This window comes from Chlorocebus sabaeus, chromosome 20, assembly GCF_047675955.1.
Source record: "Chlorocebus sabaeus isolate Y175 chromosome 20, mChlSab1.0.hap1, whole genome shotgun sequence".
Lineage (NCBI taxonomy): Eukaryota > Metazoa > Chordata > Mammalia > Primates > Cercopithecidae > Chlorocebus > Chlorocebus sabaeus.
This window is the reverse complement of record NC_132923.1, coordinates 124,000,142-124,070,807: the sequence shown is the minus strand read 5'-3', so window position 1 is coordinate 124,070,807 and position 70,666 is coordinate 124,000,142. Positions and strand designations below refer to the sequence as shown.

General features: G+C 45.1%; 4 protein-coding genes and 1 non-coding gene across 5 annotated transcripts; 4 read left to right on the top strand and 1 right to left on the bottom strand.

The window, feature by feature from the left end:
• The first annotated feature begins 7,953 nt into the window (after positions 1-7,953).
• Positions 7,954-8,057, top strand: LOC119619525 (small nucleolar RNA U13). The gene has a single exon (XR_005235991.1). It is a non-coding gene; the product is annotated as a small nucleolar RNA U13 (small nucleolar RNA).
• Positions 8,058-13,409: 5,352 nt separating this feature from the next.
• Positions 13,410-28,702, top strand: CFAP107 (cilia and flagella associated protein 107). Its single transcript, XM_007980494.3, has 4 exons — positions 13,410-13,789; positions 23,160-23,273; positions 26,846-27,023; positions 28,300-28,702. Exons 1-4 carry the CDS (start codon positions 13,679-13,681, stop codon positions 28,479-28,481), a joined length of 585 nt encoding a protein of 194 aa, XP_007978685.1. The 5' UTR covers positions 13,410-13,678; the 3' UTR covers positions 28,482-28,702.
• Positions 28,703-47,302: 18,600 nt separating this feature from the next.
• LOC103225579 (PRAME family member 12) lies at positions 47,303-50,036 on the top strand. The gene is given in 5 exon segments (XM_037995843.2): positions 47,303-47,589; positions 47,979-48,357; positions 48,359-48,555; positions 49,476-49,516; positions 49,519-50,036. Coding segments are annotated over 5 exon segments (1,422 nt in total).
• A 729-nt stretch (positions 50,037-50,765) lies between these two features.
• LOC103225580 (PRAME family member 1) lies at positions 50,766-53,791 on the top strand. The gene is made up of 3 exons (XM_073008030.1): positions 50,766-50,800; positions 51,844-52,263; positions 53,218-53,791. The coding sequence occupies exons 1-3, from the start codon at positions 50,766-50,768 to the stop codon at positions 53,789-53,791; spliced, it is 1,029 nt and encodes a 342-aa protein (XP_072864131.1).
• Positions 53,792-65,012: 11,221 nt separating this feature from the next.
• LOC103225578 (PRAME family member 5-like) lies at positions 65,013-69,274 on the bottom strand. Its single transcript, XM_007980491.3, has 3 exons — positions 68,511-69,274; positions 67,252-67,830; positions 65,013-65,928 (listed from the first exon to the last, which is right to left on the bottom strand). Exons 1-3 carry the CDS (start codon positions 68,795-68,797, stop codon positions 65,367-65,369), a joined length of 1,428 nt encoding a protein of 475 aa, XP_007978682.3. The 5' UTR covers positions 68,798-69,274; the 3' UTR covers positions 65,013-65,366.
• Positions 69,275-70,666: the final 1,392 nt, after the last annotated feature.

The following is a 70,666-nucleotide window of genomic DNA, read 5'->3' as shown; positions in this document are numbered from 1 at the left end:
TCCTGTCTTCCACTTGATCGATTCAGTTATTGATAGTTGTGTATGCTTCACAAAGTTCTTGTGCTGTGTTTTTCAGCCTTATCAGGTCATTTATGTTCTTCTCTAAACTGGTTATTCTAGTTAGCAGTTCCTGTAACCTTTTATCAAAGTTCTTAGCTTCCTTGCATTGGGTTAGAACATACCTTTAGCTCAGAGGAGTTTGTTATTACCCACCTTCTGAAGCCTACTTCTGTCAATTCATCAAAGTCATTCTCTGTCCAGTTTTGTTCCCTTGCTGGTGAGGAGTTGTGATCCTTTGGAGGAGAAGAGGCTTTCTGGTTTTTGAAATTTTCAGCATGTTTGTGCTGACTTTTCCTCATCTTCATGGACTTATCTACCTTTGATCTTTAATGCTGATGACCTTTGGATGGGTTTTCTGTGTGGGTGTCCCTTTTGTTGATGTTCATGTTATTGCTTTCTGTTTGTTAGTTTTCCTTCTGACAGTCAGGCCCCTCTTCTGCAGGTCTGCTGGAGTTTGCTGGAGGTCCACTGCAGACTCTGTTTGCCTGGGTATCACCAGTGGAGGCTGCAGAACAGCAAAGATTGCTGCCTGCTCCTTCCTCTGGAAACTTTGTCCAAGAGGGGCACCCACCAGATGCCAGCTGGAGTTTTCCTGTATGAGATGTCTGTCGATCCCTTCTTGGAGGTGTCTCCCAGTAGGAGGCACAGGGGTCAGGGACCCACTTGAGGAGACAGTCTGTCCTTTGGCAGAGCTCAAACACTGTGCTGGGAGATCCACTGCTCTCTTCAGAGCTGGCAGGCAGGCCTACAGCCACCCCTTCCCCCAAGTGCTTTGTCCCAGGCAGATGGGAGTTTTATCTATAAACCCCTGAATGGGGCTGCTGCCTTCCTTTCAGAGATGCTCTGCCCAGTAAGGAGGAATCTAGAGACTCAGTCTGGCTACAATGGCTTTGCAATGCTATGGTGGGTTCTGCCCAGTCTGAACTTCCCAGAGGCTTTGTTTACACTGTCAGGGGAAAACCACCTACTCAAGCCTTAGTAACGGTGGATGCCCCTCCCCCTACCAAGCTCGAGTGTCCCAGGTCGACTTCAGACTGCTGTGCTGGCAGGGAGAATTTCAAGCCAGTGGATCTTAGCTTGCTGGGCTCCATGGGGTTGGGACCCACTGAGCAAGATGACTTGGCTCCCTGGATTCAGCCCCCGGCCATGGGAGTGAATGATTCTGTCTCAGTGGGGTTCCAGGCACCACTGGGTTATGAAAAAAAGTTACTACAGCTAGTTAGGTATCTGTGTAGACAGCCTCCCAGTTTTGTGCTTGAAACCCAGGGCTCTGGTGGTGTAGGCACCTAAGGGAATCTCCTGGTCTGTGGGTTGCAAAAACTGTGGGGAAAGCATAATATCTGGGCCAGATAGCACTGTCCCTCATGGCACAGTCCCTCACGGCATCCTTTGGTTAGGGGCGGGAGTTCCCTGACCCCTTGTGCTTCTTGGGTGAGGCAATGCCCCACCCTGCTTCTGCTCGCCCTCCTTGGCTGCAGCCACTGTCTAACCAGTTCCAGTGAGATGAACTGGGTACCTCAGTTGGAAATGCAGAAGTTACCCACCTTCTGTGTTGGTCTCGCTGGGAGCAGCAGACCAGAGCTGTTCCCATTTGGCCATCTTGCCAGATCCCCTCAGCATATGATTTGGAGAATGTTACCACACTCTCAATCATAATATTTCCACTTCCACTTTAAAATATCTTTTAGAAGTTAATTTTAAATTATATAAATGATACACCAATATATTCTCCTTTTGTTGTTGTTGGTTTTTTTTAAATGTTTTTATTAAAAAGAGAGATGGGGATTGGGCGCGGTGGCTCACACCTGTAATCCCAGCACTTTGGGAGGCTGGGGCAGGTGGATCACTTGAAGTCAGAAGTTTAAGACCAGCCTGGCCAATGTGTTGAAACCCCATCTCTACTAAAAATACAAAAATTAGCCAGGCATTGTGGTGGGCACCTGTAATCCCACCTACTCGGGAGGTGAAAGCAGGAGAATTGCTTGAGACTGGGAAGGGGGGTAGGTTGCAGTGAGCAAAGATTGTGCCACTGCACTCCAGCCTGGGCAACAGAATGAGATTCCATCTCAAAAAAAAAAAAAAAAAAAAAAAGAAATAGAGATGGGGTCTCACTGTGTTGCCCAGGCTGGTCATGAACTCCTAAGCTCAAGTGATCCTCCCACCTCTGCCTCCCAAAGTGCTGGGACTACAGGCATGAGCCATCATGACTTGCCTATACTCTCCATTCAAATAAAACCTCAAAATATCACAGACAAGACTCAAGTCCTTTTGGCCACCTTCCCCTCAACTCTTACTTTTTATCTTGATGTATGCGCGGTTACCTTTTTCAGGGGAGGTGGGTATGGTCTAATCCTTTAACGCCTGTTTCTGTGCATTTATCCACAGAAAATAAAGAGCATTATGTTATGGTATAATTTTTCCATCTATTGCTACATAAAATATATTGTTCTGTATGTGCTGTTGTGAAATTTGAGTGAGTTTTCACTCAATAGTGTATCTAAGAAATTCAGCCTAGTAAAAATAGATTTACTTTACTCTTTTTAGCTACTGCATAGTATCCGTGGTTTGGCAATATTACACTTTTTAGCCATTCCCTACTGATGGACAGATTTGGTCTGTTTTCAGTTTCTCAATGTGATAAACAAATTTATAGTGAGCATTTCTGCACACATCTCCTTCTGCACATGTGATTCTCTGTGATAGATTCAAGAACTGTGAGCAGGGCACATCTTAAATGTTGATAAATACTAACAAAATGCTTGTTTCCTTTCTTTTATCAGCAGATCTCAGTTGGAAGGGAAGTAGTCACATTGTAACAACCAATCCCTAAAGCAACAAGAAAACTGATGAGTTTGACAATTGGCAGGATGGGAAGTAGCTGGTATGGCACATCTGTATTTTAAAAGGAAAGTTCCTTGACTCAACCCATTAGTGGGTTTTTGCCTCAAATATCTTTGCCTCCATTTAACAAAGCAAACGTTGTCAGAGTCAGCAAACGGGTTCCTAGTTATGCAGGTTGCCAAAGCTTGTTTGGTTCCCTGACAAGAACACCACTGCCCCAACATGGCAGCTGGCTGTCTTGCAAATTGCTGTACAAGGTTAAATCAGATAAGGCAGCGCCTGGGATTCGGTTTCAAAGCATTTCTAGTCATAGAAAAAACACTCAAGGCTCTATCTCCATTACTATGAAACAATTCCCTGGCTGTCAGCACTAAAGGACAGAGGAGTTTTAATTTTATGTTGAAGAGATAAATTTTGGACTTGTTGCTGCTGCATTCCCAAGGCCCTTCCAGGAGGTAGAATGACGCAGAACACGTGATCTGGAGCCAATCAGAGACCCAACATTTAACCTCCCAGCCCCTCAGTTTTCTTGCCTTGAAGTGGGGATCATCATATCTAACGGGTTGTTCATGCTGACTCAATGCAAGTTGTGCTTAGGTATATGCTGCTTGTCAGACTCAACTGTAGAGGGCAGGGGGTGCTGTTGATCGGACTCACAGCAAAGCCCCCGTTGGGGTTAAGAAGTTACTCTTGTATTCAGGAATTCTCTATTCAAAGAGAATCTAGAATTACATTCCTTGGGATTCTTCTGCCCCAAATTTTCAAATACACTCTTCTAATGAAGGAAAAGGAATAAATGTTGTTACTAGAATAAACTTGGTTTAGGCATAAAGAGAAGAAAGAATTGACGATTTTTTGACCTTTTCTATGTGACAGACATTTTACCGGGTGCTTTTAGGTGACATCTCATTGAATCCTCATCATGTTATGAAGCATATAATATTTCTTCCCAATTTATAGATCAGGAATCCAAGGTTGACGTGGCCCGGAAACTTGTTCAAAGTTTCTTGGTGAGTGGTGGAACTGGAATTGGAAGCCAAGTTGGTTTGCGTTCCAAATCCACCATCCTACAACCGTTCGGTTCCCTTTGCAATAACCTGACACTGATTTGCCGTCTTTAAGAAATATTTATAGGTCATAGTGAATCAGGAGTGAAGAAGTCAATTCATTATTCACTCCTTGGGTCCTGTCTTAGACTTTGCCTTCCCAGTAAGCCTTCCTACTCTAGTCAGGGTTAGATTCTTCTCCTTCAGGCTTGCATAGCAGACTGTAGTTCCTCAATCATAGTTCTGAGCACATTGCATTGTGATTATACAGTGACTGAAAATGTGAATCGGATTGGACTAAAGTGTTCCGTAATCCAATCCATACACTGGATTAAAGTGGTGCCCAATTTCTAATGTTCACAGGTGCTTGGAAAAGCAAATGACAATCATCTCTGGATGAAGGAAATATTCTATGCTTTACATTATTTTTGCAAAGAATTTTTAAAATACCAGCTACATGAGAAGAAAAGAGCTAGAAATAAGAACCCAATGAAACAACAGTAAAAAATCCACATTCTATAAAAGAGGTCTGCTAACTATGCTCAAGGGGATAAAATATAAATCTGAAATTTGAGGAGGTTGAAAGTGGTAATTAAAAGTTCAGGAGGCAAAACAAAATTTAAAAAATTAAAATGGTAAAAGTAACATAGCATTAATGCACACGCACACACACACATATATATAGGAAACAAATAGAAATTCTAGAACTGAAGAATGCAGTAATCAAAAGAAAAATTCAATGGCTAGACCTGTCAAAAGAAAAACTTCAGCCAAGTTAAATTTAAAGGAGTTTAATTGAGCAATGAATGATTCACAAATTGGGCAGCCCCCAGAATCATAGCAGATTCAGAGAGACTCCAGAGGTGCCTTGTGGTGAGAACAAATTTATAGACCAAAAAAGGGGGAAGTTACATACAGAAATTGGAAGTGAGGTACAGAAACAGCTGGATTGGTTACAGGTTGGCGTTTGCCTTATTTGAACATAATTTGAACACTCAGCAGCCTGTGCATGGCTGAAGTATGACTTCTGGGATTGGCTAAGACTCAGCTGTTGTTACAGGTGCATACTTCTAAGTTAGGTGTTCAATCTTGTCTGCCTATTAAGCTAGGTTACGATTTGTCCACAAGGACTCAAATAGAGAAGTGCAGAGTCCTCCTCAGGCCATATTTAGTTTGCTTTAACAGGTTTGATTTCACCTTAGACACACCGGAAGAAAAGTTATGTAAACTGGAATCTAGGTCAGAAGAAACTGTAAGAAATCAAGCATGAAGAGACAAAAGCATAGAAAATACAGAAGAGGGGGCCAGAGGCATTGAGGATTCAGTGATAAGAAAGAACAAATATATAATTGGTGTCCTAGAAGGAGAGTAGAAAGAAAGGAGGCAGGAGCCATATCTGAACAGAAAATAGCTGAGAATTTCCTAAAATGATTGAAAGACATTTATCCATAAATCCAAGAAGCATATTGCAAGCAGCATAAAGCAATCCACTCCTAGATACATCAGAATAATGCTGCAGGAAACCAAGGACAAAGAGAAAATCTTAAAAACAAAACGATTGCCCAAATACCTTAAAAGAATTAGTAGACTGACACCTGTTTTCTCAGAAGCAACAATGACAGTCAGGAAACAGTGGAAAAATATATTCTATGTGTGAAGAAAAGTAACTGCCAAACTGGAATTCTACCCTCACTGAAAATATCCTTCAGAATCAAAGTGAAATAAAGATGTTTTCAGATAAATAGAAACTGAGGAAGTTTGCCACCAGCAGAACTCCTTTAAAGGATATTCTAAAGGGTTCTTCAGGAAAAAGGAAAATGATCACAGATGGGAGGTCAGAGATGAAGAATGGAATAAAAAATAATGCAAATGGAAATTATGTGGGCAAATCTAAGTAAATGCTAACTATAAAATGATAATAATAACAACACATGTAATGTAAAATATATAGGAAAGAGAATTAAAGTACACAATAACATATAGGTCTAGAAGGGACCAAATAGAGTTAAATTGTTCTAAGGTCCTTGAGTTTTCTGGGAGGAGGGTAAAAGTATCAACCAACATTAGGCTTTGCTAAGTCATGAGTGCATGGTAATTTCTTTGGTAAACACTAAAGTAATAGAAAATAGTTTAGTCTATCATGGGAAGTAGAAAAATAATAGTTAAGGGAATTTATATTCTCAAAACAACAATTAAGGGAATTTATAGTCTTAAAAGCATATAGAAGAAAGGAATAAAGGCTGAAAATTAATGAACTAACCATCTATCTCAAAAAACCAAAAAACTGATAACAAAACAAATCCAAAGAAAATACAAGGAACATAATGAAAAAAATAAAGTTTTAAAAAGTATTTTTATACTTACCCTTTTTTTTAAAAAAAATTATTTTTTATATCTTTAAAGGAAAATTTCTGAAATAAAACAATCACACAATAGAGATGATCAACCATATCACGTTTTGGCTCTTGGCAAAGACTGATAAAAGTGGTAGTATCTGGTGAGAACAATAAAGGTAAAAGAGAAAAGGCATAAATAATAAATACTAGGCATAAAGGGAACTTTAATACAGGCCCTAGAGATATAAAAAGATAATAAGAAGACATTATGAGCAATGTATGTCAAAAATTTTGAACATTTAGATGCAATGTGAAAATTCCTAGAAAAATACAACTTACCAAAACTGGAAAAGGCAACAGAAAACCTATGTAGTTTTGTACCTAATAAAGAAAGTGAATCTAAAATAGAAAAGCCTTCCAACAAAACCAAAACCGAACAGAAACCTCCTGGCCCAGATGGGCTGATTTACGTAATATTCAAAGAAGAAGTAACAGCCATACACATACACAACACCTGATTTAAAAGTGAGCAAAGGCAAAGAACTAAAAATAGAATTACGGTTAGACCCAACAATCCCATTACTAAGTATTTACCCAAAGAAAAATAAACCCTTCTACCAAAAAGATACCTATACTTGTATATTTATTGCAGCACTATTTACAACAGTAAAGACATGGAATCAACCCAGGTGCCCCTCAATGGTGTGGATTGGATAAAGAAAATGTGGTACAGGCTGGGTGCAGGGGCGCATGCCTGTAATCCTAGCACTTTGGGAGACTGAGGCTGGTGGATCACTTGAACCTATGAGTTTGAGACCAACCTGGGCAACATGGTGAAACCTCGCCTCTACCAAAAAGATAAAAATTAGCCAGATGTGGTGGTACGCACCTGCAGAACCAGCTACTCAGGAGACTGAGACAGGAGGATTGCTTCAGCCTGGGAGGTTGAGGTTGCAATGAGCTGTGATCATGTCAATGCACTTCAGCCTAAGTGACAGAGTGAGACACTGTCTCTGAAAAGAAAAGACAAGAAAAGAAAATGTGGTACATATACATCATGGAATACTACATAGCCATAAAGAGGAATGAAATCATGTTCTATGTGGCAACATAGATGCAGCTGGGGCCATTATCCTAAGTGAATTAATGCAGAAACAGAAAACCAAAAATCACATGTTCTCACTTATAAGTGAGAGCTCAACACTGGGGACACATGGGCACAAACATGGGAACAGTGGACACCAGGGATTCCAAAAGTGGGGAGGGGAAAGGAGGGCAAGTGTTGAAAACTCCCTATTGGGTACTATGTTCACTACTTAGGATCATTAGAAGCCCAAGCTCTAGGATCTTGCAATATATACATGTAAAAATCTGCACATACCCCCCTTGAACCTAAAATAAAAAATGAAAAACAAAAAAATGGGCAAAGGACTTGAATGGACATTTCTCTAAAGTGAGTGTATAAATGGCCAATGAGCATGTGACAAGATGCTCGATACTGTTAGTCATTAGGGGAAATTAAATCACAATGAGATGCCACTTCACACCCACGAGGCTGCTTGTTATTTAAAAACTGGAAAATAACAGGGGTTGGTGAGGAGGTAGTGAAATGGGAACCCTCGTGCTCTTCTGGCAGGAATGAGAAATGATGCAGATGCTGTGGAAAACAGATCCTTTTGTGGTTTGTGAGCCTGATGATTAGGTGTTCATGTACGTGTGTAAGATGTGCCACCCTTGAAACTTGTTATGATGTCAGCACGTCACCCATCTGACCTGGGAAAAAAAAAAGAAGAGAGAAGAAAACAGTTTTGTGGGGCCAATATCACACCTAGGTATGAACCCAAAGAACTGAAAGCAGGGATTCAAACAGCTACTTGTACACCAGTGTTCATACCAGCATTATTTGCAAAAGCCAAAATGTGAAAACACAGCAAATGTCCATCACCAGATGAATGGATAAACAATGTGTTAAATACATACAATGGAAATACTGTTCAGTCATAAAGAGGAATGCAGTTCTGTTATGTGCTACAACATAGACGAACCTTGACAGCATTATCTCAGGGCAAGAAAACTGACACAGGAGGACAAGTATTATGTGATTCCACTTATATGAGATACCTAGACTAGGCAAATTCACAGAGACAAAGGAGAAGAGAGAATACCAGGGGTTGAGGAGAAGGGGAGAATGGGGAGTTATAGGTTAAAGGGTACAAAGTTTCTGTTTGGGATGCTGAAAAAGTTCCGGAAGGTGTGGAGCAGTGGAAATGCCCATACACTCATGGTGGGAATGTAAACTGATACAACCCTCTGGAAAATAATTGGCATTATCTAGTACAGCTGGAGGCACATATGCACTTTCTGATGTAGCAATTCCACTTCTAAGTATTCATCCTAGAGCAATGGGTTTCAAAGTGAGATCCACAGATGCTTGGAGGTCCCAAGTCCCTTTCAAGGGCCCTGGCGGGTGAAAACAATTTTCTTTTTTCTTTTTTTTTTTTTGATATGGTGTCTCACTCTTATTGCCCGGGCTGGAGCACAATGCGTGATCTTGGCTCACTGCAACCTCTGCCTCTCAGGTTCAAGCAATTCTCCTGCCTCAGCCTCCTGAGTAGCTGGGATTACAGGCACCCGCCACAATGCCCGGCTAATTTTTTTTATTTTTAGTAGAGATGGGGTTTCACTATGTTGGCCAGGCTGGTCTTGAACTCCTGACCTTGGATCCTCTCACCTTGGCCCCCCAAAGCGTTGGGATTACAGGTGTGAGCCACTGTGCCCAGCCGACAATTTTCATACTACTACTAAAATGTTATTTGCCCTTTTCTACTAGAGTGCTGACTTTTTTTTTTTTTTTTTTGAGACAGAATTTTGCTCTTGTCACCCGGGCTGGAGTGCAATGGCACGATCTTGGCTCGGCTCACTGCAACCTCTACCTCCTGGTTCCAGCAGTTCTCCTGCCTCAGCCTCCGTAGCTGAGGAAGTGTGCACCGCCACCCCCTGGCTAATTTTTGTATTATGACTAGAGACGGGGTTTCACCATGTTGGCCAAGCTGTTCTCGAACTCTTGACCTCAGGTGATCCACCTACCTCGGCCTCCCAAAGTGCTGGAATTACAGGTGTGAGCCACTGCGCCTGGCCCACAGTGCTGACTTTGATGGTGCAAAAGCATTTGTAGGTAAAATTGCTGGCACCTGTTCATGGATCAAGGCAGTGCCATTAATTATGTCAGTATCCTTTATTCTTCACTGCCACACACTTACAGTTTAAACAAAAAAATTAAGTTCACTTAAGAATGTCCTTTGATGAAGAAGTATCAGTTATTATTTTGATAAAACCTTGACCCTGAGCAAATGCCTTTTTAGCACTCTGTGTGATGAAATGGGAAGGAGATACAAATAAGGCACTGATGTTGCACATCCAAGGGTGAGCACTGTCTTGAGCTTTTAAAGAGCATTTGTGTGGGTGACTGAGTTGTGAACTGAATTAATTAACTGGGCTTTTTTTTTTTTTTTTAGTGAAACACCGTTTTTACTTGACAGACCATGTTTACTTGCAGACAAACCATGATTACTTAAGTTTGAAATGTTTTCTTTTTGTTGTTGTTGTTTTTGTATGTATGTTTGTTTGTTTTGAGACGGAGTCTCGCTCTGTCACCCAGGCTGGAGTGCTGTGGTGCAATCTTGGCTCACTGCAAACTTTGCCTCCCAGGTTCAAGCGATTCTCCTGTCTCAGCCTCTCGATGAAATGTTTTCTTGATGTTTCCTTGAAAATGAATGAGGTAAGCCTGTCACTTCAAGGAAAACGACTGAGATTAATTGTTGCCAATAACAAAATTTTGAGCTTTCAAACTAGAACTGGAATTTTGGAAAACTTATATCCACCACTGTGAACTTGACAACTTCCTAATAGTTCATGCTTTTCTGATGATAACAGTAATGATGTTAGCAAATGCGATTTTTTTTTTTTTTTTTTTTTGAGACAGGGTCTCACTCTGTTGCCCAGGCTAGAGTGTAGTGGTGCAATCGCTGCTTACTGTAGCCTCGACCACCTGGGCTCAGGCCATCCTCCTACCTCACTCTCCCAAATAGCTGGGACAACAGCTGTGGATCACCATGCCTGGCTAATTTTTGTATTTGTTTGTAGAGATGAGGTTTCATCATGTTGCCCAGGTGGATCTTGAACTCCTGGGCTCAAGTGATCTGCTCGCCTCAGCCTCCCAAAGCGCTGATATTACAAGGTGTGAGCCACTGTATCCAGCAGCAAGTGTGATTTTTAAAAATGTTATATAGTTTGGAAGAAGATCTACACAGCTTAATAAAGCAATATTTTCCAGAAGACCACCAAAATCACCAATGGGCAAAAAATTTATTCAAATTTTTTTGTTTTGGAAAATGGAGTTAATCTTTATTAAAAAATTAATTATGTTAACAGGAAATAAGTTTTTTTGTTATTTTGAAATTAATAAAGATATTTTAAATTTCTGTTTTAATTCCTTTCTTTCTTTTTTTGAGACAGGGTCTTTCTCTGTCACCCAGGCTGGAGTGCAGTGGCACGATCATAGCTCCCTGTAGCCTCAAACTCCTGGGCTCAACGGATCCTGCCATCTCAGCCTCCCTAGTAGCTGGGCCTATAGGAGTGCATCACCATGCCTGGCTATTTTTCATGCATATATATTTTTAAGAAATTAGTTTCTCAATGTTGCCCAGGCTGGTCTTGAGCTCCTGGGGCTCAAGTAATTCTCCTGCCTTGGCCTCCCGAAATACTGGGATTGCACACATGAGCCACTGAGCCCAGACTGTTTTAATTTCTAATATGGTAAATATTGATGAATATAACCAATAACATGTTGATAAACTCGCTTTCTGGGGAAAAAAAAAAAACCCCAACAGCCTGATATGTAGCCTTTGCCAGTCCTGTGGTGTAAATATTCCCACTGTGACTGATGTCAAGCTACCAATGTTACTTCATAGAGCATGTTATTGGGACGAGACCACAACTGGCTCTCATGAGCAGGTACAACCTGGCTCCGGCACCACTAACACAGTCCACTACAGGCGCCCGCCACCACACCCGGCTAATTTTTTGTATTTTTAGTAGAGACGGGGTTTCACCGTGTTAGCCAGGATGGTCTCGATCTCCTGATCTCATGATCCACCCGCCTCGGCCTCCCAAAGTGCTGGGATTACAGATGTGAGCCACGGCAGCCGACCCGGTATAATTCAGTTTTTAAAACCTTTTATTGTCACATAAAACACAAACATCAAAAAGTACATTAAAAATAAATGTACACAGATAAATGAATTATGGAATAGCAAACCCCACAAAAAACACTGAGTTGGTCAGGAAGTAAAATATTGCCAGCACGCCCAAAGTGCTCCACATGCCCCTCCCACTCACAACCCATTCCTCGTCTAAAGGAAACCACTCTCTTGACTTTTATAGACATCACTCCCTTGCTTTTCTTTATATGCTTAATGCTAAAGTATGCTCCTAAACAATAATGTTCAGTTTTGCCTATTTGTGGACTGCACAGGGAGATGGTCTCCAGCATGGATCAGAAGTATTGTCTCTTCCAAGAGAGGAAGGACAGGTTGGGTTTCATGCTTCACAAGGTCTGTATTTATACATATTCAGCAGGTTTGGGGGAAGCTATTTACACTTATGAGTGGAACTGAGCACATACACAATGGAAAAACATGTATGTAACATACATCTTTCCTAAACAATAATGTTTAGCTCTGTGTGTTTGTGAACCACATATAAATGGAATGCTATTGTATGTATTTACTCAAGTCTGGTTTCTTTTCCCCAGCATTGTTAACGTTTTTAAGATTCACCCATGTTGCATGTAGCCATGGCTGCTATGACTGTTTTGTACATGATTGTCATCCAGAAGACCACCAGGATGGCTGAATAGCAGGATAACTTTATTGGTGATACCAGTTTGCAAACTGCGGTCAGTGCTTTAATATTAAATGAGGTGGAATTTGGCTCTTTATGTCAAAAGGTGAATGTAGGACACAAAGAGAGTTTGTGCACAGCCTCTATAAGCTGGCTGAAACTGGCTTTAGGTCTGCAATAACTTATGAGAAAAGAATGTTTGTAAGGCCAGTCCTCTATCCAGTGAACCTGGGAAGCGGAGCTTGCAGTAAGCCGAGATCGTGCCAGCCCTGTCCCAACTGTGGTCTCTGCTAAATAAAGGTTTATTCTAATCTGCAGAACATCTTTCATGGTCTTTTCCTGCCACAGGCTTAGTTTCAAGATGGAACACGTAGTTTCCTGGACTTCCTCTATTTTTGTTTAAAGGCTGTTGGAAACTTTCTCTGAATTGCCTACTAAAATCCAGCCTCTTCATTTTTAGCAAGTGATACTGTAGCACACAGAGTTTTGTTTAGTTAACTTAACCACATGTTATAGACATCATCCTAAGTCAACCATTAAAACCCTTGCAGAGGATTTCATCATACAGATGAACTACAATTTATTGAACTAGCCCTCTGTTGATGGATATCTTGGTGCTTTTTAATTTTTTTTTTGCCTAATGAATGAGCAAGACAAAGGCCCTTATCTCATTGGACTGAGCTCTGTGGGGATGGTGCCCAGGTCTAATTGCTAATGCATTGCAGCTGTAGCTAAGCACCTGCCATAGAATGTGAAATAATTGTGGAATGAATGAATGAAGACTGAGTGAATGAACCATATTATACCAGTGCGAGCACAAAGACAGAATTCTTTGTGCAAGCCCCTGCACAGTAGCAGACAGGAAATGGAGCCCAGTGGTTTAGGTGTGAACTAGAGGGGATTTAAATCTCTTCATGGGATTTAAATCTCATCACAACTGCATGACGTTAGGCAGTTACTTAATCTCTTTGCTTCAGTGTCCTCATCTGTAAAATGGGTATAATAATGGCATCTGCCTCAGAGGGCGGCTGTGAGGATTAAACAGGTGAATAAATGTACATAAATGTCTTTGCTTGGAGCAAGCACATCAACATTCATTAAATAGTTGCAGACTTTAACTCATCCCAATTGTAAAAGTGTAGCAAGGATGATACTAGTATTGTGGTGACAACACAGAAACCAGGTTCTTCTGGCCAGTGCTTTTGTGGGGGTGGTTGGTTTGATTTGTATCTGTGAGGTCAATTTTGCTTCTGCAGAATCAGCTGTTCTCTTACAGAGAGTATTTATACCCAGAGTCTGTCACCATGGAGACAGTCAACAGTAGAGGGGCCATTTTATTCTCTGAGATTAGCAGGGAGTAGTCTACTACTCATTCAGGAGGCCGGTTGGGAAGACAAAATAGGCACCCCAAACTCAGCAACTTTATAGCACCTTCCTCTCCCCCTGAAGCCTTAAACTGTGTCAAGTCAAAGAAACCTGGGGCAAATCCTTATCATGTTTTTGACTGCAGTAAATCCACAGCCACTCTCTACTCCAGGCTGGCAGATTGAGACCAAGTACTCAACGAAAGTGCTCACTGGAAATTGGGTGGAAGAGAGGAGAAAGGTAAGGAAACGAGAGAGGCTGGACAGAGGGCTCAGAGGGAGGACTGATGGGGAGAGGCAGGAGTGAATTTCATCTCTGTTTTCAAATGGAGGGCAGCAGATGATTGCATCTTGAAAATATTAAGATTGCATCTTAAATATTCAGCAGGTTTGGGGGGAAGCTATTTATACTTATGAGTGGAACTGAGCACATACACAATGGAAAAACATGTATGTAACATACATCTTTGTTCTCTTTGTGCTCTACAAAGGATAGTTACATTCAAGCAATCATCAGTATTCATGCATTTTGCATGGTTTCTATGACTGGTTAATACATGATGGTCAGCAAAAAGACCATCGACACTCTGTTACAGATATAATAGGGACATCGAAAATATGGTAACAGGGTGTCAATATAGTTGTGCCTCTCAGCACTCTTCTCAGTGAAGTGTTTCTAGGCATCTGGATATTTTCTATCCTTAATTCCTTTATACTTGATTTGAAGAACACTTGCTCTCCTTATTCTGGCCCTTCCCAGAATCTGGTACCTCCTGAGGCCAGCTTGCCACTCTCTGCATTGATGTCTGGGGATTTGCTACTGCTCTCTGGCACCTTTCCACAATCCTGCCCTACTAATGCATTTCAATTTTTACTTTTTTTCTTTTTTTTTGAGACACAGTCTCGCTCTGTTGCTCGGGCTAGAGTGCAGTGGCGTGATCTCGGTTCACTGCAACCTCCGCCTCCCGGGCTCAAGCGATTCTCCTGCCTCAGCCTCCCAAGTAACTGGTACTACAAATGCATGCCACCATGCCCAGCTAATTTTTGGTATTTTTAGTAGAGATGGGGTTTCACCGTGTTGGCCAAGCTGGTCTTGAACTCCTGACCTCAAGTGATCTGCCCACTTTGGCCTCCCAAAGTGCTGGGATTACAGGCATGAACCACCGTGCCCGGCCTCAATTTTTACTTTCAAACAGAACAATTTGGCTCTTGGTTTTCCTTTGTGTTTTAAAGGTCTTTGGAAAATACTTTGCCTGAGTTGGCAAAGTTTCAAGTTGGCATACTTGAAATAGAATATCTTCATTTGTGTTTGGCAAGACTGAGCCACTTAAAGTTTTTCAGAGACATCTAGACTTCCCCATGTCTTCTTGGGAAATGGGCAAGGGAAAGAAAGTGAAATAGAAATGTCAGCTTTGGTATGGGGAAAAGAAGGGAAGGTTAAAGGCTGTTTTCATGGAGAACATTAGTAATTACCACCTCTCTGGCCAGATACAACCTTCAGTCACCATCAGCTACAAATGTACTTGACCTTGTTTGGTGAGCAGGTGTGTGCAAGAGAAGTTCCAAAAGCAGGAAGGACTGGTTGAATACCTTTAGGTGCCCATGGGTGATGCAGTACTCAGGGATATTATGGCCTGGTCTCACACCTAGAGAAGATTGCATAAAAGTAGTGGAGTTGGAGTGACGTCAACAAGGTAGTGGACGTCCAGGTTCTCATTCCCTATAGAAACATTAAAGAAAAAAACATAAAAACGTTATAGGAGCACTGGAAAACAGTCAAAGATATATAGCCCAGTCAAATGGCCAATCAAGAAAAAGACACATTCAAAATGAATAGGAAATTTCATGATGTTTTTACTTGTCCCTTCCCACTACCTCCCCAGCACAGCACAGCATAGTCTGCATTTTAGGGTAAGTGGCAGCTTGGCTCTAAGTTCCCTCCTTCAAATCCAGAGTGAGTGGAGCAACATTTGAACCTGTCTGGGGCTGCCTGAGGGATTGCTCTCTATTTCTTCTAACTTGGAGCTCAGATGGGAAAAGGTGGCATAGTTCAGATCTCAGGCTGGGAAAAGCCATGGAAAGCAATGACAGGCACAGCTAGTGAAAGCTGCCAGGGGATTACAGATCTATAAATATCTAGGGCAAGAGATTGTGGATAGAGGAATACAATAGAACATCTGAAGTCGAAGAGGAAGCAGGGGTGAGACTTTTTTTTGAAATTAAAACATTTAAAAGCAGCTGTGTATGTAGGGAAATTAAGAAAACACACACACACACACACACACACACACACACACACACACACACAGGTCCAGGCAAGATGTACACCAGAAAAGACTTGAGAATATTTTAAGCCTTCATGTTGGGCTGACCCCAAGACTCAACATTACTTGCTAGTTAGAAAGGGTCTCCCCTGCACAGAGCCAGTCTACAAAGACTGGAAGAGTTGGCTGCTTTTCAAATGCCCAGTTTTCAATGAAAAATCACCAGACATACAAAGATACAGGAAAAAAAAGGCCCATCCAAAGGAAGAAAATAAATTGAGAGAAACTCTCCCTGAATAAACACAAGCATCAAGGTACTAGTCAAATACTTTAAAACAACCATCTTAAATATGGACAAATAGGTAAAGGACACAAAGAAGTAAATCAGGAAAACAATACATGAACAAAATGAGAATATCAAAAAGGAGATTGAAATTATAAAAAGGAGTCAAACCAGTTTTAGAGCTGAAAAATGCAATAACTGAATTGAAAAATTAAATGGAGTAATTCAACAGCAGATTTGAATAGGCAGGAGAAACGATCAGCAAATTTAAAGGCAGTGACAGAGCCTAAGGGACTTATGGGACATTATCAAGCAGATTAATATATGCATTAAGAGAATTGCATAAGGAGAAGAGAGAGAGAAAGGGGCCAAGAGAGTATTTGAAAAAATAATGACTAAAATCTTCCCAAATTTGAGTAAATACATAGATCTACAAATCCAAGAAGTTCAATGAACTCCAAGTAGGAAAATCTAAAGAGTCCCTCATTGAAACACTTTATAATTAAAATATTGAAACCCAAAACAAAGACAGAATCTTGAGAGCACCAGGAGGAAAGTAACTCATCAAGAACAATGGCTTCTCAGTGAGATTATTAGGAGATTGGCCAGATGAGGTGGCTCACGTCTGAATCTCAGCACTTTGGGAGGATAAGGCAGGTAGACTGCTTGAGCCCAGGAGTTCAAGACCAGCTGGGCAACATGGTAAAACCCTATCTCTACAAAATATATACAAATTAGTTGGGCATGGTGGTATATGCCTGTAGTCCCAGCTACTCAGGAGACTGAGGTGGGAGGATCACTTGAGCCTGGGAGGTGGAGTTTGCAGTGAGCCAAAATCATGCCACTGCACTCTAACCTGGGTGGCAGAGTGAGAGTGAGGCCCTGTCTCAAAAAACAAACAAACAAACAAACAAAAAAACAAAAAAACCCAGATTATTAGGGAATTTTCTCAGCAGAACCCTTGGAGCCTGGAAGGCAGTGGGATAATATATTTAAAGTGCTGATAAAAAAAAAATACTGTTATCTGATAATTTTGTATCCCACAAAACTGTCTTTTAAAAATGAGGGAGAAGTTAAAACATTCCCAGATAAACAAAAACTGAGGGTGTTTATTGACAGTAGACCTACCTTGCCAGGAAAGCTAAAGAGAATCCTTCAAGTTGAAACAAAAGAACATTAGACAGTAACTTGAAGTCATACAAAAATATAAAGTTGTCCAGTAAAGGTAAATATGCAGAAAAGCATAAAAGCTAGGGTTATTATAATTTTGGGGTGTAATTCCAGTCTTTATTTTTGACAGAATTTAGAAGATAAAGGCATAAAATTATAAATCTATGTAAATGAGTATGCATTATATAAAGATGTAATTTGTGACTTTAATAACATAAAGCAGAGGGAGGCAAAGCTATAAAAGAGTAGAGTTTTGGTATGCAATTTCAGTTGGTCACAATTTAAAATACGTTGTTACAGCTGTAGGATATTGTGTATAATCCCCACGGTACCCACAGAGAAAATGCCTATAGAATATTCACAGAAGAAAATAATAAAGGAATCAAAATGTGGCCCTCAAAAATTAAACACAAAAGAAGACAATAAGAGAGCAAATAAGGGACAAAAATCTACAAGACATACAGAAAACAAACACTAAAATGGCAAAAGTAAGTCCTTCCCTATCAATAATCACTTTTAAATGTAAATGGATTAAACTTCTAAATAAAAGGCATACATTAGCAGAGAGATTTATAAAACAGGATCCAACTACATGCTGCCTACAAGAGACTGACTATAGATTGAAGCACACATGTAAGTTGATCGTGAAAGGAAGCAAAAAGATATTTTTTTTTGCCAGAAGGGAGCAGGTATGGCTAGTATCAGACAAAGTAGGCTTTAGGTTAAAAACTATTATGAGACAAAGAGGGACATTATATATTGATGAAAGGGCCAATTCACCAAGGAGAAGGTACAATAATTACACACATGTATACACCAAATATTAGAGCTCTGAAATATATGAAGCAAAAATGGACAGAATTGAAGGGAGAAATAGATGGCTCCACACTAATAGTAAGGTACTTCAATATCCCACTTTTAATACTGGATTAAAAAAACAGAAGATCAATAAGAAAATTGAGGACTTGAACAACCCTATAGACCAATTGGACCTGACAGACACTCCACCCAACAAAGGCAGAATAGGTGGTTTGTTTTTTTTTTTTTCTCAAGTACATATGGAATATTCTCCAGGATAGGCCACATGTTAGACTACAAAACAAGTTTTAATAAATTATAAAGATTAAAATCATAAAAAGTATCTTTTCTGATCACAAATGAAATGAACTTAAAAATCAGTAGCAGAAGAAATACGGAAAAATCCACAAATATGTGGAAATTAAACAACACACTGTTTTAAAAAAACAATCAGTAAAGAAAAAAATCACAGAAAAATTAGAAAATAATAATGAAAATACAACATACCAAAACTTATGGGATACAGTGAAAGTACTGTTAAGAGGGAAATTAACAGCTGTAAACACATTACAAAAGAATAAATATCTCAAATTAACCTAACTTTACACTTTAAGAAAACAGAAAAACAAAGAACAAACTAAATGCAAAGCTAGCAGAAGGAAGGAAATTAAAGATTTAGAGAAGAGGTAAGTAAAATAGAAAATAGAAAAACAACAGAAAAATATCAATAAAACCAAGTTGGGACCAGGTGCAGTCGCTCATGCCTGTAATCCCAGCACTTTGGGAGGCTGAGGTGGGTGGATCATCTGAGGTCAGGAGTTCGAGACCAGCCTGGCCAACATGGTGAAACTCCATCTCTACCAAAAATACAGAAATTAGCTGGGTGCTGTGGTGCATGCCTGTAATTCCAGCTACTAGGGAGACTGAGGCAGGAGAATTGCTTGAACCTGGGAGGCGGAGGTTTCAGTGAGCTGAAATTATACCACTGCACTCCAGCCTGGGTGACAGACCGAGACTCCATCTCTAAACAAACAAGCAAGCAAACAAACAGAAAACCAACTTGGTTTTTTGAAAAGCTCAATAAAATTTACAAATGTTTATCTATATTGACTAAGGGAAGAAAAGAGGAGATGCAAGTAACTAAAATTAGAAATGAAAGTGTGAAATAATTACCAACCTTTTTCTGACATAGAAAGATAATAAGAGAGTAGTGTGAACAATTTATGCTAACAATTGGATAACTTACATAATTCTCCATGAAATGGAGAAATTCCAAGAAATACACAGTCTATCAAGACTGAATTATAAAGAAATAGAAAATCTGAATAGATCTATAACTAGTGAAGAGATTGAATTAGTAAACAAAAATCTCCCAACAAAGGAAAGCCTAAGACCAAATGACTTCAGTGGTGAATTCTAACAAATATTTTAAAAAGAATTAACATCAGTCCTTCTCAAATGCTTCCAAAATATTGAAGAGGAGGAAATAAATTCTAACTAATTTTATGAGGCCAGCATGACCCTGATACTAAAGACGAAGACATGACAAGAAAAGAAAACTACAAAGCAGTATTCTTTATGAATATTGATGCAAAAATCCTCAAGTAAATAGTAGAAACCCCAATTCAATATTATATTAAAAGGGTTATATACACCATGACCAAGTGAGATTCATTCCTGGAATGCAAGAATGGTTCAGGGATGGGCACAGTGGCTCATGCCTATAGTCCCAACACTTTGGGAAGCCGAGGCAGGCAGATCAGTTGAGGTCATGAGTTTGAGACCAGCCAGGCCAACATGATGAAACCTTGTCTCTACAAAAAATACAAAAATTATCTGGGTATGGTGGCACGTGCCTGTAGTCCCAGCTTGAAAATGACTTGAACCTGGGAGGTGGAGGTCTCAGTGAGCCAAGATCTCACCACTGCACTTCAGCCTGGCCAATTGTGTCTTAAAAAAAAAAAAAAAAAAAAAAAAAGGTTTAATATACAAAAATTAATCAATATGCTAGAATGAAGGAAAAAAAACTACCTGATCATCATAATGTAGAAAAAGCATTGGGCAAAATTAAACTTCTTTTTATTAAAAAAAAAAAGCATTCGACAAACTACACATAGAAGGAAACTGCCTCAACATGATAACAAAAACCCACAGCTAACATAATACTCGATGGTGAAAGATTGAAAGCTTTTCCTTTAAGATTAGGAATAAGACAAAGATGCCAGCTTTTGCCACTTTTATTCAACATTGTACTGGAAGTTCTAGCCAGAAAAATTAGGAAAGTAAAAGAACAGCTTCCAAATTGGAAAGGAAAAAGTAAAATTATCTCTCCTTTTGCAGATGGCATGATTTTATATATAGGAAACCCCTAATGATTTTATATATTGGAAACACACACATGCACCCACACACAAACTGTTAGAACTAATAAACGAGTTAAGCAAAGTACGCAAAAGTTGATTGTGTTTGTAAACACTAACAGTGAACTCTGAAAAGGAAATTAAGAAAACAATTCTATTTACAGTAACATAAAAAAATACAATACTTAAGAGTAGGCTTAACCAAGGAGATGAAAGGCTTATATACGTTGAACACTACAAAACACTGCTGAAAAAAATAAAGAGGACATAAATAAATGGAATGACACCCTGTGTTCATGGATGGAAGACTTCATATTGTTAAGATATCAATACTACACAAAGCTATCTACAGATTCAATGCAATCGCTATCGAAACTTCAGTAAAGTTTTTGCAGACATAAAATCCATCCTAAAATTCATATAAAATCTCAAGAGACTCCAAATAGCCAAAATAGTCTTGAAAAAAAGAACAAAATTGGAAGACTCACATTTCTTGGTTTCAAAACTTACTAAAAGCCACAGTAATGAAGACAGTGTGATACCGGCATACAGACAGATACATAGACCTATAGAACAAAAGAGAAAGCCTACAAACAAACATTTGTATATATGATCAGACGACTCTTGATGAGGATGCTAAAACTGTTCAGTGGGGGAAAGGACAATTTCTTCAACAAATGGTGTTCGGTAAAGTGGATATCTGTAAAAATATAAAGTTAGGTCCTTCCCTAATTCCATATACAAAACTGAACTCAAAGTGGATCAAAGACTTGGATAAGACCTAAAACTACAAAACTCTTAGAAGAAAACACAGGGGACTGGGTGTGATGACTCATGCCTGTAATCCCAGCACTTTGAGAGGCTGAGGCGGGAGGACTGCTTGAGGCAAGGAGTTCAAGACCAGCCTGGGCAACATAGCAAGAGCCCATCTCTCTCTTTTTTAAATTAAATAAAAAAGAAGAAAACATAGGGGAAAAGTCTCATGACACTGGCTTTAGCAAGAATTTCTTGATATGACACCAAAAGCACAAGCAACACAAGAAAAAAATAATAAATTGGACGTCATCAAAACGAAAGACTTTGTGCCTCAAAGGACACTATCAACAGAGTAAATGATAACCAGTGGAGTGGGAGAGAATATTTGCAAATCACATATCTGATAAGGGGCTAATATCCGGACTATGTAAAGGACTTCTATAACGCAACAATAACCAAAGACAAGCAACCTGATTAAAAAATGACAAAGGAGCTGAATAGATATTTCTCCAAAGAAGATGTACAAATGGCCAATAAACACATAAACATAGTCAACCTCACTGATTATGAGGGAAGTCCAAATCAAAACTACAATGAGATACCACTTCACCCTTTAATACGGCTAGTATCAAAAAACAGAAAATAACAAGTGTTGGTGAGGATATGAAGAAATGGGAACCCTTGGACCCTAAATGATACTGCCACTATGGAAAACAATATGGCAGTTCCCCCAAAAAATTAGACATAGAATTACCATATGATCCGGCAATTACGCTTCTGGTTGTATGCCCAAAAGAATCGAACGCAGGGACTCAACAAGATATTTGTACATTCACATTAATAGTAACTGTTCACAGTAGCCATAAGGTGGATGCAACCCAAGTGCCCACGGATGGATGAAAGGATAAACAAAATGTGTAAGTATACCATGGAATATAATCAGACCTTAAAAAGGAAGAAGATTCTGACACGTGCTATCAAATGGATGAATTTTGAAGACATTATACTAAGTGAGCTAAGACACAAAAGGACAAACATTGTATGATTCTACTTACATAGGGTGCCTGTAACAGGCAAGGTCATGCAGAGAAAGTAGAATGATGGTTGCCAGGGGCTGCAGGGAGAGGAGAATGGAGAGTTGGTGCTTAACGGTCACGGAGTTTCAGTTTTGCAAGGTAAGTAGAGTTCTAGAGATGGATGGTGGTGAAAGCTGCACAACAGCGTGAATGTCACTGAACTGTAGAGTTGAAAATGGCTAAAATGGTAAATGAATTTTATGTCGAATATATTTTACCATGCTAAATGTTAAGAAAACTAATTAGAGAACAAAATGTAATTTAAAAAGTGAGAGAGTTGGAAAGAGTGAGGAACAAAGAAGAGAAAGAAAGGGAGGACTGGGCACAGTGGCTCATACCTGTAATCCTAGCACTTTGGGAGGCCGAGGCGGGCAGATCACAAGGTTGAGAGATCGAGACTGTCCTGGCCAACATGGCAAAACCCTGTCTCTGCTGAAAATACAAAAATTAGCTGGGCACAGAGATGCATGTCTGTAATCCCAGCTACTCTAAGGCTGAGAGAGGAGAATCGCTTGAACCCGGGAGACGGAGGTTGCAGTGAGCCGAGATTGCGCCAGTGCACTCCAGCCTGGTGACAGAGCGAGACTCCGTGTCCAAAAAAAAAAAAAAAAAAAAAAAAGGAGGAGGCAAAAAGGAGATAAGAGCAGGGAGAGAGATGAGAAAGGACACCGGTGCGGACGATGAGAAGGTGGCCAGGGGAGCCAATGAAAGTTCTTCCCAGGGGTGATGCATGGCAGGCTCCCTGTCCCCGAGCAAGCTCTTTTCCTGTGTTGGGCAGGATGTCCTGGGGTTTGTATTTACCTTTTCCCGACCCATCTTCTGATGGCCCAGGAGGTAAGGGGACCCAGCAGAAGTTTGAGAAGTGGCATCTCAGAGGCTTTCCTGAATATTTGGTCTTTTCCAGTTCACCAGAGACACTGACAAGACACCCCAATCCATTTATGGAAAAGAATACATCCCTTTCCCAGACCACAGACCGGACCAGATCTCCAGGTGGTACGGGAAAAGGAAAGTTGAGGTAAGAGGGAGTGGCGGCTGGGACACTCAGGCCTGGACCCCACCCATAGCTCCGGGTACACCAGCCAGGTTCTTATAGGTTTATTATCCTCTTGGGGAAAACAGGAGTAGTTTCATTAATACCCTCCCAGCCCAGGGGCTGCAGATAGCACTAACCCATAATTACCTGTGTGGGCTGATGATCTGTTTAATCTCAAACTGCTAGCATTCCCTCCAACCTATATGCCAGCACCTGGCTCACACTCTTCCAACAGAATATGGGCAAAGAATGTGAGAAACAGCAACAAAAAGGTAAATGATGCATATAGTCGGGAATCACATAAGGCACCACAAAAGCAGCTAGCAGTGATATATTTGGACAAACAGTGTTGTGTATTATCCGTGTTCCAGCTTCCTGTTCTTTTGTATGAAAAGTCAAGCACCATTCACACGTTGTATTGACTGGGCACTTGTCTGTGGGAATCATGGTGTTCCAGGGGTTGGAAGCAGAAAGCAGGGCATTGCAACCTCAGAACATGCCCCCCACACCCAAGGAGGGGCATTTGAGACTATTATTACCTTTAGCAATCCCCCTGGTGAGTATCTAGGAGACAGTTATTAACTTGGTGTGCCAGAGGCTCAGAGATCCTGGCGCTTCCAGGAACAGCAGGGAAAGCGGTCTCCTACAGTAACCCCTGTGGGCAGCTCCTGCCGGCACAGCCTGGGGAGAGCGAGCTTGTAGGTGCTCACCCACTGGGTGCGCAGCTGTGGTCTGTCCCCACCACACTCTGGGAGTTCCCTTGAGTTGTTTCTTTTGCCAGCCTGCTACTCTCATAAGTGATTTCTGTCTCCCCGCTCCCACCCTACCTGACCCTACTACACCTGCTTCAACTCAGGGTGGCAGCAGAGAGGCACGGAATAAGGTCGTGGACATCTTTTGGAATTGGGGCATTTTAGTGTTTGGAGGGACCCAAGAGATTATTGAACTCAGCGGCCGGAGGTGTCAAGTGTCTTTTTCAAAGCTGTGTGGCTTAATGGTAAGGGATGAAGCAAATTGCTGCTCTGCAACTCAGGCAAAGAATGTCCTCAGATTCCATTCGTCGTCTGCCAGAGTCGCCTATTTGCATACTGCATTTAGGGATCCACGTTAGGATGAGCAGCAACAGATTTTCAGCTCTGTGCTGGCAACCCCAGACCACTCCCTCATCCTCAGACCACGCTGACATCCCCAAGCAAGCTGATGCTCTGGGGCTGCTGAGCTTCACCGGTAGTGGGCACCAAAGACACAAGTGAATTTTAACACAAACAAGTCACAGTTCGAAGGGGGCTCTCAGTCTCCAACCATCCGTGTGTGTGAGATACTGACCCTAGTTCTCAGTACATTATAGAGCATTTAGATAGCTTTTCTGAAAGACCTTTGGACCCATTACAAGCTCTGACCAAGAGTTTAACAAACAATCTGGTTAAAAGCCCCCCACCCCACCCACACCCCGCACTGTCCTCTCCAAAAGAACAGACAATTGAATATTCATTTCTTCTTTTCTTTTCCTTTCCTTTCTTCTCTTCTCCCCTTCCCTCCCCTCCTCTCCCCTCCCCTCCTCTCCTCCCTCTCCTCTCCTCTCCTCTCCTCTCCTCTCCTCTCCTCTCCTCTCCTTTTCTTTTCTTTATTTTGAGACAGAGTCTCGCTCTGTCACCCAGGCTAGAGTGCAGTGGTGCGATCTTGGCTCACTGCAACCTCGGCCTCCTGGGTTGGAACAATTCTCCTGCCTCAGCCTCCCGAGTAGCTGGGATTACAGGTGTGTGCCATCACACCCAGCTAATTTTTTTTTTTTGTATTTTTAGTAGAGACAGGGTTTTGCTATGTTGGTCAGGCTGGTCCTGAACTCCTGGTCTCAAGTGATCTGTCCACTTTGGCCTCCCAAAGTGCTGGGATTACAGGCATGAGCCACTGTGCCCAGTCCTGAATATTTATTTCTAATGTTTCTGTTCAAATTGCCTGCTTGTGGGATGGGGCTCTGAACATAACCCTGCTACCACACGGCTGCTTCAACTCTGTCAGCTCTTCTGTTTCCTTCATGATGCTCTCCTTCTCCTAGGACAGCTTCCTTCTCCATCTCCCACTCTCCACTCCTACTTGCTCTTCCTTCTTAGTAAAAAACGATTCCAAAGCTCATATCCCCAACCGCCTCCTTTATCTGATTCTCACACACCAAGCCAATGTTTCCTCTGCCTTAAATCACCCCAGGGCTAAGTAGTGGACAGTAGAGACCACCTCTAGGGCCCAGAGCCCACAAACTATTCACACATCCAGTCCTAAACTTGTCCACCCTAAACTTGCCTCACCCGATGGTTCCCATGGAAACCACAGTAAAGGCTCTGGGCCCTGCTCCCCGCTCGTTCCTTCCACCTCCCCACCAATGACCAACACTGGTGCTTCCTTATGTGGCCCTGCAGGGCATGGCGTACTCTTCCTCTTGAGAACTGTAAGTAACAAGCTCTTCTTTCAAAGGTAGTTGTCTCTGTGTCTGTCACTTTCCCAAATAAGGAAAAATCCCAGGCTCCCAATAAAGACAGCAGGACCACACCCCAAATCAAGAGAAACTGCGAGAAAATTCCTCCTGACGTCTCTCCCTCCCAAGCCACGAGGCTGCTTCTGCACTTCCCTCTGTTGATGGGAAACCCTCCAAGTCACTTCGGCGCTGGAAATACACTATGGGGTACCTGGCGATGTGGATCTTGGGAATCCTGCTTAATGTCTGTGCCCACCCCCCTTGTCTTCCTCTGGCATTGTGATCTGACTTATTTATGGGACCACCACTTGAAATATTGGGTGCAGCTGGCATTTCCAGACCATAGCAGACACAGGCCTCCCTGTCTGCTCCAGACAAGAGGACAAGCATGGAAATCAACATTATCCCCCCTTGTAAATCAGTGCAGTTCCCCAGGATTCCCTTCTGGGCCCAAGAGGATTTTCTTAGGAAAAGCACTGAATCAGGCAGACATCCCAGAGTAAGGAGAACATGGCTTTCTTCTCCCTGTAAATTACTCCTCACCAAAGAAATCACTCCCCTAGTTTCCAACTGAGCGAGCAGTAAATCGTGTGCAGGAGAAGATAATTTATAGGGTGTTCTCTGATTCTTCCCACAGTAACAGACTGAAATATAAGGCACACACGTCAGGCTGGCTTTCGCCATCTTTTCCTTGCCCTTAGGAACAGGCTTAGATGCGTGAGACTTGAGACAAATCAGGCTGCAATTTGAGATCACAAGTGAGGTGGTACTGACTCTTCCCATTCAGTAGAATGTCCTGGCTTTAATTTTAATGTGCCAACGTAGCTCATTCTAGGAATGAATTGACTTGGCATGGGACTGGCCATACAGAGAACTGACTGCAGCTAGCTGGGATGTGTTTGAAAGTGGGATGCCTCAGAGTGGGATAAACAAGTGTGTTTCTGAAGACCTTTTGCCAGCCCATGGATGTCCACTGTCTCCATTAGCACCAAAGACCCCTACATGTGGCAGCTCCTGTCTCCACCATGGCCAGGCGGATGCCTTGCTCCTATCAGTAATGAGCCCACTGTGTCTGTCCTTCCAGGGGCTCCCCTACAAACACCTGATCACCCACCACCAGGAACCCCCACATCGCTACCTGATCAGCACCTATGACGACCATTACAACCGGCATGGTTACAACCCGGGGCTGCCTCCGCTCCGCACCTGGAATGGACAGAAGTTGCTGTGGCTGCCAGAGAAGTCTGACTTCCCCCTTCTTGGTATTTTTATAATTCAGGGTTTTCCTCTGAATTGGTCTGTAAAGGTGCACAGACCAATGCAGCTATACCTGCCTTATGCAGAAGGAGCCACACAGGTGACCCTGGCTCCAGGAGAGCAGTGGATGACACAGTCGGGGCTGAGTCCTATTGTCCCCTCAGGGCTGCCTCCTGTCCTCTCCCCTTGATACAGGATAATCTTGGCTGTGTAATGAAGCCATCACCTGTGCCCCATGATGGCATGCTTAGAGCACAGGTGGCAGGGAGCGTATCCACGCATCCTTCCTCCCAGTCCTATTTACTACACGAATAGTGACAATATTTCCCAGGTAGTGCTCCTTGCTGCAATGGTAACAAACACTGAGGAATTTCTGGCCTCGGGGAGTTGACATTCCAGTGGGGAAACAGGTAAGACACCACTAAAAAGTAAGAACACTTAAGATCACATAGATAATTTTAGACAGGAATGTGTGCTATGGAAAGAAAACAGGTAATGGATAGAAAGTGAGGTGGTGAATTTGTGAGCCTCCTTTGGTTCACACATTCCTCCTTGGAAAAGTGAGGGATGGTCTTTGTTGAGGAGATAGTTGAGTTGGGAAGAAGGGAGCCATACAGGGATTGATGGGGAGGGCATTCCAGAGGAAGGAACAGTAAGTGAAAAAGGTCTAAGGCAGGAATGGAGGAGGGCCATGTAGGGGCTCATAGGGCACAGTGAAGGGAATGAGATTTGTCCTACCCACAATCCCAAGACCTGGAATGCATTTTTGCAGGACAGTGCCTTGATCTGATTTATATTTCAAGCCACGTCCACCCTAATGAGGACACAAAGCAGTGCCATCTCTTTGTGGTCCTACCTTTTGATGCAAAGGGACATAGGTCAGAGGATGAGCTGCTGGTCACTCTGCATTACTTTTGCATGGGAGTCTTCTCAACATCACTCTCCATGCACACAGCTTCCTTCCCGACAGGGGTGGGACAATTACTCAGGACCAGCGAGGCCATGCACAACCTCACCATGGGGGCTGACTTCTCCAGGGCCCCCGTGGCAGAGCCTGGTCTCCCCTGAGCACTTGGGATGCAGGTGCACCTTGAGACCGCCAGGGGCTGACTGAACCAATGCTCTCTGCAAGGCTTCGTCCCTCTGGGGCTCTGCCGGCCTTGGTGTCTGACAGAGCAGCCTGGGAAAATCTCCAGCGCCCCTGCTGCCCAGTCTCGTGGCCATTTAGAGCAAGACTCCTTCTCTAAGCCCCATTCAACAGGACCCTGGTTTCTCTTGCAGCTCCCCCTACAAACTATGGACTCTATGAACAACTTAAGCAGAGATGGCTCGCACCCAAGGCTGGCCTGAAGCAGAGCACTTACACTTCATCCTACCCCAGACCACCGTCGTGCGCTATGTCCTGCAGGGAATATGCGATTCCGGTCCCTCCCCATCGCCTGCATCCTGTTCCACACTTCTGAGAGCTGCCACCCCAGTAGCAGCTCAGATAGAACCAACTGGAGACCCACAGCATCCCTGGACTTGCCAGACAACAAGCGGCTGCAGATAAACTCAGAGTAAGATATCTGGCCTGTCAAGGATGCCCTCAGAATAATCATCTGCATTTGGCGGTACCTGTCCCCTCCTCAAATCCCACAGGTTCCTTTCTTTTCCATCCCACAATTAAAGCTCTTTGACATGATTGCTGGGCTATGTACGTGCACAAGACAGATTCAGACTGTCAGAGAAAACAGGAAGGGCCCTCAAGTTCCACCCTGCTGTTTCACAGGAAGGGAAGCTGAGGTCTGGAGAGGTAATGAGACTTGCTGAAGAGTCTAGTCCCATGGAGGAAACAAATCTGATGATGAAACCCATCATGAAAACTCCACAGAATGACCGAATGTGGTTCCCAGGAGGGCAGTGCTGCAGAGCTGGCGATGGGGAAGGACCCCAGCTTGTCTGTCATTGCCAAGGCAGCGGAAGGTGTGCTCTGGCCCCGTGGTACTCAGAAGGGGAAGACACATGGCATTTCCTCTGTCTCTGAGCTCGCAAATCTTTTTTTTTGTTTGTTTGTTTGTTTGCTTTTTTTTTGAGATGGAGTCTCGCTCTGTTGCCCAGGCTGGAGTGCTGTGGCATGATCTCGGCTCACTGCAACCTTCGCCTCCCGGGTTCAAGTGATTCTTCTGCCTCAGCCTCCTGAGTAGCTGGGATTACAGGTGCGCACTACTGCGCCCGGCTAATTTTTGTATTTTTAGTAGAGACGAGGTTTCACCATATTGGTCATGCTGGTCGCGAACTCCTGACCTCGTGATCCCCCTGCCTTGGCCTCCCAAAGTGCTGGGATTACAGGCCTGAGCCACTGTACCTGGCTGAGCTCTCAAATCTTTATGAGCCTGGGCAGAAGGCAGAGCCTCTGGTAAGTGATTTGGGAGAGAGAGTGGATCTCCTAGCAGAAGAACTCAGGCATGGTCCTCGCCTAGGACAGGGGTCCACAAGTGTGCATGCTCAGTGCTTGCACAAAACTTCCTCTTTGAAGAAATGCCAGCAGACACCTTTGGCCCTCTGCATGCTTGGCTCATGGGCACAGGTGTGTTTTGTCAGTGATTTTGTACTGCAGACCAATAATATGACTCCCAGTTTGGGAACCTGAGTCTTTGCCATTGATTTCACAGGACACCTGCTGGCCTCAGGCCACCTACCTTAGGGTCACTTTGGCACCTACTAAGTTCCTTCCTTAGTCATCCAAGTGTCCATGTAAGGACGCTGTCTTCCATCCTGACTGAAAGTCAGAGCCTGGCACAGGTTAGGTGCTCTATAAACGTTTGTTGGATGAGTGAATGACAGGAGTTGAACGAATGAGTTGAATGAATGAATGACAGGAGGAGGAGCCAGGGGGTACAGAAAGGCTGCCTCAGGAGACAGCTGTGGGGTACAGTGGAGCTGGCTGTCCTCACACCTCCAACATCCAGCCACTCTATTGAGCGTCCATTGAGCCATATCTGGGCCTGGCCCTGACCCCACAGAACCTCAGTCCAGCAGTCAGGGAGGAGCATGAGGTAAATGGCTATAGGACAGAGAGCTGCGGCAGCTGGAGGCCCTGGGGGACAGTGAGGGATTGCGGGGAGTGAGGGAGACCCAGGATATGCTAAGCAGGGGTGTCCAATCTTTTGGATTCCCCCCGTTACATTGGAAGAATTGTCTTGGGACACACATAAAAAAAACGAACACTGGCCGGACGCAGTGGCTCATGCCTGTAATTCCAGCACTTTGGGAGGCCAATATGGGTGGATCACCTGAGGTCAAGAGTTTGCGACTAGCCTGTCCAACACAGTGAAATACTGCCTCTATTAAAAATACAAAAATGAGCTGGGCACAATGATTCATGCCTGTAATTCCAGCTACTCGGGAGGCTGAGGCCGCAGAATCGCTTGAATCCGGGAGGCGGAGGTTGCAGTGAGCTGAGATGGTGCCACTTCACTCCAGCCTGGGCGCCAGAGTGAGACTCCATCCCAACAACAACAACAACAACAAAAAAAAACTTACACTAACGATAGCTGATGAGCTAAAAATATGTCGCAAAAAATACCATAATGTTTTAAGTAAGTTTACAAATTTATGCTGGGCCACATTCAGCCTGTAGGCGGAGGGTTGGACAAGCTTGTGCGAAGGTAAAGGATGTCAACGGGCAGGGGTTGACAGGTGATGAATGAAGACCTGGCCTGTCTAGGTAGGGCCAAGGAGAATCAGGTAGGTCAAGGCTAGAGAGCTGAGGGAGATTACCCAGCTGATGGGACAGGTGGGGAGGGAAGAGAGGGTGGCTTGGGCCATGGGGGCAGCACGTGTGAAGCCTCTGACTTGGAAGAAGCTAAGCAGGTTCCTTAAAAGTCCAGAAAGACCGTGCGTTGGTCTCCTGTTGCTGCTGGAACAAAATACCACAAACTCAGTGCCCTTAAGCAACACATGTTTATTTGACAGTTTTTTATTATAAATGTGAATAAATGCACATTTATTCAAAATATCGTAAGCTCAGTGCTTTAAAACAACACATATTTATCCTCTTGCAGTTCTCTTACGGGTAAGAGTCTACAGTGGGTCCTCAGGGCTGCGTTCCTTCTAGAGGGTCTGGGGCAAATTGTTTCCTTGTCTTTTCCAGCTTCTAGGGCACATCACTGCTCCCCATCTGGTGCCGTCATCAGCCTGTCGAGAGCCCGCAGTGCAGCCTCTTCCTTCCTCTCTCTCCCCTTACAAGGATCCCTGTGACTACGCTGGGTTCCCTGGATAACCCAATTTAACCTCCATCTCAAGATCCTTAATTTAATCACACCTATAAAATTCCTTCTGAATCTAAACTAACATATTCACAGGTTCCAGGATGAGGATATGGACATTCTAGGAGGGACGAGGAGAGAAAAGTTCTGTGCACTTGACACCTGCTCAGTCACTTACCTCCCCTCCTACCCACAATGTATCTGGTCCTTTCCAGGCAGCTGGGATGGTCAAGGGGCAGGGACGGGGGGAATCTGAAGAGGGCCACAGACTGTGGCTGCCCTCACCTGGTCAGCACTGCCTCACCTTTCACCCACACGCATTAAAAAGTCACTGTGAATGTGAGAGTGACCAGAAACACTTGAGCCGGAGTATTGTGTTCAAGGTCAACAGTGCAACCAGATCAACAAGATGGGGTGCACAACCAACAACCGAGGCTCCAGTTGACCAGGGCGGAGGTTCTCCCCAGCTGTTCCCAAAGGAAGATCAAGCCAGTGGGAGTCTATTTCCTACAGCCCTGCTTCAACCCAACCAGCGGTTCTCAAACGTGAGCCGCATCAGCTTCACCTGGGGGCTTGTTGAAACACAGATGCCAGGCCCAGCCCCTGAGCTTCAGGTGGGGCTGAGAAGCTGGGTTTCTAATGAGTTCCCAGGGGAAGCTGGCGCTGCTGGCCTGGGGACTGAACTTTGGCAACCACGGCACTAGGCTGAGCTAGTCTAATTCTTTTTTGTTTTTTAATTAATTTGTTTTTATTGATACATAATAGTTGTACATACTTTTGAGATACATGTGACCATTTGAGACATTTATATCATCAAATCAAAATAATTTGGATATCTGCCACCTTAAATATTTCTTTTCTTTACGCTGGGAACATTCCAATTATTCTCTTCCAGCTCTTTTGAAATGCACACTTAATGTTAACTATACTATCCCTACTGATCTATCAAACTCCAGTTCTTACTTCTTCTAAGTGTATATTTGCACCCATTAACCAACCTCTATTCACCCACCCCTCGCACCCAACTCTTTCCCGCCTCTGGTAACCACCACTCTATTCTCTATCATCATGATATCCACTTTTTAAGCTCTCACGTATAAGTGAGAACATGCGTTATTTGTCTTTCTGTGCTTGGATTATTTTACATAATGACATTGTTTTACATAATGATTATTTGAACATAATAACCTCCAGTTCCATCCATATGGCTGAAAATGACAACATTTCACTTTTAATGGTTGAATGATATTTCATTGTATAGATATATGTACCACATTTTCTGTATCCATTCATCCATTTGTGGACACTTGAGTTGATTTCATGTTTTGGATATTGTAAATAGTACTGCAGTAAACATCGTCGTGAGGATACCTCTTTGATATACTGATTTTCTTTCTCTTGGATATATGCCCAGTGATGGGATTGCTGGATCATATGGTAGTTTTAGTTTATTGGAGAACCCCCATGCAGTTTCTATAGGGGCTATACTAATTAATTTACATTCCCATAAACAGTGTACAAGAGTTCTCCTTTCTCCATATACTCACAGGCATTGGTTATTTCTTGTCATTTTGATAAAAGCATTCTAACTGGGATAAGATGATATGTCATTGTGGTTTTGATTTGCCTTTCTCTGATGATTAGTGATATTGGGCATTTTTTCATCTATCTGTTGGCCATTTGTGTGCCATCGTTTGAAAACTGTCTATTCAGAACTTTTGCCCGTTTAAAAATGGGATCATTTGATTTTTTCCCATTGACTTGTTTGAGCTCCTTGCATATTCTAGTTATTAGTCTCTTGCCAGATGGGTAGCTTGTAAAAATGTTCTCCCATTCTGTGGGTCATCTCTTCACTTTGATTGTTTCCCTTGCTGTGCAGAAGAAGCCGTTTACCTTGATGTAATCACATTTGTCTATTTTTGCTTTGATTGCCTACACTTTTGAGGCCTTGCACAAAATATCTCTGCCCCAAACCAATGTTCTGGAGCATTTTTTCAAGTTTTTCTCCTGGTTTCATAATTTCAGGTCTTAGTCTTTCACAGAATATCTTTGCCTCATCAATGTTTTGGAGTAATTTTTCAGGTTTTTCTTCTGGCTTCATAATTTCAGGTCTTAGATTTAAGACTAAACCACTTTGCTTTTTTTTTTTTTTTTTTTAGATGGAATCTCACTCTGTCACCAGGCTGGAGTGCAGTGGCGCGATCTTGGCTCACTGCAATCTCCACCTCCCGGGTTCAAGCAGTTCTCCTGCCTCAGCCTCCCGAGTAGCTAGGACTACGAGCACGTGCTGCCATGCCCAGCTAATTTTTGTATTTTTAGTAGAGACGGGGTTTCACTATGTTGGCCAGGATGGTCTCGATCTTCTGACCTCATGATCTGTCCACCTCAGCCTCCCGAAGTGGTGGGATTACAGGTGTGAGCCACCGCACTGGCTCAAGACTTTAAACCACTTTGACTTGATTTTTGTATACAGTGAAAGATAGGGATCGACTTCCATTCTGCACATGGCTATCCAGATTTTCCAGCACCACTGATGGATGAGACTGTCATTTCCCAGGTGTATACGGGCTTACTGCCTTTGTCAAAAATGAGTTGGCTGCAAATGCGTGAATTTATATCTGAATCTGCTATTCTGTTCCATTGGTTTATATGTCTATTTTTATGCCAGTACCGTGCTGATTGGGTTACTATAGGTTTGTATTATATTTGGAAGTCAGGTAGTATGATGCCTCTAGTTTTGTTCTTTTTGGTCAGGATGGCTTCGGCTATTCAGGGTCTGCTGAGGTTCCATATAAAAATTTTAGAATTATTTTTGCTATTTCTATGAAGAATGTCATTAGTATTTTGATAGGAATTGCATTGAATTTGTAAGTTGCTTTGGGTAGCATTTTCATTTTTAATGACATTAATTTTTCCTATCTATGAGCATAAAATATCCTTCCGTTTTTTCTCATATCCTCTTAAATTTCTTTCACCAGTGTTTTATAGTTTTCCTTGTATTAATCTTTCATATCTGTGGTTAAATGAATTCCTAGGTATTTTATATTCTTTTTCACTGTTGATAATGGAAGTGATTTCTTGATTTCTTTAACAATCTTTAAGATTGTTTGCTGTTGGCATATATGAATGCTATTGATTTTTGTACATTGACTTTGTGTCCTACAATTTTACTGAAATACACTTTTTGTTAAAGTCTTTAGGTTTTTATAAATATAAGATCATATCATCTGCATACAAGGTTAATTTGACTTCTTCCTTTCTAACTTGAATGCCCTTTATTTCTTTCTCTTGGCTTATTGCTCTGCCCAGGACTTCCAGTATTATGTTGAAAAACAGTGGTGAAAGTGAACATCCTGGTCTTGTTCTAGATTTCAGAAGAAAGGCTTTCAATTTCTCCTCATTCAGTATGATGTTGGTTGTGGGTCTGTGAAAAACGCCATTCATAATTTTGAATTGTGTTCCTCTATACCCACTTTGTGGAAAGTTTTTATCTTAAAGAATTGTTGGATTTTATTGAATGATTTTTCAGCATCTATTGAAATGATCATATAATTTCAGTTCTTGGTTCTGCTAACATGATAAATCACGTTTATTTATTTTCGTATGTTGAACCATCCTTGCACCACTGAGATGAGTCTTACTTGATGAGTGTAAATGATCTTTTTAATGTGTTACTGATTTCGGATAGCTAGTATTTTTAGGGGATATTCGCATGTGTGTTGATCAGGGATATTGGCCTGTAGTTTTCTTTTTTGGTTGTGCCCTTGTCTGGTTTTGGTATTAGAGTAATGCTGGCAGTTCATGTATTTCTATTTTATTTGTAAAATTTATTTGGAATAACAGATTGTGCAGTGAGAATAAACATAGTAAACGTTAGACCTGATGCTCTGGACCCCAGCTCTTGCACAAGCCTCTCACTGTGGAACTTTATTACAAAGCATTAAAATGAGCAGTACTTTGGCAGGGACTAGGACAAATTCTGGGTGAAATGAGACAGAAGGGGGCCAATGGCCCCAGGTCCCAGATGAGCGGAAAGGAGGCTTTTATCAGCTGGGAGCTATGGGAGAACCCCAGGCCCAGTGGGCATTGCTGCCATGACCTCATGGTATGTCTGTGTGCATTTGTGTGTGACCACGTAGAAAGTCACAGCTCTCCAGGATGAGCTGGCCCCACAGCAGAGAAAAGTAAAACGTCCCATATCCCTGGCAGGACACATCTCCCAGGAGTTCAGCAAGAAGACATGGGATCTGTGGACGGAGGGCACTTGGTAAAATCCCTCATTTGAGGTTGATGTGAAAAGTTGAACTCAAGATCCTGAGGCCCTACATCCTTCCCACTCCCCACAGGGCTCCTGCTGAGCCAGCCCTGACTCCCAGATGCAAGAGCCCAGGGAGGAGGTGGGAGAGAGGAAAACCCGCTGGGTCCTCAGGGCATGGAGGGAGCGCTGGACTTTTCTCCCCGTGATGTCTCCCTTACTCTCATGTTCCTCTGGCCCTGGAGCTTCAGGGACCCCTGCATCCTTTCCTTCCCACAGCCCTGCCTTTGCCAAAGCTCCATGCATTTGCCTCCAAGTGGGTCCCCAACCCCAGGCTCTGGGAGCTGTGAGGAGGTTCAGGGCTCCTGCAGTCTGCAGGAGGAAACCTTGCTCTACATGGTCCTGCATGGGTTCTGGGATCCCTTCCTGCACAGGGCCACCTGCAGGTCCCACACATGCATCTTTCCTAGAGGAGCCAATGGGGATGGGCAAGGGCTCCAAACGTTCTCCCAAACCCCACATCCAAAGGAGGGAGAGGGATCACCTGAGGCACAAACCTGGTGGTGGATCCTGGCCCCACTGTCTCCTGATCCCAGAGGCCAGGGATGTGGCCACAGGTGCCCTACCAACTCCTCATGCACCCCCAACCCAAGATGAACAAACTCCTGCAGACTCCCAGGCCCACCCAAACTTAAAGAAAGTAGGAGAATTCTCCAAGGGGAGAAGACAGCGGATGCTTCTGTGGTGCTGTGCCCAGGAGGAAGATGATCACTGTTCAAACTGCCTTGGCAAGTTGTTTCAAAGAAATAAAGTCCTTGGATTCTCAGTGTTTTGCTTTACGTTGCACTTAATAAATATTAGTTTTACTAATGTTTTCCACTTACCTGTATATTTTTATTCAGCAGTGAGAGAGTTCTTCATATTCAACAAAAAGTGATTAAAGGACATGGGACATATGTCATTTTCCCCATGGATTATTAAGATCACTCTGCACATTTCATCCTGCATAGTCATTTTTTTCTGACCTGGGCTGCAGTACTGAGCCATGTGTACTCTGTTGAGTTCATTTTCCAGATTCTTTGCTTTCTGTTTGTCTTCCTCAGTAGCACTGAGAATAGTAGATGGCACATCCCAGGCACTCAGTAAAGACTTTTGAATGAATAAAGGGAAGAGGAGGGATAGGAAGGCACTGCGTGTTGGGGGGTCACATGTGCCAGAATCTTCCCTGAAAACTTGACCCAGAGTCTCCCCTCCAGGGCCTCATGACTCTCCTCAGCACTGGACATGGCAGGATTTTTCTGAGAATCAATGTGCACCTTCTTCCACAGGGAGGTGCTGGGCAGGCTGGTGGGCCCTGTTTTGACTTCCATGCCCCAAGACATTCCTCTGGCTTGCAGGAGGAGATTTGGGATCTCTTTGATGACAGGGACTCTGGGCCAGACTCTGTTCTCCCTCATTCCCTCCTGAAAAGTCCAGTCCTCCCTGTTCCACGAGGCTGTGACGAGCAAGGAGACAGAAATGCACAATTTTCAGAGAGCATCCCTTCCCCTGCCTCACACCAAGGCTGCTTCCCAGTGACCTGTTCCTTGTCTCTGCATTCAGGATGGATGTGTGCCACCTGTGCTCCCTCCCCAGGACTCCCCACTGGACTGACTCTGTGCTCCTGGGGCAGGGTGGGGCAGCCACTGGAACCTCACACAGACCAGGGCACACGAATGGCCTTGGGAACTCACAGGGTCATATCCAGGCCCCAGTCCCCCCAGGGTCTCAGGCACAAGGCCATAGCTGTTCAGGGACATGGCTCTGTGAGAGCCAGAGAACCTGGTCCCTGCCCTGCTGCCACCTCCTTCCTCCTCCCTTATTCCAGCCCCACCAACTTCTCTAGCCACGCACTCCCTGACTTGGCTTTGCTCTCTCCCTTAGTTCCTCTGGCTCTGTCCAGCCTGTAGTGAGTCTCAAAAACTCCCCCACCTCCAGGGTGCTAAAAGCACCTCCCTAGCATCAACTGTCTGCTCCGAGGGTGACCTCCTCAGATCCTTATTGGAGGAAAAAAAGGAGCAGCCCCTGCTAGGGCAAGAAGTGACCTGACTCAGACAGAAAACAAACTTATCGCATCCCAGGTGCAGCCTTGTCAGCTTTCAGGCTGGGCCAGGGGAGCCTGGAAAGGGAAGGCCCCTGCCCCAGAACCTCTCCCAGGGATTCCCATCAGCCTGGAACCCCTAGGAGAACCAGGGGAGTCAGGTCTTCCTCTGCAAGCCAGGCAAGGTCACCCTGCAGCAGTCCCGGGTGCCTCTTTAGGTCCAGAGCAGCAGCTGAGGACCTGCTTTGTGCCTTGCTGTATTCACCAGAATGCCTCAGTAGAAACTGGGGAGAATTCCTTCTTTACTGCTGATGACAGGGAAAGGGTCTCCAAGCATCATGGCCATGTTCCAAGGTCCAGGAGAGATGGGCTGATGTTCCTGGGATGCAGAGCGAATGGGCTGTCCTGGCCCTTTCCAGGTTCCCCTGGCCCAGCCTTAGAGCTGAAAAGGCTGCACCTGGAGAGGAAAACAGAAGCTCAGAAATATTCTAGAGACCCTGAGCAAGGGCCTGGAGGAAACTTTGAGATCCCAGTAAGGATTCCGTGAGTGGAGAAGGGATCAGGTCGTCCCTTGAGATGAGCTGTGAAGGCTGCTCTGACCTGGACAGCAGACAAGCACCTTGAGAAGCACAGGCAATAGGACATGGTAGAATAGCCCTGAAGTGCAGGATTCTCACCAGGGTCCTGGGGGTGGTGCAAGACTCCCTGAATTGGGCAGGAAGAGAAATCCTGTCAATCAGTTCTTTCCGCAGTTCCAAGATGGTCGAATAGGAACAGCTCCAGTCTACAGCTTCCAGCATGGATGACGTAGAAGATGTGTGATTTCTGCATTTCCAACTGAGGTACCAGGTGCATCTCACTGAGTCTTGTTGGACAGTGGGTGCAGGACAGTTGATGCAGCCCACCAAGTGTGAGCCAAAGCAGGGCGAGGCATTGCCTCATCCGGGAAGCGCAAGGGATCGGGAATTCCCTTTCCTAGCCAATGGAAGCTGTGACAGATGGCACCTGGAAAATGGGGTCACTCCCACCCTAATACTGCCCTTTTCCAATGGTCTTAGCAAATGGCACACTAGGAGATTATATCCCACGCCTGGCTCAGAGGGTCCCATGCCCGCAGAGCCTCGCTTGTTGCTAGCACAGCAATCTGAGATCCAACTGTAGGGCGGCAGTGAGGTTGGGGGAGGGGCACCCGCCATTGCTGAGGCTTGAGTATGTAAACAAAGAGACTGGGAAGCTCAAACTGGGTGGAGCCCACTGCAGCTCAAGGAGGCCTGCCTGCCTCTGTAGATTCCACCTCCAGGGGCAGGGCATAGCTGAACAAAAGGCAGCAGAGAACCCTGTAGACTTAAATGTCCCTGTCTGACAGCTTTGAAGAGAGTAGTGGTTCTCCTAGCACAGAGTCTGAGATCTGAGAATGGAGAGACTACCTCCTCAAGTGGGTCCCTGACCCCTGAGTAGCCTAACTGGGAGGCATCCCCTAGTAGGGGCAGACTGACACCTCACATGGCCGGGTACCCCTCTGAGGTGAAGATTCCAGAGGAATGATCAGGCAGCAACATTTGCTCTTCAGCAGTATTTGCTGTTCTGCAGCCTCTGTTGCTGATACCCAGGCAAACAGGGTCTGGAGTGGACCTCCAGCAAACTCCAACAGACCTGCAGCTGAGGGTCCTGACTGTTAGAAGGAAAGCTAACAAACAGAAAGGACATCCACACCAAAACCCCATCTGTAGGTCACCATCATCAAAGACCAAAGATAGATAGAGCCACAAAGATGGGGAAAAAAAACAGCAGAAAAGCTGAAAATTCTAAAAATCAGAGTGCCTCTCCCCCTCCAAAGGAATGCAGCTCCTCACCAACAACAGAACAAAGCTGGACAGAGAATGACTTTGACAAGTTGAGAGAAGAAAGCTTCAGATGATCAAACTTCTCCGAGCTAAAGGATGAAGTTCGAACCCATCGCAAAGAAGCTAAAAACATGGAAAAAAGAGTAGACGAATGGCTAACTAGAATAACCAGTGTAGAGAAGTCCTTAGATGACCTGATGGAGCTGAAAACCATGGCACGAGAACTACATGATGAATGCACAAGCTTCAATAGTATGGGGGAAATGAAAGAGAGATTAGACTGTTACTGTGTCTATGTAGAAAGAAGTAGACATAAGAGACTCCATTTTGTTCTGTACTAAGAGAAATTCTTCTGCCTTGAGATGCTGTTCATCTGTAACCCTAGCCCCAACCTTGTACTCGCAGACACTTGTGCTGTGTTGACTCAAGGTTTAATGGATTTAGGGCCATGCAGGACGTGTTTTGTTTAAAAAGTGCTTAAAGACAATATGCTTGTTGAAAGTCATGCCATTCTCTAATCTCAAGTACCCAAGGACACAATACACTGCAGAAGGCCTCAGGGACCTCTGCCTAGGAAAGCCACGAATTGTCCAAGGTTTCTTCCCATGTGATAGCCTGAGATATGGCCTCATGGGAAAGGAAAGAGCTGACTGTACCCCAGTGTGACACTTGTAAAGGGTCTGTGCAGAGGAGGATTAGTAAAAGAGGAAGGCCTCTTTGCAGTTAAGATAAGAGGAAGGCATCTGTCTCCTGCTCGCCCCTAGGCAATGGAATGTCTTTGTGTAAAACCCGATGGTATGTTCTATTTACTGAGATAGGAAAAAACCACCTTAAGGCTGGAAGTGAGATGTGCTAGCCACAATACTGCTCTTTAATGCACCAAGATGTTTGTATACGTGCACATCAAGGCACAGCACCTTTCCTTAAACTTATTTATGACACAGAGACTTTCCTTCACATGTTTTCCTGCTGATCCTTTCCCCACTATTACCCTGTTGTCCTGAAACATCCCCCTCTCTGAGATGGTAAAGACACTGATCAATAAATACTGAAGGAACTCAGAGACCAGTGCCAGCACGGGTCCTCCTTATGCTAAGGGCCGGTCCCCTAGGCCTGCTTTTCTTTCTCTATACTTTGTCTCTGTGTCTTTTTTTTTTTCTCAGTCTCTCGTTCCACCTGACGAGAAACACCCACAGGTGTGGAAGGGCAGGCCACCCCTTCAAGTAGCTGATTTGATCAACTGGAGAGAGGGGTATCAGTGATTAAAGATCAAATCAATGAAGTGAAGCGGTAAGAGAAGTTTTGAGAAAAAAGAGTAAAAAGAAATGAGCAAAGCCTCCAAGAAATATGGGACTATGTGAAAAGACCAAATTTATGTCTGATTGGTGTACCTGAAAGTGACAGGGAGAATGGAATCATTTGGAAAACACTCTGCAGGATATTATCCAGGAGAACTTCCCCAACCTAGCAAGGCAAGCCTACATTCAAATTCAGGAAATACAGAGAATGCCACAAAGATACTCCTCGAGAAGAGCAACTCCAAGACACATAATTGTCAGATTCACCAAAGTTGGAACGAAGAAAAAAATGTTAAGGGCAGCCAGAGAGAAAGGTCAGGTTACCCACAAAGGGAAGCCCATCATACTAACAGAGGATCTGTCAGCAGAAACTCTACAAGCCAGAAGAGAGTGGGGGCCAATATTCAACATTCTTAAAGAAAAGAATTTTCAACCCAGAATTTCATATCCATCCAAACTAAGCTTTATAAGTGAAGGAGAAATAAAATCCTTTATAGACAAGCAAATGCTGAGAGATTTTGTCATCACCAGGCCTGCTCTACAAGAGCTCCTGAAGGAAGCACTAAACATGGAAAGGAAGAACTGGTACCAGCCACTACAAAAGCATGCCAAACTGTAAAGACCATCGATGCTAGAAAGAAACTGCATCAACTAACGAGCAAAATAACCAGCTAACAGCATAATGACAGGATCAAGTTCACACATAGCAATATTAAATGTAAATGGGATAAATGCTCCAGTTAAAAGACACAGACTGGCAAATTGGATAAAGAGTCAAGACCTATCTCCTATTCAGGAGAGCCATCTCACATGCAGAGACACACATAGACTCAAAATAAAGGGATGGAGGAAGATCTACCAAGCAAACGGAAAACAAAACAAGAAAAAGGATTGCAATCCTAATCTCTGATAAAACAGACTTTTAACCAACAAAGATCAAAAGAGACAAGGCCATTACATAATGATAAAGGGATCAATTCAACAAGAAGGGCTAACTATCCTAAATATATATGCACCCAATACAGGAGCACCCAGATTCATAAAGCAAGTCCTTAGAGACCTACAAAGAGACTCAGATTCCCACACAATAATACTGGGAGACTTTAACACCCCACTGTCAACATCAGACAGATCAACGAGACAGGAAGTTAACAAGGATACCAGGAATTGAACTCAGCTCTGCACCAAGCGGACCTAATAGACATCTACAGAACTCTCCACCCCAAATCAACAGAATATACATTCTTCTCAGCACCACATCACACTTATTCCAAAACTGACCGCATAGTTGGAAGTAAAGCACTCCTTAGCAAATGTGAACGAACAGAAATTATAACAAACTGTCTCTCAGACCACATTGCAATCAAACTAGAACTCAGGATTAAGAAACTCACTCAAAACCGCTCAACTACATGGAAACTGAACAACCTACTCCTGAATGACTATTGGGTACATAACAAAATGAAGGCAGAAATAAAGATGTTCTTTGAAACCAACGAGAAAAAAAGACAAAACATACCAGAATCTCTGGGACACATTTAAAGCAGTGTGTAGAGGGAAATTTCTAGCACTAAATGCCCACAAGAGAAAGCAGGAAAGATCTAAAATTGACACCCTAACATCACAATTAAAATAACTAGAGAAGTAAGAGCAAACACATTCAAAAGCTAGCAGAAGGCAAGAAATAACTAAGATTAGAGCAGAACTGAAGGAGACAGAGACGCAAAAAACCCTTCAAAAAAATCAATGAATCCAGGAGGTGGTTTTTTGAAAAGATCAACAAAATTGATAGATCACTAGCAAGACTAATAAAGAAGAAAAGAGAGAAGAATCAAATAGACACCATAAAAAATGAAAAAGGGGATATCGCCATTCATCCCACAGAAATGCAAACTACCATCAGGGAATACTACAAAGACCTCTACGCAAATAAACTAGAAAATCTGGAAGAAATGGATAAATTTCTGGACACATACACCTTCCCAAGACTAAACCAGGAAGAAGTTGAATCCCTGAATAGACCAATAACAGGCTCTGAAGTTGAGGCAACAATTAAGAGCCTACCAACCAAAAAACATCCAGGACCAGATGGATTCACAGCCGAATTTTATCAGAAGTATAAGGAGGAGCTGGTACCATTCCTTCTGAAACTATTCCAATCAATAGAAAAAGAGGGAATCTGGCCAGCATCATCCTGATACCAAAGCCTGGCAGAGACACAACAACAACAAAAAGATAATTTTAGACCAATATCCCTGATGAACATCGATGCAAATATCCTCCATAAAATACTGGCAAACCGAATCCAGCAGCACATCAAAAAGCTTATCTACCATGATCAAGTTGGCTTCATCCCTGGGATGCAAGGCTGGTTCCACATATGTAAATCAATAAACGTAATCCAGCATATAAACAGAACCAAAGACAAAAACCACATGATGATCTCAATAAATGCAGAAAGGCATTTGACAAAGTTCAACAGCCCTTCACGCTAAAAACTCTCAATAAATTCAGTATTGATGGGACATATCTCAAAATACTAAGAGCTCTTTGTGACAAACCCACAGCTAATATCATACCGAATGGGCAAAAACTGGAAGCATTCCCTTTGAAAACTGGCACAAGACAGGAATGCTCTCTCTCACCATTCCTATTCAACATAGTGTTGGAAGTTCTGGCCAGGGCAATCATACAGGAGAAAGAAATAAAAGGTATTCAATTAGGAAAAGAGGAAGTCAAATTGTCCCTGTTTGCAGATGACATGATTGTTTATTTAGAAAACCCCATCACCTCAGCCCAAAATCTCCTTAAGCTGATAAGCAACTTCAGCAAAGTCTCAGGATACAAAATAAATGTGGAAAAATCACAAGCATTCTTATACACCAATAACAGACAAACAGAGAGCCAAATCATGAGTGAACTCCTATTCACAATTGCTTCAAAGAGAATAAAATACCTAGGAATCCAACTTACAAGGGATGTGAAGGACCTCTTCAAGGAGAACTGTAAACCACTGCTCAACGAAATAAAAGAGGACACAAACAAATGGAAGAACAGTTCACACTCATGGATAGGAAGACTTAAGACCATGAAAATGGCCATACCACCCAAGGTAATTTATAGATTCAATGTCATCCCCATCAAGCTACCAATGACTTTCTTCACAGAATTGTAAAAAACTACTGTAAAGTTCATATGGAACCAAAAAAGAGCCTGCATTGCCAAGATAATCCTAAGCCAAAAGAACAAAGCTGGCGGCATCACGCTCCCTGACTTCAAACTATACCACAAGGCTACAGTAACCAAAACAGCATGGTACTGGTACCAAAACAGAGATATACACCAATGGAACAGAACAGAGCCCTCAGAAATAATACTACACATCTACAACCATCTGATCTTTGACAAATCTGACAAAAACAAGAAATAGGGAAAGGATTCCCTGTTTTGTAAATGGTGCTGGGAAAACTGGCTAGCCATATGTAGAAAGCAGAAACGGGATCCCTTCCTTACACGTTATACAAAAATTAATTCAAGATGGATTAAAGACTTAAATGTTAGACCTAAAACCATAAAAACCCTAGAAGAAAACCGAGGCAATACCATTCAGGCCATAGGCATGGGCAAGGACTTCATATCTAAAACACCAAAAGCAATGGCAACAAGAGCCAAAATGGACAAATGGGATCTCATTAAACTACAGAGCTTCTGCACAGCAAAAGAAACTACCATCAGAGTCAAGAGGCAACCTACAGAATGGGAGAAAATTTTTGCAGTCTACTCATCAGACAAAGGGCTAATATCCAGAATCTACAAAGAACTCGAACAAATTTACAAGAAAAAAACAACCCCATCAAAAAGTGGGCAAAGGATATGAACAGACACTTCTCAAAAAGAAGACGTTGATGCAGCCAACAGACACATGAAAAAATGCTCATCACCACTGGCCATCAGAGAAATGCACATCAAAACCACAATGAGATACCGTCTCACACCAGTTAGAATGGCAGTCATTCAAAAGTCAGGAAACAACAGGTGCTGGAGAGGATGTGGAGAAATAGGAAAACTTTTACACTGCTGGTGGGACTGTAAACTAGTTCAACCATCGTGGAAGACAGTGTGGGGATTCCTCAAGGATCTAGAACTAGAAATACCATTTGACCCAGCCATCCCATTACTGGGTATGTACCCAAAGGATTATAAATCATGCTGCTGTAAAGACACATGCACATGTATGTTTATTGTGGCACTATTCACAATAGCAAACACTTGGAACCAACTTAAATGTCCATCAATGATAGACTGGATTAAGAAAATGTGGCACATATACACCATGGAATACTATGCAGCCATAAAAAAAGGATGAGTTTATGTCCTTTGTAGGGACATGGATGAAGCTGGAAACCATCATTCTCAGCAAACTATGGCAAGGACAAAACACCAAACACCACATGTTCTCACTCATAGGTGGGAACTGAACAATGAGAACACTTGGACACAGGAAGGGGAACATCACACACCGGGGCTTGTTGAGGGGTTGGGGGAGTGGAGAGGGATAGTAAACACGCTTTACCTTCTAGAGGGGACCAGGACTGTATCTCGTCCCATTCCCTCAAAGACAATATTATGTTTTGAGTCTACAGTGTCTCTTTTGTAATTATTTCCTTTTTAATTTTTGAACTCAATCTGAGCAGAGTCTTCCAATCCTTCTGTCTCCTCCCCCACAAAATACCCACCATGTTTTGTGTTGTCTTGGTTCCTTCCCAGGGTCCCATTAGGACATCCAGTCCCATCCTGCCCAGCCCCCACCTCACTTTGTAATTTTGGCCGGATTTCCTCCAGAGAAGACTGGACCTTTGTCTTGAGATCATCACACCCTCCATGGTACCCTCTTCCATCTGAGTGGGCATATGATCTACCATGTGAGAAAGCATAAATCCCAGGTGACCAGTGGATACACAGAGATATTTATTCTGCTTTCTTAGGGATGAAATTACTGTCTTCTTAGAGTTGTTTTAGCTCTGAGACATTTCGATAATGTTTATGTGGCCAAATATCTCCTAACAAAGGTACCAAATATCTCCCAACAAAGGTTTTGTTTTTTTCTGTCAAATGCCAGAAACAGATTCAACCCTTTCCTGCATCACTATGAAGTCAGGAAGTCAGTCAAACTCTGTCAGTGTTTGTGGAATAAAGGAATAATGAGTTGTGGACTTTCACCCTATTATTTATACTTTCACTTTCATAAATGTATATCTGATTCAATCAATTAATCAGAAGAAAGTTGCAAACTCAATCAGGATTAACTGGGTGGAACTTCAGAATCTAATCAGACATCATTTTCTGATTGGAAGTTGGTTGTTGAGAAGGGGAGGGTGTGGTTAGAAAGGTCCATAAAAGCTCCCAAAGGTGCACAGAAGAGACCCGAAGCCCTGGCGCCTGGAGCTACTGCTTGGTTCTCTGAGAGGTCGCAGCACCCTGCAAAGTGAGTCCAGCTCTGGTAAGTCACCACCTCCTTAGGTTCATGCCCATCTGATCTGCAGCCAGCCAGTCAGGGACGGTGACATGCAGCCCAAGGTGGCAGAGAGAACTTTCTTGTCTGTTTTCAGATGAACAGATTTAGGCTGTGATTTTTCCTCTAAATGTAGTTTTGTCTTCGTCTCCCAAAATTTGATTTGTCCTTGGTTTTTGTCATTTCAAAATTCATATCGAAGCAGTTTTTTTTTTAAACAAAAGATATTAAAAACTTACAACTGGTTGAATTTTTATTTCATGACATTTGAAATTAATAGTTTTCGTGCCCTTAAATTATAGTTCATAGACTTGATGGCATTGTGATTTTACATGTTAGGCTCTCATTTTTACTAAAACCTTAAATATTCCATAGACCATTCTCAAGAGTGGAGTCTTTGTTCTGAACATGGGATCAATTTTTTCCCCCCTAGATTCCATCCCAAAGTGGGTCGTTGTGAGTCTGTGTAAGAGATCAACATTGGAACCTTCATCTGAGAGTTAGAGTTTTTATCCCCAACTTCCACAGGCTCTAGAATACTGTCACGGTGCTTTCACAATTTCCTGTTACAATTTTTCAAAATAAAAAATAATGGCACTGATTCCAAGGAGTCCCCTTAGTCTTCTGCAAACATGTTCATTGTGGGAACTGAGAATGTAGGCTGTGTGGGGCCACAGGACATTCTCATTCCATTGTTTTAGGGTGGTAAGTGACAAATATTTTCTTGAAAAGGTGGAGCTTAGCTTTCAGGATCCTCAGCAACGCTTCCCAGTGTTACTGAGATTTAGTGCAGCAATGGTTGAAAATGAATGGGCCAGTAGTCACCTTGTTCCCTCCTCATTGTTTGGAAGACAATCTTCATGGTACCAGCAGGAGCAGAATTACGGATTTGTGTCCAGAAAGTGCAGAGCGGAATTGGGGTGAACTAATTACCTTTCCACCTCTACCAGAGCAATGGCATTGGCACTAGGAGATGATGAAGTAATGTGATTTGCCATAAAAATCATGCTCTTTCTCTGAAAGTTTTCCACATAGATTCATCAGCATGAGCCTCCAGGCCCCAGCCAGACTCCGGGAGCTGGCTGAGCAGAGTCTGCTGAGGGACGGAGCCTTGGCCATCCCCACCCTGGAGGAGCTGCCCAGGGAGCTCTTTCCCTCTCTGTTCATAGAGGCCTTTACCAGGAGATGCTGTGAGACCCTGAAAACTATGGTGCAGGCCTGGCCCTTCACCTGCCTTCCTCTAGGGTCCCTGATGAAGTCGTGTCCTCTGGAGACCTTTGGAGCTGTGCTGGAGGGGCTTGATGCACTGCTTGCCCAGAAGGTTCGTCCCAGGTGAGGTGACCCAGCTGGCCAGGTGGGGAGGGCCCAGACATCCAGGGTAGGGCTGGCTGGATCAGAAGGAGTGGGAGGCCCAAGGGTGGCCCAGAGTCTTCTGATGTGGCTGGGGAGGAAGCTCAGAGAGGCCTTGGCCATTGTCCAGCTCCTCTGGGAAAAGACTGCTCACCATGCAGGGTCCACTGAAGGATCAGGAACCAGGTTCCTCCCAGTGGCAACTGAAGACACTAGCAGTGGGGACCAGGCAGGTTTCAAGGAGAAAGAGGGATGGAGAAAAGACAGAGAGTGGGAGAAGAAGCAGGGAGGGGAGTCACTGATGTCTGGGATGTGGATAAAAGCTCAAATCCTTGAGTAAATTTGGAGCCTCTCTTCTCTTTTACCCACAGGCGGTGGAAACTTCAAGTGCTGGACTTGCGGGATGTGGATGAGAACTTCTGGGGCATATGGTCTGGAGCTTCTGCACCCTCCCCAGAGGCCCTGAGTAAGAGACAAACAGCAGAGAACTGTCCAAGGCTGGGTGGGCAGCAGCCCTTGATGGTGACCCTAGACCTTTGCTTCAAGAATGGGATGCTGGATGAATGCCTCACCCGCTTCTTAGAGTGGGGCAAGCAGAGAAAAGGCTTACTGCATGTGTGTTGCAAGGAGCTGCAGATTTTTGGAATGCCCATCCACAGTATCATAGAGGTCCTGAACGTGGTGGAACTAGACTGTATCCGGGAGGTGGAAGTGTGCTGCCCCTGGGAGCTGTGCATTCTCATAAGGTTCGGCCCCTTACCTGGGCCAGATGAGGAATCTCCGCAAACTTGTTCTCTTCAACATCCACGTCTCTGCCTGCATTCCCCCAGACAAGAAGGAGCAGTTTGTCACCCAGTTCACCTCTCAGCTCCTCAAGCTGGGCTACTTCCAGAAGCTTTCCATGCACTCTGTCTCTTTCCTCGAAGGCCACCTGGACCAGCTGCTCAGGTGAGGAAAGGATGGTGAGTTTTCTGTGCAGTCCACAGCAGAACCTTTCTCTGTTACAGTAAACACCAGGGGGGTATCTACTATGAGCCAGCTTGTGACGAGGTCACAGTGAAGGGGACACTAGAATGTCCATGCATTGTCCTGTTGGCAGCTCTGTCCTAAAATGGGTGTCCCACAACCATCCCAATAAGCCAGCGGGATCTCCTGGGCTAGATGCTATAGAGAGGCTGCCATGCTAGGATGCTAGCAACTGCGGGTTCAGATCTAGTGAGAGTCCATTTGTGAATTCCTCCCGAGGATGTGTGTCTAAGTTAAGATGACGGGAAATAGGGAGGTGAAGAGGGCACTAAAGAAGAGAAAGTCCTTCACACCCCTCTATTTTAAAATATAAGGTCTGTCCTCACCTGCCTAGTGAACAGGCAAAATCCTGTCTCTCCCTCTGTCAGTAAAATGTTTTGAGCTCCAAGTCAGGTAACTAATGTATGGGAAATACATGATGATGGAATAGAGGGTGAGGGAGCAGGAGTGAAGAAGGGAGAAAGGATAGACGGTTTGCTGATGATACAGGCGTGTCAGGGACTCCTGCAGCCTGGCCACCCCAGCTGATGTTGCAGGATCCCACTTGGGTTGTTCTTTATGTCTGTGTCTCCACGGTGCTCCTGTGGCCCAGAGATGTGGTTTTCTGCCTGACAGATGAAGAAAGGGAGCCTTAGAGTTCATGGGCTTGACCCAGTCACCTGAGTGATGGTGAAGGACTGAGCCTCAATTGGGACTGTCCGGAAGGAGCAGAGTCTCCGTTCCCACACCCCGGGCGCTGACTATCCTCGGATGAGCAGAGCAGCCTTGGATTGTGGAGACTGTCATCTCTCACCTGAGGTCTTCCCACTGCTCTCCTCTAACTCCTTCTTGTTCTCTCCCAGGTGTCTCCAGGCCCCCTTGGAGATGGTCGTCATGACCGACTGCTGCTGTCAGAGTCGGACTTGAAGCATCTCTCTTGGTGCCCGAGCATCCGTCAGCTAAAGGAGCTGGACCTGAGGGGCATCACACTGACCCATTTCAGCCCTGAGTCCCTTGCCGTTCTGCTAGAGCAAGTTGAGGCCACCCTGCAGACCCTGGACTTAGAGGACTGTGGGATCACGGACTCCCAACTCAGCGTCATCCTGCCTGCCCTGAGCCGCTGCTCCCAGCTCAGCACCTTGAGCTTCTATGGGAACCTCATCTCCATGGCCGCCCTGGAGAACCTGCTGCGCCACACTGTCGGGCTGAGCAAGCTGAGCCTGGAGCTGTATCCTGCCCCTCTGGAGAGTTATGATGCCCAGGGTGCTCTCTGCTGGGGGAGATTTGCTCAACTTGGGGCTGAGCTGATGAAGACACTGAGGGACTTAAGGCAGCCCAAGATTGTTGTGTTCAGCACTGTCCCCTGCCCTCGCTGTGGCATCAGGGCCTCCTATGACCTGGAGCCCAGTCACTGCCTCTGCTGAATGCCTGACCATCGGGGTGGATATATTTAGAGTTTTCTTCTGGTCATTTGGGAACTGAATCCTAGGCCATGAGTGTATGTTAAAGGGAGCACAGATGCGCCGTGGATGCAGAAGTGGTGGGACTGGGGGAAAAGTTGAGCTGGAGTTGATGGAATCTTTAGAGATCTGTGTCCCAGAGAAACAGAAATGGGAATCTGAACTGCTAGAGTGAAAATCAGGTAGGAGAGACACATGAGAGAGTTACCTCTGCATGGATGGTTGTAATGAATCGGTCAGAAATAAAGGGAAACTGAATGGAAACTGTCTGGTGTCCTCCATGATTGCTTCACCTGGCTTAACAATGTAAACCTAAGAAGTCTCAAGTTACTGATGGAGGAAAGGAGGCACTGATTTGTCTGTGACAAAAGAGTTTCAGCTCCCAGAAATCAAGCCATCAAAATGGAATTTGATCATTTGGATCAATTCCCTCCTTTTCTTTACTTCTCTCTGGGCATCTGTTACCTTCTTGCTATTCTCTGTGACTACTTAGTGGGTTAATGCACATGAGAGACACACACAGGAGCATTCTAAGTGGAAAGTGAGTGTCAGCCACTGAAGTTCAGCCCCTTCTTCTCAGGGGCCCTCACTTCTGTCCAGATGCTGAGACCCTGTTCACTCCTAATGGGTGGATCCAGAACCCTCAGTTCCTGACCGTTACCTGTGCTGGGAAAGGACTTCACTGCCCAAGGCATGGCCCCTGCCCTGGAAGGGGAGCTCCACACTGTGTGAGCAGCAGCCTCAGGGCATCACCAACCCATGCCTGTCCTCATGGTGGGTAGTGGCCCTTGCTGAATTAAAGCAGTTGTGACCAATAAAGACATCCAAATTCCCTTTTAGCAAAATGCTTGCATTAGGTAGGCATATAATACCTATAACATCGATGAAAGACCTTTTCTTAACACCTCGCCTTTCTCCCTGTCAAGGAAGACTAGTGCATCGTATTTGGAATCATACATGCTCAGAGGGTGGATAACGATCAAGTGCCTGGGGGTAATTAGTGACCACACCTGTGCTGAAGGACCCTCCACAACACGCACCTAAGTGTAGAACCCTGCCGAGGACTCAGGGGCTGGTGCTGTTGGGCATGAAATAGGCAAGAAGCTCAGATTCTCTGTAAAATAAGGATGATGATGCCCGCCATGCTATGAGACTGTTGTAGGACCCAGTGAGATGGTGCATGGTCAGGACTTGGGACGGGGCCTAGCATACAGTAAGAGCTCAATACGTGCATCTTGTTCTCGTTTTCCCTCTCCTAATAGAAGTCCCAGCATTCTTCTATGTCATCTTCCATTCCTGATAACGGGGAGGCAGTAGGATCCCAGGGCAGGCAACGGGACTTAGCTGCTACACACCACCACTACTTAATTGTGATTCCCCCAAACAGCAGAGCCTCAGCAGCTAGCAGAGGGTGGGGTGGGCGGGGAAGGCCTGAGTTCATCACTAGTGATCTTGAGAGAAAATTTCCAACCCATGAGACTCATGTGCCATCTGCTGGTAGGTGAGACCATCTGTTGTAATTTATTGATGCAAAAAGGATGATATTGAGTGGTATCTCCAAAAATCTGCTGTTATGTAAATGTTTATAGAGAATAAATATGTATTTGTGATTTACATACAACGCATTTAAGATTCAAATTGAAATGTTAACATATAATAGGAATTTAGTGCTTTAAAGTATGTAGTGCAATATTTTTAAAATGCTTAATGTGGTTTTGAGTCTCAAATGAAATGACACATTCAAAATGAATTTTAAAGATCAATGAATAAGAATTGCTCTTATTGAAAAACACTTAATACCCCAGGATGAATGCCTGAGATACCTCTTTCAGTGGGTTTACCAAAGGAGAGGTTTAGCACACCTGTGCTGTAGTAAGTTGGTGAATTATCTAATGCTGATTAAATATCTCAGAAAATCATTGACATTAATCCACCTGAATAGCATTCAGGAGCTGGAAATCCGCAACATGTCCTGGCCACGTCTGATAAGAAAGATTCGTTGTTACCTGAAGGAGATGAAGAATCTTCGCAAACTTGTTTTCTCCAGATGCCATCATTACACGTCAGACAATGACCTCGAGGGACGGTTAGTCGCCAAATTCGGCTCTGTGTTCCTCAGGCTGGAACACCTCCAGTTGCTTAAAATAAAATTGGTCACCTTCTTCAGTGGGCACCTGGAACAGCTGATCAGGTGAGAAAGGATCGTGCACTTTCTCTGCAGACCACAGCACAGCCTTGTTTTGTTACAACAAACACTGGAAGGCATGTACTGTGTGCCAGTCAGTGGCAACGTCACAGTGAAGGGGACACCAGAATATCAACACATTGTCCCATTCAAGGATCCATGTCCTGGAGTGGCTATCACAGGATCGCTCCAATGTGGGCAGCGGGGTCACCTGGGGTGGAGGCTAGAGAAGGATATCATGTACAAGCTAGTTAAGTGGGGGTTTCAGCTCTACTGAGGGTGCACGTGTGAATTTCTTGTTTCAAGGTGTGTTTCAAGTTGATATGATATAAAAGAGGTAATAGAGGAGGCTATGAAAGGAGAAAAAGTGCACCAAACTTGTGCATGTCACAGTAGAAGCTCTGTCCTCACCAGCTTAGTGATCATGAATGATTCTGTCTCTAATTCCCTGTCTGTGAAAGGTTGTTTTGAACCCCAGGAAAGGTGATTGACATGGTAAATGCCTGCTTCTTGAATGGAGGGTGAGGGAGTAGGCATGAGAGTGGTAAAAAGTGATAGTTGCTTTGCAGATGCAGGCATGTCTGGGAGCCCCTGCCGGCGCGTAGCCCTAGCTGATGTCCCTAGACCTTGCTGAGTCGAGTTCTTTGTGCACACCTCCAACCTGGTACCTGTGGCCCAGAGACGAAGTTTTCTGCTAAAAAGTGAAGAAAAAAGGCTTTAGAGATTTTGCAGCCTTGAACCAATCACACAAGCAATGGCGAAAGGGCCGAGGCTAAAATGGGACTGTCCTGAATGATCAGAGTCCTCATCACGCAGCAACTTGCATGCGGACCATCACCACGTGATGGGAATAAACTTGTGTTTGTGTTTGGGTGAAGCAGACATTTCCCTTGAGGTTATTCCCCTCCACCTTCATCTAACTGGTGCCATTGCCCAGAACTAACTTCTTGATCTCCACAGGTGCCTCCAGAGCCCCTTGGAGAACTTGGAATTGACTTGTGGCTACCTATTGGAAGAGGACGTGAAGTGTCTCTCCCAGTACCCAAGCCTCGGTTACCTAAAGCATCTGAATCTCAGCTACGTGCCGCTGTTCCACCTCAGTCTTGAGCGCCTCGGAGCTCTGCTAGAGAAAGTTGCTGCCACTCTCGAGACCCTCATCTTGGAGGGCTGTCAGATCCACTACTCCCAACTCAGTGCCATCCTGCCCAGTCTGAGCTGCTGCTCCCAGCTCACCACTTTCTACTTTGGTCGAAATTTCACGTCTATGGACGCCCTGAAGGACCTGCTGCGCCACACCAGTGGGCTGAGCAAGTTAAGCCTGGAGACGTATCCCGCCCCTTGGGAGAGTTTGAATTCCTTGGTTCCTGTCAACTGGGAGATCTTCACCCCACTTTGGGCTGAGCTGATGCGCACACTGAGGGAAGTCAGGCAGCCCAGGAGGATCTTCATTGGCCGCACCCCATGCCCTTCCTGCGGCTCATCACCGTCTGAGAAACTGGAGCTCCATCTTTGCTGCCAGGGAAGGCGTGCCTAGCGGGGTAGATCCATCCAAAGTTCTCTTCCAGGCTCTGGGACACTAAAATCTAGTATGTAGGTGCAAGTTATTTTTCTTATTTCTTATTTCTTTTTTAATAATTCTAAAATTTTTATTTAAAAAATTGGAGACAGGGTTTCGCTATGTTGCCCCAGCTGGTCTCAAACTGCTGGGCACATGGGATTCTCCTACCTCGGTCTCCTAAAGTGCTGGAATTGCAGGCATGAGTGACTTTGCCCAGGCCACGTGTACAGCTTAAAGGAAGCACTGAACTCTTTGCTTCAGGCAAGTGCTCAGTACAATGGAAAAAACGTAACAGCAGGGAGCAAGACTGGAGGAAAACATTGAGGTGGAGTCAGTAGGACCTTCAGAGACCCGTGTCCTACAGCGTCAGAGACAGAACCCAAAGTTCTATAGTCATGAGAATGTTATCCCTGTAAAGATGGTTACAAAGAAATATCAGAAATAAAGAGAACCTCAGTGAACACTTTCTGGTGTCCTCTGTATTTGATTGACTTGCTTTAGCGATTTGTACATCAGAAATCTCTAGTTATTGAGTTACTGATGGAAAAATAACGCAGTACTAATTTGTCTGTGATTGAGGTTCAGCTTGAGAACATCAAAACAACCACATAAAATTAGATCATTTTGATAAATTCTCACCAATTCTTGTTCTTTTCTTTTTGTTTTATTTTTGGAGACAAAAGTCTCACTTTGTCTCCTCAGCTGGTGTGCAATGGTGCAATCTGGGCTCACTGCCATCCTTTCCTTCAGGGCTCAAGTGATTCTCATGCCTCAACCACTCAAGTAGCTGGGACTACAGGCACGTGCCACCAAGCCTGGCTAATTTTTTTTTTTTTTTTTTTTGAGATGGAGTCTCACTCTGTTGCCCAGGCTGGAGTGCAGTGGCGCCATCTCGGCTCACTGCAAGCTTCGCCTCCCGGGTTCACACCATTCTCCTGCCTCGGCCTCCCGAGTAGCAGGGATTACAGGCGCCGGCCACCACGCCCGGCTAATTTTTTGTATTTTTAGTAGAGACGGGGTTTCACTGTGTTAGCCAGGATGGTCTCGATCTCCTGACCTTGTGATCCGCCCGCCTTGGCCTCTGTATTTTTAGTAGAGGCAGGGTTTTGTCGTGTTGACGAGGCTGGTCTCAAGTTCCTGGCTTTGAGTGATCCGCCAACCTTGGCCTCCCAAAGTGCTGGGATTACAGGTGTGAGAATGGTCTCCACCCATTTTTCTCTTAAGTCATCTGTTTTTTTCCTTACTTTTTCACCTTTGGGGAGCAACTCAGTCGGGCACAAAAGGCTGGGCAGAGAGCAGCCCCGAGGAGATGGGCTTGGGGTGGTGCCATGCTTGCACATGAAGTGTGGTTGCCAGGTTCAGAAAGCAGAGCTGGGGCCGTGCTCCAGGGGCCTGGTTGGGAAGCAGAAATGGCACCTGGTTCAATGACCTGGCCAACTATGCGGCTACTGTGCCCGCCCTGCTAACAGTGCCAAGTTCCTGGGCCTCAAAGGGAGGTTCTGTGGAAATCCTCCCGAAGCTGTGTTTCCAAGATCTGCCCACCACAGGGGTGACCACAGAGCCTGACGCTCCCGATTGCTGGGCCTGTGAACCATGATCCACTGTTACAGACACCCCCCTTGGCAGGGTTGTGGGCCAGGCCTGTGCCCCATGTCACTGAGGCAGCAAATTGTGTCACCCATACCCTCTCATGGCTAAACGGGACCCGCTCCAGGTCTGAAGCCTCTACCAAGCCTCAACCTCACTCCTCACTGCGTGCTGTTAGCCTGCAATCTTCTTGAAAAGAGCGCAGTTGGGGCTCGTTAAACCAGACCCAGGAGCATTGGGTTTGTTTGTGCGGCGTTGGCCAGAGCTGCTGTGAACCTTCATCTCGCGTGTCCCCTCTGTGAGGAAATACAGAGAGAGGGCACATCTGAGGCTGCGTACACTTTGGAGCTGATGGGAGCCTGGGACAAGAGGGAATCCTGGTCCTCCTGAGTTGGTAGGGCAGTAGATCCAAAGGTGCAACAGAAGCTGCCCAGGTTGCAATTACCAACTGACATCCCCCAGTGCTCTGGAGGGCCCAGGAGTTTTCCCCTTCCCCTGCGGCTGGAGGTGCCTGCTGCCACTGCCTGGTCTCTCATGGCACCTGCTCTAATTTTGGAGAGGGATTGGGGTGGAGCCTGGATGCTATTGCCGCTTAGGTGGGTGTGCGCATGCTCGGGGCCGGGCTGAGTCCCTGTCCTGCTGTCTTGAACCCTCTGGACTTTGGGCACTGACCAGCATGGGAGGGGGCCAAGGACAGATCAGCCCTGGCCTTTGGATGCTCCTCGGTGTGTGCGACCTGGGTGCTGTGGGTGGTGGTGGGAGAGAGACAAACTCCTAGGCGGGAAAGTGAGGGTCCCTGGTCAGGCTCCACTGTCTAACCAGGGAGGGCCTGAAGCTGGTGGGCTGGGCTACCAGTCCTGCGGACCACAACCCTCCAGTACGGAGCTGGCCTCACGTAGATTAAGACGGCTTTGCACTTGGCAGACAAAAGTAAAACATCTCATGTCCCTGGCTGGGCAACTCCCCCAGGAGTCCAGCAAGAAGACATGGGGTCTGTGGACTGGAGGCTACTGGGTGAAACCTCTCATTTGAGGATCATGTTAAAAGTTGAACTTGAGACCCTGAGTGCCCTATGTCCTTCCCACTCACCAAAGATCCCCAGCTGAGCCAGCCCTGACTCCCCGACACAAGAGCCCAGGGAGGAGCTGGGAGAGAGGGAAATCCGCTGTGACCTCAGGGCACGGAAGGAGCCCTGACCTTTCTCTCCATGATACCTTCTCCCCTCCCAAGTGCCTCTGGCCCTGAAGCTTCCAGGGACCCGTGCTTTCCATCCGTGTCCTCCTCCACTCCCGCCAACCCAGCCTCTTCTAAAACCTCATGCATTTGTCTCCATGTGAGTGCCCCAGTCTCAGGCTCTGGCAGTGGCTAAGAGGCTGGGGGTTCCTGTACCTGTCTAGAGGCAGCCTCACTCTATGTGGCCCCATGTGGGTTTTTGGAATTCTTTCTACACAGGGTCACCTGCAAGTGTACAGTAGATGCATCATCTCAAGAAGAGCCAGTGTGGATGGGTGAGGACCAGGAACCCCCTCAGGCATGCACATGGAAAGATAGAGAGGGGTCCCGGGAAACAAAGGCTCGGGGGTGGGCCCTGGGCCCTTCTGTCTCCACTAAGCAAAGAGGCTAGTGAGTTTGGCCACAGAATACACCCCTACTCCCCATGGGTTCATATTCAAAGGACAAACTCCTTCAGACTCCCTGCTCCATGCACTCGAGATCCCCAGGGTACCTTGAGTTATGATATAAAAAGGAGACAGAAACCAGCTTTTCTCTCTCTGTTTTCAGATAAACAATACTAATGCTAATACTAATAACTAATACTAATACTAATAATTCTCCTGCCACCACGCCCAACTAATAGGAAGGGGAGTCATTGGGCGTTAAGAGTGTCAAATGTTCCAAGAGTGTCAAATGTTCCAAAATCTTCTCTGTGGTTTTCCCCAGAGTCTTCCCCTCCAGGGCTACCTGACAATCCTCAGCCCTGGACAGTGCAAGATTTTTTCAACCGAGGATCACTGTGCTCCTTCTGGGTCCATGAGAAAGTGCCAGGCAGCCTGATAGGCCCGGGATGGACTTACATCTAGCAAGACCTTCCCCTGGTTTGCAGGAGTAGATAGGGGGTCACTGGGATGACAGGGACTCCAGCCCAGACCCCATTCTCCCTCATTCCCTCCTGCAAAGTTCAATTCTCACAGTCCTGTGAGGCTATGACAAGTGCAGAGACAGAACTGTCCCACATCCAAAGTGCCTCTCTTCCCCTGGCCGCACGCCAAGGCTTCCTCCCTCTGACCTGTCCCTTGTGTTTGCATCCAGGGTGGGTGCTCGCCACGGACTCTCTCTCCCCAGGTCTCCCCGCTAGACTGCCTCTCTGCCCCTGGGGTGGGGTCGGGCAGCCACTGGAACCTCATGTAGACCAGGGCGAAATCAAAAGTCCTTGGAAACTCACAGCCCCACATCCAGGTCCAAGTCCTTTCAGGGTCTCAGACCCAAGTCCCCAGTTTATCAGGGATGTGGCTCTGTGAGAGTCAGAGAACCAAGTCCCCAACCCTGCTGCCATCTTTCTCCTCCACACTTAACCTGGCCCCCATCAGCTCCTCTGGGTCACTCCCTTTCTTGACCCTGTTCTTGTCCTTAGTCTCCCTGGCTCCATCCAGCCTGCAGGGAGTTCCCAGACCTCCCCGACCCCAGGCTGCTACAGGCACCTCCCTCAGCATCCACTGTCCGCTCTCAGAGTGACCTTCTCCTCAGATCTTTATTGGAGGAAAAAAGAGGACCAGCCCCTGGTCTTGGGAAAGACAGTCATAAATGCGATCTGGAATGAGACCCTCCTGAGGACTAGAGGAGGCCAGCAGGGCCTGGTCAGAGATATTTCACTGTTAGAAATGCAGAGAGGGCACACACCGCAGGCAAGGAAAAGCCCTGACTCAGAAACAGACACACTGCTTTCCAGGTGCAGCCTCACCCATTCTAAGACTGGGTCAGGGGAGCCTGGGAAGGGATGGCCCCTGTACCGGGACCTGTCCCAGGCTTTGCCAACAGCCTGGCACTTCTAGGTAAACCAGAGGAATCAGCCCTTCCTGTACAAGGTAGACAAGGTTCCCTCCCTCGGTCCTGGGTGCCACTTTAGGTCCAGAGTAGCAGCTGAGGAGCTCCCTGCTTTGTGCCTTCCTGGGCGCGCCCAAATCGCTCAGTAGAATTTGGGGAGAATTTATTGGTCACTGCTGATTCCAGGGAGAATATCTCTTAGCATTCTTTGTGGCCGTACTCCTGGGTGCAGGAGGGATCAGCTGACATTTCCAGGAAGCAGAGGACTCGGCTTCCCTGACAGCGCAGGCTTGGGGAGGAAAACAGAAGTTCAGAAATATTTTAGAAACCCCGATCAAAAGCCCAGGAGAAGCTTTGGAATCCCAGTAGAAATTCTGTGAGTGGAATTGAGGTCAGGCCGTCCCTTCAGATGGGCTCCGAAGGCTGCTCTGACCTGGACAGCAGAGGAGCACCTTCAGAAGCACAGGCAACCAGAACATGGTAGAAATACCCCCAAAAGGGCAGGATTCTCGCTGGGGTCCTGGGGATGGTGCAGAATCCCCCAAGGGGTTCATTTCTCTCCCAAAGTCTGCAGACACAGCTTCCACCATCCACGCTTCCAGATTGAAAAGTCTCCCTCCTTACGTCTGACCACACTGCTCCTCTCTGGGCTCTGCCCCAGCTCACACACTCAGATTCACTCTTCCCAAGCTGGTATTCTGAGGGAAGCCCATCATGTTTGTGAGTCATGATGCTTTACCTTCCAGTAGGAGCCAAGACTGTATCTGCCCTCTCTGCCCTCAAAGAAAGTGTGATGCTTTAAGAGTCTGTATTATCTCTTTTGTAATTATGTTTTTATAATTTTTAAACTCAATCTAAAAAACAGTCTTTCAATCCTTTTGTCCAGATGCCCACAAAATACCTGCCATGTTTTTTATGTCGTCTTGGTTCCCTCCCAGGGTCCCATTAGAACACTCAGTCCGGTTCGGCCCAGCCCCCACCTCACTTTGTAATGTAGGCCTGATTTCTTTTAGTGAAGCCTTGACCTTAACCTTGAGATAAATTACGCCCTCAGTAGTTCCTGTCTTCCACCCGAATGGGCATATGATCTACCATGTTAGGTAGCATAAAATCCAGGTGACCAGTGGATACACTGAGATTTTTATTGTGTTTTTTAGGGATGACATTACTGTCTTCTTAAAGCTGTTTTAAATCTGGAACATTTTGATACTTTCAATGTGGCCAAAGGTTCTCATATATATATATATATATGTAAATATATTTAAATCCTTCCCTGTATCACTATGAAGGTCACATGTTAGTCAAACTTTACCAGTGTTTGTGGAATAAGTGAACACATGAGTTTCTGACCTTCATCCTGTTATTAATTCTTTCACTTTCATAAATGCCTATCTAATTTAATCACTTTTTGAGAGGAAAATTGAAAACTCAAGCAGGGTTAACTGGGTGGCAGTTCTGGATCTAGTGAGATGTCATTTTCGGATTGGAAGTTGGTAATTGAGGAGGAGGTTGTGCTGAGAAAGGTCAGTAAAAGCTCCTGAAGATGCACAGAAGAGCCCGCAGCCCTGGCGCCTGGAGCTACCGCTTCGTTCTCGGAGAGGTCCCAGCACCCTGCAAAGTGAGTCCAGATCTGGCAAGTCACCACCTTTTTAGGGACATGTCCATTTGATCTGGTCTTCTGTATAGCAAGTCACAGTAATGTCTGGAAGACACTAGCACATACACTCTGGAGAGAAGTCTGGGATAAGGGGAAGAATAGAGGAGACGTTTGCTGTGTGTTTTTGGAATGTTTTGCATTGAGAATTCTCTCCAGAGAAGGGCTAAAGGGTGAAAAACAAATGAAGCTCGCCCACATGTGCCTCTATGTACCTCTTACCATGCTGGACTTACTTTTGTTTTTTTTTGTTTTTCTTCTCTTTGTTATGGTGTCTCGCTCTGTTGCCCAGGCTGGAGTGCAGTGGCACAGTCTTCAGTCACTGCAACCTCCACCTCCTGGCTCAAACAATTCTCCTCCCTCAGCCTCCCCAGTAGCTTAGACTACAGGTATGTGCCATCACACCCATTTAATTTTTGTAGTTTGAATAGAGACAGAGTTTCAACCATGTTGGCCAGGCTGGTCTCAATCTCCCGACCTAAAGTGATCCGCCTGCTTCAGTCTCCCAAAGTGCTGGGATTACAGACGTGAGCCACTGCGCCTGGCCAATTGCTGGACTTTCATGACACACATGGAGTAGCCACAGTATTACAAGGGCTTTTTTTTCCCATAATCCAATTTATTTCTATTATTGGTAGCGAGCTGCTGACATCCATAAGTTATCAATTTAGTGGCTATACTGATGACAAAGATTTCCATGCATCACGGGGTCAACAGCATTTGCTACCGAGTGCCAAGTTCCCTGCTCAGCAGTGGGACCCCAGGATGATCGAGACAAAGTTCCTGACCTTGAGCAGCAATATCGAACAAGTGAGATTGTCAAGAAAGAAAAAATCCTTGTAAAACATGCCATACCCCTACAATTTGGTAATCATAGTCCTCGGTATTTAACGAAATGGGTAAACTCACACCTGGATGTTTATAGCAGCTTTATTCATAATCGCCAAAACTTGGAAGCAAGCAAGATGCCCTTCAGTCAGTGACTATCCAGTCAGTGAGCTATTCTGAAGCCATAAAAAGACATGAGAGATTCCTAAATGCACGTTATGGTACAAGTGAAAGAAGGTAATGTGAAAAGACTTATCCTGTTAGGCATTCCGGAAAAGGCTTTTGCCTTTTTCTATGGAGATGGTAGAAAGTCCAGTGGTTGCCACGGGTTGGGAGTACAATGGGATGAATGGGAAGAGGACAGAGGACTTTTAGGGAAACAAAACTACTCTGCATGATGCTCTAATGGTGGTTACATGTCATTATCCCTTTGTTAAAATCCATAGAATGTAAAAACCAGCAATGATCCGTCATGTAAACTATAGACATTGGGTGATAGTGATGTGTCCATGTGGCTGATTGACTCTGCCGAATGCTCTGCACTGGTGTGGGTGTTGATCCTGTGGGGGTGCTGTATATTGAAGGGGAAAGGGGATAGATGAGAACTCTGGACTTTCTGCTTAGTTTCTCTGTAAATCTAAAACTGCTATAAAGAAAAAAAAAGGCCGGGCATGGTGGCTCACGCCTGTAGTCCTAGCACTTTGGGAGGCTGAGGCAGGCACATCACCTGAGGTCAGGGGTTCGAGACCAGCCCGGCCAACGTGGTGAAACCCCGTCTCTACTAAAAAATACTAATACTACTACAAAAACTAACCAGGTATGGTGGCACATGCCTGTAATCCCAGCTACTCAGGAGGCTGAGGCAGGAGAACCACCTGAACCCTGGATTGTGGAGGTTGAAGTGAGCTGAGATCATGCCACTGTGCTCCAGCCTGGGAGACAGAGTGAGACTCCATCTCCAACATAAACAAACAAACAAACAAATAAATAAACCTAGGGCTGGGTGTGGTGGCTCACGCCTTTAAGGGCTAATTCTCAGCAGTTTGGGAGGTCGAGGCAGGTGGATCGCTTGAGCCCAGAAGTTCAAGACCAGTCTGGGCAACATGGTGAAACCTGGTCTCCACTAAAAATAGAAAAATAATCCAGGTATGATGGTTCATGCCTGTTGTTCCAGCTATTAGGGGAAATGAAGCAGGAATATCACCTGAGCCTGCGAGGTTGAGGCTACAGTGAGCCATGATCATGCCACTGCACTCCAACCTGGATGACAGAGTGAGAACTTGTCTTAAATTAAAATAAAATAAACTCAATATTTTTAAAAACTGTAATGTTTCCTTTCAAAGCTAAAATTGTGTTATTCTAAATATATTTTAAAGAAGAAAGGATTATTGTTCAGTGTCTTTAAAATTAGTTTTAAAATCTCATTTGTTTTGAGATTCCAAAACAAGTTAAGTATTCTTTTTCTGCCCCCGCTTGAGACGGAGTCCTCCTCTTTCACCCAGGCTGGACTGCAGTGGCGCGATCTCGGCTCACTGCAACCTCTGCCTCCCAGGTTCAAGTGATTCTCTTTCTCTTGCTTCAGCCTCCTGAGTATCTGGGATTACAGGTGCCCATCACCACGCCCAGCTAATTTTTTGTATTTTTAGTAGAGATGGGGTTTCACCATGTTGGCCTGCCTGGTCTCCAACTCCTGACCTCGTGATCTGCCTGCCTCAGCCTCCCAAAGTCTTGGGATTGCAGGCATGAGCCACCGCACCTGGCCATTAACCATTCTTAAAATATCACATTGCATTCTTTGAAAGTTCTATATCATTCATATACATAAATTACAACACAAATCTTTATACTTAAATAGTATTTACATTATAGTAAATTATTTTTTTCTTGCTCTGTCACCGAGGCTGGAGTGCAGTGGCATGATCCTGGCTCCCTGCAACCTTCACCTCCAGGGTTCAACCAAATGTCCTGCCTCAGCCTTCCCAATCGCTGGGATTACAGGCGAGTGCCACCATGCCCAGCTAATTTTTTGTATTTTTAGTAGAGACAGGATTTCACCATGTTGGCCAGGCTGGTCTCAAACTCCTGATCTGAAGTGATTCACCTGCCTCGGCTTCTCAAAGTGTTGGGATTACAGGCGTGAGCCACCGCGCCTAGCTCATAAGAGGAAATTTTTAAAAATACTGTAAAATATAGTCCTTGCAACACTAAATTACACTATATGGTCTGATCTAAGAGCAAATGGCACCCGAGACCCACAGATTGGAAATTTTTATCTTATTAGGAATGAATCCAGTGCTGAACTGCCTGCCCTGCCCCCTGCTGGCTCCTGGGGCTCCGCTGTTAGGGGGAATCATGATGAAATTTGTGGTGACTTGAAGAAGCTGAGTCCCATTGCAGGCCCTGGGCTCTTGTTTCCTCCCTGTTATCAGGAATAGGAGATGAGATTGAAACATGGAAAACGCTGGGACTTCTGCTAAGAAGAGAAAAAAGATCAAGATGTATTGATATTACTATGTGCCAGGCCCTGTACCAAGCCCTAAACATAAACCATCTTATTGGATCCTACCAGGGTCCTGTAAGCTGTTGGACAACATCATCCTCATTTTACAGGGAATCTGAGGCTCTTGGCTAAGATCCCTGACAGCAACACCAGCCCCTGAATCCTCAGCAGGATCCTTCACTTGGGTGCCCATTATGCAGGCTTCCTCAGCACAGGGAGGTCACTCATCACCCACAGGCACTTGATCGTTCTCCACCCTTGGATGATGTGTGATTCCAAAACACGCTGGATTAGTCCCTTCCTTGATAGGGAGAGAAGGAAGGTGTTATGAGAAAATCTTTCATCGATCTGACCTAGCTTCCCCAAAAGATGTATCTTTTTAAATGTCAGATGGAAATATTTAAAAGGTGTTACATGCCTGTATAGTTTTAGTATTTTATTTAAAGGGAATGTGGCTGTCTTTACTGGCTACAACCAGTTCAATTCAAGAAGGGCTGCTAGTCATCAGGGGAACAAGCAAGGGTTGGTGCCTCCCAGAGGCTCCAGCTAATACACAATATGGACATCCCCTTCCAGGGCAGCGGGAATAGAGTAGCTCCTTGTGCAGTGAAGCTGACGTCCACCAACTAAGGCTCCTGGAACCATGTGGAGACTCACAAGGAGTGGCCAGGGTCTCAGCATCTGGCGAGCAGTGAAAGACCCTGAGAAGAGGGTGCTTTCCATATGGATTGGCTCAATGTTCCAGACCCTGGGTGTCCACCTAGTGTGTATTAACCCACTGAACAGCCACAGAAACTAACAAAGAGGTAACAGATGTCTAAAGAGAAGTGAAGAACTGGAGGAGGCCAAGTGTGGAGGCCAACACTTATAATCCCTGCACTTTGGGAGGCCAAGGCAGGAAAATCACTTGAGCTCAGGAGTTCCGAATCAGCCTGGGCAAGATAGCAAGACCTTGTCTCTACTAAAAAAGTATCCAGGCGTGGTGACTCACATACCTGTAGTCTTAGCTACTCAGGAGGCTGAGGTGGGAGGATCGCTTGAACCCAGGAGATTGAGGCTGCAGTAAGCTATGATTGTGCCACTGCACTCTAGCCCGGGTGACAGAGCGACACCTTTAAAAAACAAACAAAAAAATAGCTAGACGCAGTGGCTCACACCTGGAATCCCAGCACTTTGGGAGGCCGAGTTGGGTGGATCACCTGAAGTCAGGAGTTTGAGACCAGCCTGACCAACATAGTGATGAAACTCTCTCTGTATTAAAAATACAAAAATGAGCTGGGCATGGTGGCACATGCCTGTAATTCCAGCTACTTTGGAGGCTGAGGCTGGAGAATCTCTTAAACCATGGAGATGGAGGTTGCAGTGGTCTGAGATGTCAATTGCACTCCACATTACAGCCTGGGCAACAAAAGTGAAACTCTGTCTCAAAAAAAAAAAAAAGGAAGGAAATGGATTAAAATAACCAAATTTCATTTAAATGCCTTGATTTTCTGGGGCTGCATCTTATTGATTGGACAACTCTGCCTTTTTTTCCCATCAATAACTGAAGATTCCTGGGGCTTAAACTGGAAAGCAGGTTACTTGACAACAGAGGGCACCAGAGAGTTTCCACTTAGTTTCCTTTTATTTCTGACTGTTTCTCTACAACCATCCATGGAAGGGGAACTCCCTCATGTATTCTCAAGCCTGAATTCCACTCTAGACATTCCCATTCCCATTTTTGACTCTATAGGACACAGGTCCCCAAAGTCCCATTGAATCCATGTCAACATTTCCCCCAAGTCCGGCCCCTGCTTGATCACCTTTCCTTTCCCACTTCAGAGCCGGTGTCTGAAACGGTGGTTTCTGTGCTCCCTTTAGGATGTTATGTAAGACCTAGGTTTTAATTTCCAAGTGTCCAGAAGAAAGCATTTGATATATCCACCCAAATAGGCAGGTGTTCAACAGCAGCGTTGATCTACCTCCAGGCCATAAAATGTCCTGTTGCCACAGTCAGCGCAGTAGTCAGTACAGAACAAGATCCTCTTGGGGTGCCGTAAGTCCCTCACTCTCCCCATCAGCTCAGCCCGAAGTTGGGCAAATCTGCTTCGGCAGAGAGTACCACCAGCATCATAACTCTCCCGCGGGGCAATATGCAGCTCCAGGCATAAGTTGTTGAGTCTGATTGTGTGGCACAGCAGGTTCTCCAGGGTGGCCATGGAGATGGGATTTCCACAGAAGCTGAAGGTGGTGAGCTCAAAGCAGCGGCTCAGGGCAGGCAGGATGGTGTTGACTTGGGAGTCTACGATGCCACAATCATCTAAGCCCAGGTACTCAAGGGTGCCTGCGACTTTTTCTAGCAGAATTTGGAGAGGAACAAGACTGACATTGGCCAGTCTGACGCCCCTCAGGTCCAGGGTGTTCAGCTGACTGACACTCGGGCACTGGGACAGATGCCTCAAGTCAGATTCCAAAAGCACACAGTTAGTTATTGCGAGGATCTTTAACGGGGTCTTCAGACAGCTGGGGAGAGAGAGCAAGAAGTTAGTTCTGGAGAATCATAGGGGTGAGTGGAGGGTGGTGGAGAATGTCAAGGTGAAGGATGAAGACCATTTTGCCCAAGCCCAGGGTCATTCTGATTGTCTGGTCAGCACTTAGGATGCTGCGTGACGAAGAGCTTTGTCATTGAGGTCACTTCCATTTTGGGCCCGGAGCAGTAACTCACGCCTGTCATCCCGGAATTTGGGAGGCTGAGACTGGCGGATTACTTGAAGTCAGGAGTTTGAGACCAGCCTGGCGATCATGCCAAAACCCCCTCTCTACTAAAAATGCAAAAATTAGCCAAGTGTGGTGGCTGGTGCTACAATTCCAGCTACTTGGGAGGCTGAGGCAGGAGAATCGCTGGAACCTAGGAGGTGGAGGTTGCAGAGAGCAGAAATCCTGCCACTGCACTCCAGCCTGGGTGACAGGGTGAGACTATGTATAAGAAAAAAAAAAAATCCATTTGAGGCTGAGTCGTTTCACCATCATTTATGGAATGGATCAAGTTCACAGAATCCCTAAAGCTCCCTTTCCTCGTCTGTCAGGCAGAAAACTACATCTCTGGACCACACGAGCCCAGTGGAGATGCAGGCAGAAGGGACAAACCCAGACTGGATCCTGCAACATCAGCTGGGATGGGCAGGCTGCACGCGTCCCTGACACGCCTGTATCATCAGCAAGCCATCTATCACTTTCACCACTCTTTGTGCCTGCTCCCTGACCCTCTGTTTCAGAATCATGCATTTCCTAGGTAATTAATTTACCTGGAGCTCAAAGCAACCTATTACAACAGGGATAGAGATGGGATCATTAGTGTTTACCAAGCTGTGGGGCACAAGGCTGATATTCTGAAATGTGCAGGTTTGCTGAGCATCCCCCTCTTCGGTGCCCACTTCACTTCCCCACTTCCCATCATCTCCTCAAAAATTATCTTGTTGGCTGGGCGCGGTGGCTCACGCCTATAATCCCAGCACTTTGGGACCCCAAGGCGGGTCGATCACCTGAGGTCAGGAGTTTGCAGATAGCCTGGTCAACGTGGTGACACCCTGTCTCTACTTAAAATGTAAAAATTAGCCAGGTGTGGTAGCCCAGGTATGTAATCCCAGATACCTCACCTGCCTCTATTGGGATGGTTGTGTGAAACCCATTTCAGGACAGACCCACCAACGGGACAATACGTGGACATTCTAGTGTCCCCTTCACTGTTACATCCTCATGGGCTGACTCACAGTAGATGCCCACTAGCGTTTACTGTAACATAGGCTCTGCTGTGGTCTGCAGAGAAAGCTCACCCCCCTCCCTCACCTGAGCAGCTGGTCCAGGTGGCCTTCGAGGAAAGAAACAGAGTTCATATAAAGCTTTTGGAGGTAGTGCAGCTTGAGGAACTGAGAGGTGAACTGGGTAACAAACTCCTTCTGCTTTGTGGAAACGTAGTGAGAGACGTCCACGTGGGAGAGACTGAGCTTCTGAAGATTCCTCATCTGGCCCAGGTATGGGGTAAACTGTGTCAGGATGGGCAGTATCCAACTGCAATTCACTTCCACCTCCTGGATACAGTCCAGGTTCACCATTTTCAGGATGTTTCTGATATTGTGGAAGGGCATTCCCAAAATTTTCAGCTTCTTACAGCACAGGTGTAGTAAACCTTCCCTCTGCTTGACCCACAGGAGGAGGCAGGTGAGATATTCATCCAGAGTCCTGGTCTGGAGGCAAAGGTCTATGAGCACAGTGAAGGGCTGCTGTTCTCTCATTCTTGGACAGTCCTGCACTGGTTTTCTGTTCCTCATGGCATTGGGGAAGCACCCATGGGCCATGGCTTCAGACCAAACCATCCAGAAGTTCTCACTGACATCCTGTAAATCCAGCACTTGAAGCTTCCACCGCCTGTGGGAAAATAGAGGCGAGGCTGAGAATGTAAGGACTCACTTCTGAACTTATACTCCACATCCCGGATAGCAGCTGCTCCCCTCCCTGCTTCTTCTCCCTCTCTCTGACTGTTTTCCACCCTGTTTTCCCCTTGGATCCTGCCCAGTTCCACTTTTTTTTTTTTTTGAGATGAATTTTCCCTGTCACCCATGCTGGAGTGCAGTGGTGTGATCTCAGCTGACTGCAGCCTCCACCTCCCAGGTTCAAATGATTTTCCTGCCTCAACCTCACAAGTGTCTGGGATTACAGGCTCCCACCACCATGCCCAGCTAATTTTTGTATTTTTAGTAGAGTCGGGGTTTGACCATGTTGGAGAGGCTGGGCTCGAACTCCTGATCCTACGTGATCTGCCTGCCTTGGCCTCCCAATGTGCTGGGATTACATTGTGAGCCACCATGCACGGCCCAGTTCTCATTTTTCGTGGTTCCTTTCAGTGCCACTAGAGGAGAGGTTTCTGTTACCTCCATGGACGCTGGGTGGTGAGCAGTCCTTTCCCTGAGGAGCTGCGGAATGGCCAAGGCCTCTCTGAGCTTTCCCACCAGCGCCATCCCCTCTTGGGCCTCCCCACTTCTCATGATCCATCTAGTCCTTCTCTGGACACCTGGGCCCTCCCCACCAGCCCACCTGGGCCACCTCACCTGAGATGAACCCCCTGGGTAAGCAGTGCATCAAGTCCATCAAGCACAGCTTGGAAGGTCTCCAGACAAACAATCTTTATCAGAGGCCTCAGAGGGAGGCGGTGGAAGGGCCAGGCCTGCACCATCAGCTTCAGGGCCTCACAGCGTCTCCTGCTGAAGGCTTCCATGAACAGGGGAGGAAAAAGTTCCGTGGGCAGCTCCTCCAGGGTGGAGATGGTCAAGGCCTGGTCCCTCAGCAGGCTCCGCCCCGCCAGCTCCAGAAGTCTGGATGGAGTCCGGACGCTCATCTTCACCAATCTGCATGGAAAATTCCACAGGACAAGTCCAGAGAAAAGGCATCACTCTCAGGCCAAGCCCCTGCAATCTCATCTTCTCCCAGGGCCAAAGTCACCGCTCTGGCGAGGGTGAAAGAGTCCTCAGTTTACTCCAATTCTACTCTGTACTCAGTGGCCACAAAGCCAGCCTTCTGCCTCTGCTGCATCAGCATGAGCGTCTCCCAAGCAGTGAGGAGGCAGGACCCGCACTAGCCCTTCCCCTCTATCCAGTGCTCCAGCCAGTGACTAGTGAGCATGGAGGAACCTGAAAGTTCATCCCTCCGACCTTTGGGGGAAATTTCTAATTACTCAAGATTCTAAAACAATGGGAATGGGAGTGTCACAAGCCTACATGCCTATATTCCCAGTTCCTCCAAATTAGCTGGTTGGGAACATTCATGGAGCACCCCTAGAACGGTTTCTATGTGTTTTCTTTTAATTATTTAAGCTTTCTTTCTCTTTCTCTCTTTCTTCTTTCCTCCTTTCCCTCTTTCCCTCCCTTCTTTTTTCCCTCTCTTCTTCCTTTCTTTCTTTCTCTCTCTCTTTCCTTCCTTCCCTCCCTCTCTTCTTCCTTCTTCCCTTTCTTCCCTCCCTCCCTCCCTCCCTCCTTCCTTCCTTCCTTCCTTCCTTCCTTCCTTGCTTCCTTCTCTCCATCCCTCCTTCTCTTCTTTCTTTCTCTCTCTCTCTTTCTCTTTCTTTCTCTTTCTTTCGTTCTGACAGCGTCTTGCTCTGTCACCCAGGCTGGAGTTCAGTGCTGGGATCTCCACTCAGTGCAGCTTTGACCTCCCAGACTCAGAGGATTCTTCCACCTCAGGTTCCCAAGTACCTGGGACCACGGGCATGCATCACCATGACCAGCTAATCTTTTAATTTTTGACTGTTTGTAAAGACAGTGCATTTTGTTGTGTTGTCCAGTCTGGTCTTGAACTCCTAGAATGAAACAATCCACCCGCCTTGGCCTCCCAAAGTGCTGGGATTACAGGTGTGAGCCTCCACCCCAGCCTCATTATTGAAAATTTCAGTGAGAAGCTTTGAAATCTATGTGACATTGTTGTGCATCATTTACAAGACAGATGTTCCCAATACACACCTTTTACACATATTAAAAATGAACCACTTTGGCTGTGCACGGTGACTCACACCTGTAATCCCAGCACTTTGGGAGGCTGAGGATGGTGGATCATCTCAGGTCAGGAGTTCGAGACCAGCTGGCCAACATGGTAAAACCCTACCTCTACTAAAATTAGAAAAACTAACCTGGTGCAGTGGTGTGCACCTGTGGTCCAAGCTACTAGGGAGGCTGAGGCAGGAGGATCGCTTGAACCCAGGAGGCAGAAGTTGCAGTGAGCTGACATTATACCACTGCACTCCAGTTTGAGAAATAGGCTAGATTCAAAAAATAAAAAAATAAAAATAAAAAAAGAGAGAGAGAACTAGATTTGATTAGACTTCTTAAGCCCCACCCGGTTAATTCTGATTGGATTTTTGGCTTTCTTTTAGGTTAACTGATTGAATTAGACATTCATCCATCAAAGTGAAAGATTTATGGATAGGATGAAAGTGCAGGACTCATTCACTGATTCACTCCACAAACATGGAGCTTTACTAATATGTGTCCTTCATTGTCCTGAGTGTGAGATAGGGAAGGATTGAATCTCTTCCTGACCTTAGACAGAAAGAAAAAAACTTGAAAGTATCTTTGTTGAGGGATCCTTGGCCACATCAAATGTATCAAAATATTTCAGAGTTGAAACAGTTTTACAAAGACACACATGACTGTCCCTAAGAAAACACAGTAGAAATCTTCATGTATCCAATGATCACCTGGGTGGTATAATTTAA

What these genes read in the sequence shown, in the direction of transcription:
- LOC103225580 (XM_073008030.1), top strand. Translation starts at nt 50,766, where the DNA reads ATGGCCCCTGCCCTGGAAGGGGAGCTCCACACTGT. An exon ending in GAAGGGGAGCTCCACACTGT is followed by an intron (nt 50,801 to 51,843) that starts GTGAGCAGCAGC and finishes TCAATGAATAAG; the next exon opens with AATTGCTCTTATTGAAAAAC. An exon ending in CACCTGGAACAGCTGATCAG is followed by an intron (nt 52,264 to 53,217) that starts GTGAGAAAGGAT and finishes TGATCTCCACAG; the next exon opens with GTGCCTCCAGAGCCCCTTGG.
- CFAP107 (XM_007980494.3), top strand. Translation starts at nt 13,679, where the DNA reads ATGTTTTTGACTGCAGTAAATCCACAGCCACTCTCTACTCCAGGCTGG. An exon ending in GGGTGGAAGAGAGGAGAAAG is followed by an intron (nt 13,790 to 23,159) that starts GTAAGGAAACGA and finishes GGTCTTTTCCAG; the next exon opens with TTCACCAGAGACACTGACAA. An exon ending in ACGGGAAAAGGAAAGTTGAG is followed by an intron (nt 23,274 to 26,845) that starts GTAAGAGGGAGT and finishes CTGTCCTTCCAG; the next exon opens with GGGCTCCCCTACAAACACCT.
- LOC103225578 (XM_007980491.3), bottom strand. Translation starts at nt 68,797, where the DNA reads ATGAGCGTCCGGACTCCATCCAGACTTCTGGAGCTGGCGGGGCGGAGC. An exon ending in ACCCAGGGGGTTCATCTCAG is followed by an intron (nt 67,831 to 68,510) that starts GTGAGGTGGCCC and finishes ATTTTCCCACAG; the next exon opens with GCGGTGGAAGCTTCAAGTGC. An exon ending in CACCTGGACCAGCTGCTCAG is followed by an intron (nt 65,929 to 67,251) that starts GTGAGGGAGGGG and finishes CTCTCTCCCCAG; the next exon opens with CTGTCTGAAGACCCCGTTAA.